Here is a 69,314-nt window from a genome sequence, read left to right as displayed (position 1 = left end):
CCCTCAGCCAAGGAGGACATCATTAATGTTTACATCGCACACTGCAATTTGATATGGTTTCACAAATTAAAACCTCCATGGATTCAAAAAATTAAAAATTTTAAAGAGTTAGAATTAACATTTTTTTTTGCGGTTTGAGCTGGCTTATGGGCCGCAGGAGGATTTTTCACTGCAATACTGCAAGTGGCCAATGGGCAAAATTGGAAGCAAGGCTGAGACACGACGCCCTATAGGTTTCTTAAGACATCTGAGGTTCCATTGTACGTACATCTCTACATCTGATACCCCCAAAACTCAGCAATTCAACAATCTAGATGGAAAAATACATTTTTTTGATTTTCGGGTGAACTGTCTCTTTAAGTTCCTCTCACCATCAGCACAAACTTGTTCATGTTCTTCATGGCAGAGTTGTTTAGTTTTTTTAAGTAAATGCTACTCAGCTAAAAAAAAAAAAAAAAAAAAAAAAAAAAATAGAACCAAACCAGACATGAAGAGGAAGAGGAAGACACGACAAACCAGTCATTCGTCATGGCTACAGGTGACTGACAGTGGTTCAAAAATAGACTGAAAGTGAAACTGCTACATCACTTTCAGTAACACCCCATTAAAATTAATTGTCATTTGTAAGTTGAAAAATAGTAGCAAAACAGCATTTTGTTTTTGTCTTTATAATACCGAACAACCAAAAAATATGAGCACATGCATGAGGAGAGGGATAAACACTAACCTGTTGCAAATGATCCGTCACCTACCACACGATGCCTTATTTCCTCCCTGGAGAAATGTTCACTTGCTGCTCCGACTGACAGCTGGTCCTGTCCCACACTGCACCGTACTGTACCGTACTGTAGGTGCTGAAGTCCTCGGGGTTGTCTCCTCTCTCTATCAGTGTGTGTGTGTGTGTGTGTGTGTGTGTGTGTGTGTGTGTGTGTGTGTGTGTGTGTATGAATGCACTGAGCGTCAGAGGACTTATGAGATGGAGATGCCAGGGAGAGCACAGCCCCCTCTCCTCTCTCTCTCTGCTCTCTCTGCTCTTTACAGTCAGTGTGAGCTGTTCATCCACTGCTCTGCCAGAGTCATTATTGTAACTGTGAGTCAACATGGGCTCCCACACACACACACAGAAACACACACACACACACACACACACAGAGACGCAGATAGACACAGATGGATCGTATTAATGTCTATATTTACAGTAAGTTATAAAGATGCAAGCAGGGAAGATAGGGGTGTTTTTCAAGCCTTAATAATTAACCATGCAGGAAATAAAATTTACAGTAGCAGCTCACTCTCACACTAATATTACACACCCAGCATGACAAAGCATCCTTGCTCTCGCCAACACAACCAAGCAATTACTCCATTTACACACTTCACCCACATGATCCTCCAGATTTATTTCCTCCATGTTTGTGCATGAACAGCACTAACATGCTGTGAAAACACCACAAATACAGCAGTATTTTTCCTTGGATTAAATGCTAAGCCGTATTACAGAAACTTTCTATCTGAAGTCTCGAGATAGGAAGAGTGTAAGATTGGATTTTTCCCAATTTGGTATTAAAGAAGCAAACCCTTACCAAGGAATCCTATCTTATCTTCCTCTCCCTTTCTTATGTTAGGTTTGGAAATCCTAAATACTCAATCCAACATCGCTTATCAACTTTGATGTCTGTTACCAGGCAACTAGCAGTTAATTTCTCTTCTCACAGAGAAACTTGTTTTTCTAAACATACGTACAAAAACTGGAGCAAAAACAACTTTGGGCATGTTACTTCAAGACAGATGAGTTAGAAGTGTTGGTAACATCTGTAGTGAGTCTTTTACAACCGTGATAACTAAAAGCGATAAAAGAGCTTTAACATGTTAGGAAACACTAACGCCACTGTTAGCTACTGTTTAGCAGTGTTAGATTTTGTTTTCTCCATCCTGATCCCCTCCTACCAGACAAGAAGTACAGGCTTCATGCACAGATGCAACAGTTAACCGAGGCAATCGTGAACAAGCATGGACCAGTACACATCAGCTGTGTGTAATAGAGCAGATACCTGAAAGTACAAACAGCGACACAGGAGACAGACTACATTTCTAAACATAAGAGATTCAGTTAGAAGCGAAAAGTACTGTGAGCTGAACATGAAGAGACTTTTAAAAAATGACAAATGAACTGAGAATCACAGCACTCACTTCTTTGAGGGAGAGAAAAGGAGGCTCATCATGGTTTGCCTGCGGTCAGTGAGATGTGACTGCATCCCGTTGGAGGCAAGTCGGGCTCGCTTATGCAAATCAGTATGGCACAGTTTGACTCAGCGTGGCCAAAAATGCCAGTATCAAAGCTCTATGTGCGTATTTGTGTCTCAGTGCTCACCAGAGAAGTCATTTCTGTCCTTTACATCCCTCCTCTCTTTACTCTCTCGAGGTGACTTTCAAATACATTTGTCCTCCAGTCTGCAGTCAACACAGACAGAGACTAATTATCTCACTGTAAACAGCGTGGATGGCTCTTCCATGGTGCTGCTGGACACCGGATTTAAAGCAAACATTGAGATAAATCTACTTTTAATCCAAAACTTTTAAAAAACAAACACTGAGCTCTTCTCTGGCTGGTCTGCACATCCGTGATTTCTTTGTCGGTCACTGCTGCAGAGAGGCTGAGATGCAGGAGTTAAAATAAATCAGCTTTTTAAACACAACAGTTTGAAACATACACTCTGAGCTCTCCTCCTGCCAATAAAAGAGGGTGTCTGCTCCTCCAGAAGCTCCAGTCTGCCACCGACCCTCTCCTGCAGAGCTCCCCGGCTCTGAGCAGCTGTCTATTGGCTCTGTGTCTCAGCTCCAAATGTTCTTCTCTGCCTTCTGCAAAAGACCCGCCATAGACATGAATGAGTGTCAAAAGTAACCTTGTGAGCTGAAAAACTCCTGGGCTAACCATGTTGCTGATTAGCTGGGCTCTTTTTGAGCTTTTCTATCTGATAATTCCGTTTTATAGCGACTTTTCAGCTGGAATTTCCATCATTGATTCAGGGTCTCACTGATGGAACACGCAAGCACAGCTGCACATGTAGAACAGCCAATAGGAACGCCCATTCTCTATATGACCTGTAATTAGTTTAAGTCTACTGTCACAGGCCAAATTCTTTAAAGGCTGAAAACAGAGCCAAGAGGAGGTGCAGAAGTCTAGTTCCGTCTCAGACCACTTTCAGCATATTTACAACATGATGAAAGACTATTATGAAATTATTTCTCAATGATACCAAAACTATATTGCATAACCTAGTTTAACACTACTGTTAGTCAACACTACTGTTACCATTAGGTACTTAGTAAGTTAGGTGCTACAGGTGGAAAAGTAGAGGCAATAAAACAAAAGTTGTATGGGTTAAACTAAATAGTTAATACTACTGTATTTTTAGCTAACACTACCATTAGCAACTATTACCAAACACTATCGTTAGCTACTGTTAATGAACACTGTGTTTGCTAGTGTTAGCAAACATTACCATTAACTACCATTAGCAAACACTATCATTAGCTAGTGGTAGTTAAGACTACAGTTAGCTACTGTTAGCTAGTTAGTAAGTAAGCTACTGTTATAGGTGAAAAATGAAAGTTAGGACAGCTTAAAGGTTATCCTAAAGTTAGGAAAGTTTATTAAAAATTTGGGGAAGTTAGGATGTTTGTTTAATACACATTTCCTATTGTCAGTTAGGAAAGGAATATTGAATTAGTATTAGCATTGAATTTCTCTAAATCAGGTCCTAACCCTAATTACCACTGTTACCAAACAATTAAAATAGGATCTGCAAGTGAGGAAGTTTCTGTAATATATATCCTTTAAATGAGCAAAGGAAATTGTGTGTAGAGAAAACAGAAACAGTTTTGTTAAACCAACCATAGCTCGAAGTATTCAATTATTACCAGAACAGCACATTAACAGAACAAACTCTGCAACTTCCTCCGTGAGTGAAACCACACAAACTGGAGGAATTCCCCGGCTGAGGGGGAAAGGGAAGGATGAAATAGTATCCGTATGGTGATGGCAGGTGAGAGGGCACGACTCACAGAGCAGGAATCTCACCCTGCATTCCTCTGCTGTGACAGGAAACGGAATAATTGTGCCTCTGTCAAACACCAAAGGCAGGGTGCACTCACACAGATGGATACATAATCCCAGCCCCCATCATCCAGCACGTGCTTCATTTTCCCAGTATCCGTTCCTATATGGTGAGTCAGCTGACCACACGATGAGTCGCTCCTTTCATCCGTCCGTCCTAAAGATGCCAAAGGATGTGGCTGTGAGGGCTGAGTCACATCAACTTCTCACCCCGGTCTCACCCCATCCTCATCATCACTACGACAACATCCACACTTTGATACAGCTGTCAGTCATCCAGCATCCTCCCTACAGCGCTGTGTGCACCTGCTACCACTCTCTGCTCCTCTGACCTCCCATATTTCACTGTATTTCACTTTAAAGGGACAGTTTGGATTATTTGGAGTCAGGGTTGTATGAGGCACTTATCAATAGTCAGTGTATTAGCTATAGTAGCTAAGCAATGAACTACTGTGTACAGAAACAGCAGTAAAGGGTGTTTTAGCCACTTTAAAGGTCAGTATCAGTTTAAGTGTACACTTTATTTAGAATGTTTTTTACCACTTTTAATTGCAGAAAACAGAAGTTGCTGCCTCAGTCTGTTAATTTGTGTTATTGTGTGACTTTGGTGTTTCAAAAGGATAGTTCAGATTCACCAAAGTCTCACAATAACACAAACAAACTAATAGATTGTGGTAGTGGTAGACCTGTGTGTGAATCCACGCCCGCAGCATTGCAAGGAATGCCTCTGGATGTCCACAGTCCTGCAACCAGCCTCCACCCACTACCCAACATCCTGACCATCGTCGCACAATCCCTAATCCTCACCACAGGATAACTCTGTTATAAAGACTCAGAGAGACTGAAAATATCTTTTCTGTTTTCACTCAGATAGGCTCAGTATTTCTCCTCCTTCTTTCTCTGTTTGAGTAACGCTGACAAGCAGCATAAAGACGTGAGCTATATCGAGACTGTTTTCGGTACAGATCTTTCTGTCATGACCCAGCCCGCTGAACTGTCAAATGCTCAGTTTAACTTCACAGTCGGCACTGAATTTAGAGCTACATCAAGACAACCCGACAGCCCTCGTGGTTGCTGACTTTTGTTTGTGTTACAGCGGAACATTAAGCAGAAGTTGAAGAAGAACAAGAGGAATTGAATGAACAGTTTGACGTTTGTTTTAAATTTGCTTTTGGCTTTCCAGCAGAGAGTTTGATAAGAAGATTGATACCACACTCATATCTGTTAGCTAAATATGATGCCACGTCCAGCAGCTGGTCAGCTTAGCTGAACACAAAGGCCAGAAAGGATAACAGCTTGCCTGGCTCTGTCCACAAATCCATCTCCCAGCACTACTAAAGCTCACTGACTGAACATTTGAGCAAGCTTGGTGTCTCTGTCAACTGTCTCCTTTCCTGTAAAAGCAACATACAGTCACATCTGAAGTTAGCAAAATGCTAGCTAACTAGCCAGCTAAAAATTGGATCAGCTAGCTGTGCTAGCTAGCTGGTATCTCTGCAAAATCTTTTTTTCCCTATACTTAGTCAAAGCCTACTTTGTGTTATCGGCTCATCTACGTCAAAAATAAAAACTGTTCTGTTCTGTTCTTAATGGTAAGGTAAGCTAAGCTAACTGGCTGTAGCTACTTATTTAAGTGTGGGCTACAAACATTCAAGTGGTATTTTCCTTAAATTGGCTATGATTTATATTTTTATGAAAAAACAATGTATTAAATGACAAAGTGAATGGAGTTAATCAGTGATAAACCTATAGAGAATTGAGTACTGTGTCACAGCTGATGCTATTAGGATGATCCTAAGGGCCCGTGACTGACAGGGGCCCTAAAAATATTAGAACGTTAGGCAGTTTTTTCAACATTAAATTATTAACTGTTTATCATAAATGGAGTATTTTATTTACAATGTACTAATAAAACTAATTGTTTCTTTTTATTTTCCTGTTTTCAGCAACAATAAAATAAAATCCAGAGAGCCTCTTCTGCTCAACACCCCCCTCTGTTTGCATTAAATGGTTCAGTCCTGCCTCCAAACCAGGCACACAAGGTGTTTGTGAATTGTGAGGAGAGTGAAAACTACAGAAGTATAGAAACTAAGTATCTGTACTTAGTTACTTCTTATCTCTGGTAATATGTGGAAAGTAAACTGAAGAACTGCAAAAGCCCCAGTGACGAATGGTGACTTTATGTCTCTGTGCCTTATAAGTGGATTTTGTTGCACCATATGACCCGTGCCCAGTGGGCTTGTGAAGATAACACCCATCGGACGTCACACTCTCCCTCAGGTTCAGTAGGGAACAAGGCGACACGAGAACACACACACACACACAAAAAAAACAAGCAGCGTTATGTAACAATCCTACTCGAGTAGTCTGCAGGTTTCAGATGCGTCCTTGGTAACAATCACTATAGCACCACCAAAGAAAAGGACAGGGTTGCATAACGACAAACTGAATGCCTTCCAAAAGCAGCTAAATGCAGCACATCGAAACCCAGATACTCGACATGCGGTACAGGTGATACTGTCAAGAGTTTGATGCTTAATTGTTCATCTTTCAGCAGCCAAAGTTGTGGTGCACATAATAAACATGCAGCCCCTGCAGCTTCAGAGCATTGTTTTGTTATTTTAGCAAAGTCATACGCACACCTCCCACACCAGCAGTAAAAGAGATGAATAGTTTCCCTTCAAAGGACTAATGTGTCCTTAATAAGTTGTGATGTGATGCTGGTGAAGACAACAGGCCAGTCAGATCTCTTTATGTAAGTGTAATGTGAGTTATTTTGTGGTGTTTCCACAAACACTGAGTGGGTGATATGGTTACAGTGACGGGTTTTTCTCGGTGGAATGAGTAACTGGACATACACACGTCTCCTTTTCTTGTTCTTTTCATTTTCTTCTGTCCTTTGAAAGATATTCTATTAACCTACGTTCATTCACAGCCCACATCTTTCGGAGAACATTCAGAGAAAATGCTGTAATTCTTCTCTTTGTTACCTGTGCAATAAAAGATGTGTCAGGCTGCTAACATTTCAAAGACAGAAATATCTAAAAAAAAAAAAAAGAAAAAAAAGTGAAGATTGTTTCCACCACAGATCTTCCCAGAATAAAACAGCGACTATTTGAGAAAATGTGCGCCTTATGTAAAACACCCAGTTCTATTACAAACCCAAGATTAAAGATGCAGTAAGTGAAGATGGTCGATTGTTCAGTCTCATTATCAAATACTTAAATTCTGGGAATGAGACTCAACAATCGACTGTCTTACTGACCTGTGATTGGCCAAAGTCTCCTGTCATAGGCACCATTTTTCAAATCCTGCAAACAGATTCAGGAGCAGACGTCTAGTTTTCTGTCAGTTTGAATTTCATTTGTCCAGTTATGCCAAAAATAAACTGCCTACCCCGGCTTGAATTACACAGTCACAATATCAAACATCTGTCAAATATCTATCAAATATAAAAGTGAAATATGAAGTGAACTCTCCCAAGATACTGCAGTAATACTGTTATATGGAAATGCAGATGTCATCAACAGTTACAGGTCACATTTTGGCCTTTGTTGCGGCTAAAAACTCACATCCATTAAACAGTTTTGTTGTATCTTAAATCAGAGCATCTGCAGATTAATTCCATACACAATATGATATGATACACTAAATGTTGGTGCGATACGAGATGAATAAAGACAAGACAAGACTTTTGAGGACATCATCTTGGACTTTGGGAAACACTGATCAATATTTTATGGACCAAATAACTAAGTGATTAATGGAGAAAATGGTGACAGGGTTAATCAGTAATGAAAATAATCATTATAGGGCGCCCCTATAGCTCAGTCGGTAGGGCGTGCGCACCATGTATTGAGGCTGTTAGTCCTCTGCAGCGGCCGCTGGTTCGAATCCCGCCTGCGGCTCATTTGCTGCATGTCATCCCCTGTCTCTTCACCCCCCTTTCCTGTCATACCTTCAGCTGTCACTGTCAATAAAGGCAAAAAAAAAAAAAAAAAAAAAAAAAAAAAAAAAGAAAATAATCATTATAGAAAAGATATTGTTGATGATTGGACCTATTTCTCAAGTGACAAAATTGTGACAGGATTTATTAATCAATAAATTGTTCTGAGTTATTGTTTCAGCTTCTTAAATGTGAATATTTTCTGGTTTCTTTACGCCTTTCTGACAGTAAACTGAATATGTTTGAGTTGTGGATGACGCAAGACATTTGAGGATGTCATCTTGGACTTTGAGCAACATTTTTTTTGACATTTCATGGACCAAATAACCAATCAACAGAGAAAACAATTGACCGATTAATCACCAATGTAAATAACCATTAGTTGCAGCCTTAAAATCATTATATTATGCTACACAATTTCCCCATAACGGGAGGGAATGAAGTTTCATTACTTTAATATTGTGATATTTAGATAATTTATGTATTTGAAGTAACCCTAGCAACCCTGGTTATAATGCTTAAAGTGCATTATTTGAACTATAACTGTGAGAATGTTAGGAAGTATTGATTCAAAAACTCAGATGTCAGATGCTCCAAGGTGAAGTTCGAATTTGTTTCAGCGGTGCAGAATGATTTCTCAACAATTTGTTATGGAAAGAGTAGAAAAATATCTTTTGAGACTTGTTTTCAGGTCCACAATCCCCGGGAATGAAACTGCAGGTATGTACATTCTGCACATTTTTCAGAGAAGCCACACTATCCAAACTTCAACAAAAGACAAACTAAATCAAGACAAATTGATGCTCTTTGTTTTGGTAAATGCACAGGCGGTCACCATGCTCAGCCGATGCGAAGGATCATCAAGATGGAGGTGTCAAACCTCAGGTCGTCTCCTCTGACTCCTGGCCAGATAAAAGCCTTGGCAGACTGCTTACCTTCACTCCAGTGTGGGCCCAGGACAGATGAGGAGGACTTTGACCAGATGTGGTGCAGGGAAAGATTCAGTGTGCACCAACTCACAGCCAGAGCTGAGAGGAGGAGGAGGAGGAGCAGGAGGAGAAGGCCAGACAGTCAGTTACTTCTTATGACTACAGTCCACCCGGAGCAGATCAACATACAGACTCTGGCTAACACCCAGAATCACTTCAGCCTCATGGAGTTTGACGGGTGGACGTTTGTCAGAGTCGCCTCCGCTGCTCTCCCACCTGATGGAGCGCAGAGTCAGAGGAAATGGAGAGTGTCTGACTACAACCTGGAGGGTGAGAAGATCCTGTCTGTGATCTGCACCATGATCACGGACATGAAGATAAACCAATATGTAGAAGATAATATATTATATTAAAAATAAAAGAAATACAGTGAAGATAGAGGGCATTCATTGATTGTTTTTAGCCACGTGGGGGCAGCAGAAACAAGCTATAAACACAACACTGACATATAAACCCAACAGTGAACATGTTAACAAACAGTCACCCAGTGCTGCAGGGATGAAACACTTGTAATCAAGAAGTTAGCATCACTCAGGTTCCCTCAACAAAAAGCCAAATGGATTTTTCCATTGGATTTTGAGTTAATGCAGAAACACTTTTAAGATTTTTTGCAGAAATGCAATCATTTTACGCTATAAATGAACAACACCATGGTCACATGACTTCAACGTCACCACCACTAAGTGATCAGTATTCAGTGTGATTACAATTAGTCTCATTTAACCAGTTGTTAGCATCTGCCTTTTTAAAAACATGCACACCACTTCCCTGCATTAACACTTGATGGGTGTACTGACCAACAACAGGCTCCACCCTCCCACAATCACACAAAACACTTCCTTGCTGCACCTACTGGATATTATTATTTCAAAACAGTCCAATATGGTGGCTTGTTTGGAAACACTATTAAGAAATTAGTTGTGTCTGAAAACATTTTAGTTAAGTAACAAGCCTTTAAACCATAACAACCAACAGATCACGTGTTTCTCTAGGAAATGGGAAAATAGTGCACACAAGGGACCATTTCTTCATGTTTGCATTTTCTGCAGTAGATGTTGGTACTTCATTAGATTGTAAAAACAGATCAAACACACACGAAAACACAGATACGTGTAAAGTGGTGCTATTTTCAAAAGGCCCGGGTGCACTCAGATGCAATTACATGCAATTACATAACGTTTAACGCACACCACTCTTGTGCATAAACACAAAAAGCCACAGATAAACACTAGGGAGTTTGGCCACTGCTTCCTCTGTGGCTAATGAAAGAACTTGACGTCAGGTCTGGTCTGCAGACCACAGCTTCGCTTCTGTTTTACTTTGCTGGCTTTTCTTCTGCAACGAGTGGATGAAGAGGCTGTAAGAGGCTGATGCTCTGAGCTGCAAGGGCAAAGCAAACACTTTAACGTCTCCTTCAATCCATCACTGTGTAGGAGTCCCTTTTTGAAGGCGTGGAAATGAGGGGAAGTGGTTACAACATCTGATAAAATAAATTTGATTTATAAAATTGAAGCTTTGACAAACTACCAAAATCAAGCAATGTCAGGGCAAAGCAAAAGAACACGCTGACTTAATGTAGGAAGACTGAAAGTAAAAGGGCTGAATGCTCACAACTTGCACGCACATTTACCTCCAAAATGTCAAAATTTCAGAAACAAGCTGTTTTTAGCTTGACAACCATAATACTCAATTTATTCAGGGAGTTTCCAAACTTTCCACATCTGTAGGACTTTCCCAATATACATCTAAAGAGCATGTAATCCTTGAATTTATTCTCTTGCATGTAAACTGACAAGATCTGAGTTTTTACTCAACATTTCTCTATATGTCTGCAACCACACACGCACACGACCACACATACATGCAAACACTCACTTCCTCTTCTCTTCATATCGACCAGAACATGGTGTACCTAAAATTAGATCAGACAAACACTCACATGTTAACCAGCACGCAAGTCCTCGATTTAGCTGCACTGTGGTTTATCCAAATCTAGGAGCAGAACGACATTGATCATATTCGTAGATTGACACAGACACTAGTGCTGCAATTTGACTAAAAAGTACTGTAGTGTGAAGCACTTGTTCTTTACTGGTAAGTATTTGCATATTTTATATTCTGCATGAGATTTTGTGGCCATTTCGTTAAAAAAAAAAAAAAAAAAAAGGTATAGATCAAACTTACCAAAAGTGAACAAAGCAGTTAAAGTGAGAGCTCAAATAAATACAACATTTAAGGACTGCTATCATGTTACTGCATCAAAAAAAAAAAAAACATTTTTAAAATGAATAAACTAACATCAGTTTGATTTATATTCCCCTGCATGCACAATAAAAACATTGATATTCCTCAGGATGCACCAAAATAAACAACAAGAAAATAAGATGATTTAGGAAAACAAATAAAAATGGAGATATCAGTGCTTTTAATGACATATTTTTTGTCTAAATGTTCCTATTTTTTGTCTTGCTGCTGTTGCGACTCTTAATTACAGGTGAAATGGAAGCAAATCTGTCACTGAACTCATCAGATGTTTGAGGAGTGATGAATAAGTGACACCATCCTTCCTCTGCTGAATGACACATGAGGAAGGAAACGTCATGAACAGCAGCCTGTAGTTGCAGGTGGAGCGCCCTCTACTGGGGACATTGTTGTTATCAAACCGATTGTCCTGTTTGGTGTTGAGCTGTGATGGTCTGAGCAGTTATTTATAATTTATTATTTATCGAAAAGAGCCAACTTAGGAGTGAAAAAGCAAGAAGTCAGATAAATTTATGAAGCGACTTATTTACGGCAAAGTGTAGAACTAACTCTCAACTCTCAGGTCAATAATCACATGTACAGTCAGACCTGAAGAACCAGTCAGACACCAGCAGTGTCACCAGGTTCAATACTCCTGTATATACCAGTGTTTCACAAACTGTTTTTTCAGGGGACCCATTTTTTAAAAAAGACAAACCATCATGACCCAACTCACAAAAGGCATCATCAATAAATTGTTCCTTCGTCCATAAATTACAGCCATTTCTGCATCACCTTATATTATCTTGACAACATATAAATTTGTTAAAATTTATAAATGAGAAATAAATTAATTTAGGATGAGTCAACAGCCCATCTTAATGTATTTATTTCCTCTTATCAGGAAAACAATATAGGACATCTTTGCCTATTAAATAAATGAGATAGAATAAATGCATTTAGACAAAATTAACAGGCTCTCGTTCTTTCCTCCAATCAGTAAAAAAAAAAAAAAGCATTTTAAATGCTTTATAAAAGGTGTACTGCAGACATAATTTTAAAAGTGCAGAATTTTTTCCATAGTCTTCTCTATCTGTGACCTACCTCTGGATCCTGACCCAGTATTTGAGAATGCCTGGTATATATTAATTGTACACAGTATTGTGTTTGCACATATATTTTGCAGAAACCAACATATTTACCTGTTTTATAATCATCTATTACATGTTTTGATGCATGCCAATCAAACAGCAACTTTTGAATGTCCCTGAAGGCATCAAAAACAAACTATACTAGTTAGTAATTGTTATTTTTTGGGGTTGTTTTTTTGTCTTTTTGAGTTGTAGGTTTGAGCAGGAGAGAAATTCTGCTGCTGAGAAACAAAATCATATTATGCAGAAATTTTAGAGCCAAATTGAGGAGTGTGGACATTAAAGATGCAAGCTTTATTCTGCTGTTTGCTCTTGTAGCCTCAAACTAAAGTTACTCATTATGACTAATGATGTTTTGTACAATCACCCCTGTGCTGCTGTTTTTAGCTTGACAACCATAATACTCAATTTATTCAGGGAGTTTCCAAACTTTCCACATCTGTAGGACTTTCCCAGTATACATCTAAAGAGCATGTAATCCTTGAATTTATTGTCTTGCATGTAAACTGTGCTGCAGCCGTCACTCAAGCAACTTTAATTTGTAAGAAAGATGCTGAAAAGTTTCTGTTCTTACTTTTGCAAGAAACATTTTTTTTTTTTTCTCACTTTGTATAAACTACTTTACATTTGAGCTTTCTTACCGTAGTCAGACCTACAGCGGCTGTAAACAGTTGAAGACTGTTAAAGATTGATGATTCAAAATCACTGTTTGTGTTGGAGACATTAAACTGAAGTCATGACTTTTCTTCAGCTGCCAGGAGGCTGAGTGAGCTCTAATCTTATCAAGGGTTTGTGGATGATGAGGGGCCTGCATGGAGGATTTCCTCAGAACTTCACTGACATGAGGACGCGTTCAAAATCCGCTCATAAAAAACTCCCCCTCAGTCTATGAGTCCTGCACGACTCTGCTGCATGACATCTCATTTGTGTTTCATGCTCTTTGTGGTTTATTGTTTCATTTTATTTTGGTTATTATCATATATATTGCTTTGTTTCCTACAGTACCTCTCCCATTTGTGTGAATGTTATGGATATATTATTTTATGGCTGAATAAAACCAAACCAATAACGGTGAGTTGTGTTGTCCAGCAGCAACGTACAGTTATGATGTCTTTGGACAGTTGATACAAAATGCAGGTATAATACTCTGCAGTGTTATTAGACGACCCAGATGTTTCTATTAAAGTTTTCTCTGTGTTGTTTTCTGCTTCACTCTGCCTCCGGGCTTCTTCTCCATTTGTCATGTGAACTTTCACAAACAATAACAGCAGAAATAACATCTAATTTCTTATTTTCTACATAATATAGTAACTTTTGATCACACAGACTATGTATTTATTGATGATATCTCTGCATCCACAAATACTAAAGTGAGTTCAGGGCTATTTTTATTGTACAGTACTAATGAAAACAGCATCATAATGTCCAAAGAATACTTTTATTTTTATGACTTATTATTTATGCACCCATTTACTATAATTTTTGTGTAGAATTTTTGTTAGCAGCATAAAGGGGACAACAGTTAACATTTTATTATACAACCCTGAACAAATAAAACTGACTGAGGAACCGGTAACCCTGTAAAGGCTGACACATCAAATAATTGCCAGAAAAGTGTTTACTGGACCCTTTGACAAAATAAAAAAGATATCTGATACACCAGGCATTTATGAAACAAACGAAAAGTTCCATTGATTACAACAGTTTTGATTTTAGAAACAAAAGTAAGCATTATTTCTTGCTTTGGGAAAATTTGGCACATTTCACTTGGTTTGGTTTGATTCTTTTTTGTGAAACAGGAACTGTTTTATTTCACCTTGTGGTCAGCAAAGACAATATAATCAATATAAATCTGAACCGGTCAGTATAAATATTATATATTGTTATGCTGAACTCTCACTACATGCCATTTTTTTTTGCAATGAAATATTTGTATTTTATAACCACAAATTAAAAACCCAAGGTGACTTCTTATTAAACTGTGCAGTCTTTCTTTTAATTTGCATCCACCAGAGGGCAGCAACAATCTCCCAAACTTTCCTCAAACTGCAAAATATAAAATTCATGATGTAGTCAGTTACTGAATACAAACGACATGACCAACTTTTCTCATTTTTAACATTGTCCTTCCATTGAATTATACAAAAACATGCAATCTAAAATGATTTTTCTTTTTTTTGGCTTCCTTCAAAATCAATATTTAAAATATTATTATTTTCTATCTTTAAAACTCAAAACATTTTCAATGCAATTAAAATACACCTTTGCACAAAGACAAAGTCAAGCAGTTGTCTAAAACAGTCATTTCCAGAGGCTGGGTCGTGACCCACAGGTGGGTCACAGGTGCTATTATTTGGGTCTATAAAAAAATCAAAGGCTGCACAAGAAATTCTGCAAATTTAAGATTTATATCTGCAGCATAAAAGCATTTAAATTTGTGTAAATTTAAACAGGTTTGTTAAATCCACCTGAATGCACTTATTTTGTCTATTTTATGAGGTAGGCTGAAATGTCCTGAAGTGTTTTCCTGTTGAGAGACAATAAAATAAGATGCATTTGTGTCTCATTCATTCATGTTATCATATCAGGAGTCAATATAATATAAGATGATGCCGAAAAGGCTGTGAAAATGTCAGGAACTTTCATTTATGTGCAAATGAACTCTTCCCAAGATTTATTCATGAGGCCTGTTGTGAACTGGGTATTGTGATGGTTTGTTGTTTTTAAAAGGTTTGGGAAACACTGGTCCAAAAAACCTTGAATGTCAGACATACTGTTCATGAGTTAACAGGGAATTACTGGTTATCATGAAATAAAAAAACAAATGTAATCTGATTATGTAACTCTGAATACATCTAACAGATTTCTACCCAACCATGTATGTAGTTCAACAACAAACTTTATTGATTTAATTATTTGCATGCACCAGAAATAACCCCTGAAATAATTTATGTACAGTACAATTATCCTAAACATGTACATGTCTTTGTCTCTTCACACTCTTCTCATTAAACAATCCCTGCATGCATCTGCAATCTGATTTCATAGCTTCAAGGCACACGTACATATTGATTAACCAGGATCTCATTCAGTACATAAAGCTCAGACCTTAACCTGAATTCACACTCGTGACAAATTCAATTCTTCTGCTCCTTTGTTTGTCGTCTTTCCCTCATTTACAAAGACAAGCACTTAAAACGATCCATCTGTGATTGTTGTGGCACAATTGGTTTAAAGATGTTCCCAGGAACCAGAAAGGTTGTAAATATGGCACCAAAACTAAACACCAAGCTGTGAATGTTTGTGGCACCCAAACCAAACCAGACTACTGTGCTAACTGGCCTGTTTGGCACTATTTTTTCTGAATGTAAAGGCTGGAGATGATTCTCCTGTTAACTTGTGTGTTTGTTGAATTCTGTCCATCAACTTTTCTTTGTTGCGATGGTAAAGCTGTCGGACGTCATCATGTGGTCCAGATTAACCTCCAGTGCTCAGTTTATCCTGTATGTGGAAGAAAGAAATGTTTTAAAATGCTGCCAACAACAGATCAAAGTTGAGAAAGTAGTGAACAGTGACAGCGAAGAAACGACTTTATAAAATGAGTCGTACCTTCTTGGCGTTGTCCACACACTGCATGTAGGCCGCGGCGATGCTTGAGCAGGACAGAGTCTTTCCGGCGTTCTCCTTGTAGCATTTTAAAATCTGACTCTGCAGGTCACCACAGACCGGCTGGATGTTGAAACGCCTGAGAGAGCAAACAGACAAACACAGACATGCAAATATCAAATAATCACGTTGCAAACTACACTATTATCTCTTTATACTGTATGTCAAGTCCTTTTGTTTTTGTCTTTGTGTGGCAGTGCACTCTGTAACCTCACTAACCTGATAAATTGTGACCATGCTTGTATATCATCAGAAGTATAAAAATTAATTTGCAGTGATGAACTTACGCAAAACGGTTGTGAGTCTCCTCTTTTCCCTTCTGGAAGCTCTCAGCGGTCGCTTTGTAAAACTCAGTGCACTGTAAAGAAAAAAAAAAAAAAAGGTAAAAACACCACGTTATCATCATGATCAAATATCACAGCTGCATCAATCAAGCCACCATTTGTACAGGAACTTCATTGATTGAGAAAATTCAGCAGGATCAGTCAGGATCTAATATTAATAATGTTCTGTTTTGTTCTACACATACAAACGGTCTCATGCAAACAGTAAAGCAGCCCTATAAATCCTGACTTCCATCACAGCTGTCTGAAAAATAATTCCTGTTTTCTCTGGAGAGCTTCCTCTGACCAGTTACGTTTTAAATCACAGTTATTAGTTCTGCAGTGGAAATACTGACAATATTTGCTGCATTGACATTACTGCATACATGGAAACGTTTAAAATTAGCAGCCTCTCTAATCATTAAACGTCTTAAATTATGTCGAGCAGTGTGAACTTTACAGGTGGTTCTTTATCGTGTGTTGTATTGATGTATGAGTGTTTTCCTTAGTGGTTTACTTTAACGATTTGTCAGGCAGCTTTGTCTCATTAAAGTAGTAACATGTGCATGTGCTCAGTAATGTCACAACAGTCGTGCGACTGTACCTTGTGTCTAAATGTGCATAGTGTCTCTAGAGACACAACCAACAGTGCCTGCATCACTACAAGTGGGTCATTTCAGCGTCTCTGTTTGCTTATCCAACTTGGCGAATCCACAGTTTAAATAGCACTGCACCAGACGCGCCCAGATTATGCGCCATTTAAATAGGAAAATGGAGTTGGAAACGACCTGAATGCAATTGCTCCATGCGCATCTAAATGGGGCTCATAATCTTAAATGAGACGTGAGGATGAGGAATAGACAAAATGTTTCTCACCTTTGCTTCAAGTTTTGTGATGTGCTCCTTGTAGAGAGCGTCTCGTTTCTTTAACTCCTTCTCCCTCTCCTCCAGCTGATGAGCCTGTGTGGGTTTAAAGACATGAAAGACTTTGTCACTGAAGGCATACAATGATGTATGTTACCTCATACTCATGCAAATACAATTTATTATTAATTTGTTGACTGATACACAATTTCCACACTTATAAATGACTTGTTTTCACATTTTTTCGTCTCATCATGTAAGAAATAAGGAACAGGAAAACACAGCTGTGCAGATTAGAGAAGAATGAAAGTGAAGAAGTGAGTCATGCAGGTATAAATTCTCTCCCGTCTTACCTTCAGCTCCATCCACTGAAAGAACACAAGAGGGCAAGAAAGAGAAAGGCATTACGAGGAGGAAAGATTTTCACATTTACGAGAGAGATCCTGTCACGTACACAGTTCAAACATGTTCTGTTGTGCTTACATAAAGCTGCACCATGAGCCTCTGATCTTCTGTCTTCATTCGCTCCTTCATGATGGAGTCCGTCAGGTTCTCCTGGTACGCCGACTTCTCCACCTCCAGTGTCTTCTTCACCTGCTCCTCCACCTGAGCCTGAGCTGCTGCTTTGGCCTCTGCTTGAGCCTGAGCCCTCAGCTGCTCCAGACTTCACATGTGGACACACAGAAACATTTTACACATCTTATATCTGCAGTGTGATGCAAGCTTGATGACTATTTTTCATTATCATTTAATCCGCTAATTATTTTCTTGAATAAGTCTATAAAATGTAGGAAAATTGAAAAAAAAATTACCATCAACCAATTAATTGGGCACCAATTAACTGACTAATTGTGTCAGCTTTAATATGTATACTGAGCATCTTCTGCAATAAATCTGCATTTCCACTACATGATGTGGCTCGACTCAACTTAACTAGCTTTAGATACTTCTACTTCATTTTCTACTGCAGATATTTCTCCCTAAATGTAGGTGGAGCTGATCGTCATTGCGAGACAAGAAGAAGTGTACAGAAGTTGGGAAACGACAGACACACAGGAGCTTTGCTTTGGTTTTGAGAAGCCACGGCCTTTATTCACCGACAAACTGTAACCTAAACTGTACATTTACTGCCAGAGTGACAACACCGACCTATCAGTGGTCTGCAGTGTTTTCACCTTTTAGTGTTGGCTCAGCTTGCTTGAGTCTCGACCGAGGCGATACCAAAAAAGTAACATATAGTGTCTGTAATGAAAGTATGGCTAAGCTGTACCATGCACAGGAAATGCAGCTAAACTTTCGCTCCAAGTTTATTTATTTTATTTCATCAGACAAAGTCAGGAAACACAAATCTTCCCACACACACATAATGAGATATGACAGAAACTTTTACAGTGATTTGTTCTTACTGTTGCTGTAGCTCCTGCCTCCTCTGGCTGATCTCCTCCTCCAGACTTTTCTGCATCTTTTCTTTGATCTTCTGCCTCAGCTCCTCCTCCACGACTTCAGGAGAAACGGGCACAGCTGCAACTAAACACAAAGACAGAGAAGAAGAAATTTGGTTTATTCATTTCAAACAGTAGCTGGAACCATTAACATCCAGGTGACCAGCTCACCTGCTGCAGGTGGAGGCAGTGATTCAACAGCAGGTGGAGGCACAGAGATGACAGCAGGTACTTCATCCTCAACTACAGGGGGCAGAGACAGGGTGATGGTGGGCTCCTCAGCAGGTGGAGCTGGCTCAGGTTGAGGTGGAGGTGGTGCTAGAGGCTCAACGAGGGGTTCGCTTGCAGGTGTGTCAGCAGGTACAAGGGCCAGCTCCACAGTGTGACAGGGTGGAGAGGGCTCCTCAATAGTGAGCTCTGGAGCAGGAGAGGGTGCTGCAACAGGCTCTGGAGGAGGTGGAGGTGCTGCAACAGGCTCTGGAAGAGGTGTAGGTACAGCTACAGCCTCTAGAACAGGCTCTGGAGGAGGTGGGGGTGCAGCCACAGGCTCTGGAACAGGCTCTGGAGGAGGTGGAGGTGCTGCAGCAGGCTCTGGAAGAGGTGGAGGTGCGGCTACAGTCTCTGGAGGAGGTGGAGGTGCAGCTACAGTCTCTGGGGAAGGTGGAGGTGAAGCTACAGGCTCTGGAACAGGAGATGGTGCTGCCACAGGCTCTGGAACAGGAGATGGTGCTGCCACAGGCTCTGAAGGAGGTGGAGCCAGTTCACATGGAGCAAGAGATGGTGCAGCCACAGGCTCTGAAGGAGGTGGAGGTGAAGCCATTTCACATGGAGCAAGAGATGGTGCAGCCACAGGCTCTGGAGGAGGTGGAGGTGCAGCTACAGTCTCTGGAGCAGGTGGAGGTGCAGCTACAGTCTCTGGAGGAGGTGGAGGTGAAGCTACAGGCTCTGAAACAGGAGATGGTGCTGCAACAGGCTCTGGAGGAGGTGGAGGTGCAGCTACAGTCTCTGGAGCAGGTGGAGGTGCAGCTACAGTCTCTGGAGGAGGTGGAGGTGCAGCTACAGCCTCTGGAACAGGAGAGGGTGCTGCCACAGGCTCTGAAGGAGGTGGAGGTGCAGCTACAGTCTCTGGAGGAGGTGGAGGTGGAGCCAGTTCACATGGAGCAGGAGATGTTGCTGCCACAGAATCTGAAGGAGGAGGAGGAGGTGCTGCTACAGGCTCTGAAGGAGGTGGAGCCAGTTCACATGGAGGCGGCGGAGCCACGACTGGAAGCACTTCTTCAACTACTGCAGGCTCAATAAAAGTCGTCTCCACCTTCAGAGGTAAAACTACAGCTTCAACTGGAGCTGAATCAACAGGACAGGGTGGGATTACTGGTTCAACTGGTGTAGATTCGATGGTTTCCACTGGTGGTGTCGACAGGACAACAGGTTCGACAGAGGGAGCTACAGCAGGAGGTTCAACTGTAGTTGCAGGTGTTGGTATCACAAGTTCAGAAGGCAGAGATGAAGCTGGAGGTTCAGGTGGAGCTACAGCTGCTACAGATGACTCCACAGGTGGAGGCAGGACAACAGGCTCCACAATAGGTTCTGCTATTGGTACTGTAGGTGGGGTTTCTGTCTCCACACGAGCTGGGATGAAGGATTCAACAGGAGGTAGGACTACTGGCTCCACTACAGCAGGTGGAGGAGGAGCAGGAGACTCCACAGATGCTTCTACAGATGGAGAAGGTGTAGGTGGAGGAGGTGCTGCGATAAAAGGGTCAGGTAAGGGTGGAGTTTCTGGCAGAACTGCAGGTTCCACAGATGTAGGAGGAATGGATTGGATTGTTACAGGAGGAGGAGGAGTTTCCACTGATGGAGGTGTGGATGGGGCTTCCTGAGGAGGTGGAGGCGGAGTTGGGGCTGCGATAAATGGGTCAGGTAAGGGTGGAGTTTCTGCCAGGGCAGCTGGGTCCACAGAGGGAGGAGGAATGGAGTGAAGCTTTACAGGAGGAGTTTCCACTGACGGAGGTGTGGATAGAGGAGGTGGAGTAGGCTCCGAGGAAGCAGTTACAGGTGGGGTTGTTGGCTCTACGGGTGGAGGCGGGGCTGCAGGCTCCACAGAGGAAGGAGGAAGCGAGTGAAACTTTACAGGAGGAGGAGGAACAAACTTTACAGGCTCCACTGATTGCGGTGTGGATGAGGCTTCCTGAGGAGGTGGAGGGGAGACGAATGTAGCAGGTGGAGGTGTCAGAAGAGGTAGCAAGTGTTCGACAGAGGGGGCGGGGACTGGGGTGGCTTCTGGTGTTTCAGGTGGGAGTGGAGGCGGGGCTTCATTCTGTGAGGGGTGAGGACAGACGACCTTCGACTGCTGTCTCATCCGTTTGATGACTTTGTCCGACAGCTGACGAGAGAAAAGAAAGAAGAGAAATATTTGTTGTTATGAGCTCCACCCGCTGGACGTAATCAGCATTTCTTCTACAAACCCCAACTGACCCTTCCCTAAGCCCCGCCTTCCTTAGTTACTGTTGCTAAGCCTGACAAACTTTTAAAAAATAAGCCATTTTCCTCTGAAATGTGGTGGAGAAATAGTACAAAGTAGCATGAAAAGAAAAGTACATGTACCTCCAAATCAGGTACAGTCAAGTACATGTACTTAAATTCTCTACTTAATCACAATTCTGTGGTACTTGTACTTTACTTGAGCCTTCCCACCATATGCTACTTCCTCTGACATGTATTTGATAACTTAAGTTTCAAGACAAGGTTTCTAGTTACTTTGCAGATTCATATTAGTAATTCAAAATATTATACATCAACCGATAAAACATAATGTATTATTAGAGATTTACCTTTACAACATGAAAGAGGTGAACACATTAGTAGGGCTGCAACTAACAATTATTTTCATTGTCGATTATTTTCTCAATTAATCAAATTTCAGAAAATAATGAAAAATGTTAGTCTGTGTTTTTGCATGTCTTGTTTTGTCCACAACTCAAAGATATTTCAGTTTATGGTCATGAAGGTGCAAAGAAACTACAAAATATTCACATTTAAGAAGCTGATTGAACAGATTAATTAATTATCAAAATAGTTGGTGATTATTTCAAAAGTTGGTTGTTGCAGCTCTACACATTGTCATTATAATCCAGTAATATAATATAAAATTCTTAAATGGGCCACTGCATAATAATGAATACTTTTACTTTTAGTACTTTACCCCGGCTCCAAAATGTACTTTAACATATTTAAAGCTCCTTTAATTATATTTTTTGCCTTGTTAGGGATTCAATGCAGCTATATTTAAAATATACTGGATTATTTAATCAGAATATTTATTTCCTCTCAGAAGTATTTTTTTTTTCCTGTTTTCCATGTGACAACCGACCATTTTCTTTCTATATTTAACACCAACACTCACTCACAGCTGCGCAGAGTGACAACAAACATGGGGGCCAGATCAATACTTTTACTTATCAGGTATCAGGGAATTTATTTAAACATCCTCCGGGACCGCAAATGAAGTAACACCACGCATGCACTCTGCAGACACTTGACCTTTTAAAGTTTGCAGACTTTTCTCCCAGTTTAAAATCCATGCAAAGTCTCCCTGGTCTTCCACTCACCCGAATGCCCTTCACAAAAGTGACTCCTCCACCTTCTCCATCCTCGTGGGAGAAGTGACTCGGGCTGTTTCCACCCATCCGCACCCTCAGCCGCAGCTACACGCTCCTGTTTATCTGCACCGTGCGGTCAGCGGGTCAATATTTTAATCCACAACGAGGTGGATTTGCGCTCAGTGAAATCAACCCGCAGCTGCTGCAACAACCTGCCCTTCCCACCTCTGACTGGCAACAACAGCAGCTGCTATTGGCTGCAGCTGAACAACGCCCCTCCGGATTGGTCGACTTGTTTTAAAGGCAATGAAACGTGAGGGAACATTGTGTCCCAGCCTATAATATTTATAAAACTAATTAAAGGGGCTGTACTCTACTTTTTTAAAAACATTTACTTCTTGTTATGATAAATTATTTGAGGCTCTATGATCTGTGTTTGTAACCAGGTTGTGTTTAATTTCAGTGATCAGGGGAAGTGTAAAGTTTTATTGTACTGTACAATAAAATGTTGACAAATACTGGTCCGACATACCTGAGACAAATTTGACACAAGATGAAAATTAAAAAAACATAACAGATAGCACATGATCTCCACAAATCAAAACAGTCTGTGTCTAAATAATGCATTCATGTATTTTGAGCGTCACATCATTATGATCAGCGTGATCCTACTGATGCACATCTGCATCACTGTTAAATGAGCTGTCAAGTTTAGAAAATAAATATTCAAATAACATTAAGAGAAAATAAAGTTGCACCATGACTTTGCATCAGTGAATCCTAACGAGGAACTAACGGTAACGGACAGTGCTGGTGATATTCTATATTTTTATTATTAACAAATCCCATTAAAAAAACAAAAAACAAAACCAACAATGAATTGATCAACTGACAAGTGGACGAATCCTGATAAATCTTATTCCTGTTATTGAGTTCCACTGTTGTCCAATAACATTTAAAAACAGTCCTTCACTATGACTATGTTTACATGCACACAAATTTTCCACCATTACTCAGAAAATGACTTCGAATCTGAATTTGATGCAGGTCATGTATCTGTTCAGATATTCTGAATTGGGCCTTAATCTGAACGGAGCATTTTCTGCTTCAGACATGTGGGATTTGCTGATATTATTTAGGTTTTGGGAGCAATCTTTGGACATGTATGCAGCACATTCAGAGTTTGCATCTCAGCTGGGTTTTTTGCTGCAGTTTGCAACAAACGGCCAGTTTGCAAGGCTGGGGTAGAGATGAATGCACAAAAAAAAAGCCCACATTTCTGGTCGGAAGGAGAAGCACACATACTTTTAAACATTATGAAAGTCTGCCATGAGTGGAAAACAATGGTATTTTGACACAAAGAAGCAAAACGGCTCAAGCAGCTCCAGCTGTTACACATTTCCATAATTGGAGTACGTACAGCTGCATGTAAACTGATTATTAGTGGAATATTCTGCTTAGTAGGAATCATGAATAATGTTTTTTAGAATAAGGGCAAAAAGATGAATATTTTGTGTGTGAACTTAATTTACGCCCTGCAAATTATTCTGACCTCCTGATGAGTTTAGGTCCAACATTTACTCTCCTTTACCTCTGATTTTGGTCTCCACCAAATCCAGAGAAAAATATCAGGCTGTTTAGCTGCTAAATGTTCCACTAGGTTTACCTGCTAGGTACTAACTGTTCCTGTCTGATGTTTGGTGCTGGTTAGACAGGTGTACAGTGGAGTTTTAGATCGTTTTGGCTGAAAACAGCTGCTGAAATCAAAGCAATGAGAGCAGTGAGAGTGAACCAAACAGCTGGACAGCTGAAAAGTGAGTTAAAACATGTTATAAAGGTCTGCAGAGCTGAGAGGAGCTGCAGAGTCAGGTGACAATTCTCTGTTGGTTGATAATGAAAATGTAGAATATCAGCAGCTTCGTCCTTTAAACTGTTGTGTGTTTGTGAGAGAACGATTTACTACTGTATGAAAACAAAATGACCTAACTGTATAAAACTACTGCAGAGGAGTCGACAAAAAACAATCTCTAAGTCCAACACAGTGGCTGCTTTTCTATTCGACAACGAGTCTCCCCTTTTTTCTTCTTCCTCTTCACTCCGCCTTCTTCTCCTTGACCTCGGGTCCGCGCAGCGCCGCCCGCACGCTGCTCCACACCTCCGTGTACAGCAGAGTGCCCAGAAACACCACGGCCGTGCCGACCCAGTGCCAGGTGGTGAAGGGGTTTTGGAAGTAAAGGATAGAGAAGATGAGGCTGAGGAACTTCCTCAGGGTCACCACCAGAGTGACGGTCAGCGAGGCGCACTCCGTGGTCAGAATGAACACGCCACGAATACACACATATCTGAAAAGACTGGTTAAAGTCTGAAACAAGAGTGAGAAAATGGGGAAAAAAACACTGCAACTTAAAGTGAAGTTAAATTCCATCCAGTGATGCCAGTAGTGATGTTGTTTTGTCTGGTTGTCAGTAGCGTATTTGCAGGTAGGATTATTTCTTCACAAGTTCTTATAATAGTTTGTGTGCGTTTATAGTGTACAAACAGATTTACTGAATAACCAAAATGTTGCATAGTCCTCGTGATACACTAACAAACATTTTGTGGTTTTATATATAAATTAAAAATAAGATCTTCCCTTCCTTTTTGGCTTCTGAGCAGCGCAAACTATCACGTGAGTTTCAGTCGTAACATAAAAAAGCATCATCTCTTCAGTATCTTATTGCAGCATGTTGAGATGATTTCTTAGTGACTGGCCTTTTTTTTTTTTTTAGCAAAACATGCTATGTACTATTTAACTCTAGATAACTTTCCCGTGTATTAGAGTTTAATGTGACGCAGCAGTGCAAGGAAGTCGTCCAAACACAAATCCTGATTAGTATAAAACTGGCAGAGTATCTGAGCAGAGTTGGTAAACGGGACTGACTGTGACTGATACAATGCTTTGTGACACCACCCATGTTTACTGAACTTAAGGGACAGTCTGGACAGTTTGAAGTGGGGTTATTTGAGGTATTAATCTACAGTCAGTGTATTACCTACAGTAGATGGACATCAAAGTCAAAGGGTGAAAAAGCAGAGAGGAGTCCCTGAGAGTTTTTAGCTACTGAAACAAATCAATATCAGTTTAAGTGTACGCTATATTTAGAATATTTTCACCATTTTACCTTGCAGTCACACAGCATTTTCCAACAGGAAACTGCCGTTACTTTAGCCAAATATTGCTCACTCCAAACCAACCAGACTCGATCTTTTAGTTTTGCATTTCTGTGTCTCCTGTATTTTAAAGGATTAGACTGGATTCAACAAAGTCACACAAGCTAACTGATCGCAGCAGCGGCAGACCAACATCTCCTGTGTTCTGTGAGATAAAAAATTCTGTTTTTTCAATACCAGTAACTGATACGTGACCCTTTTGACAAAAACTATTGAAGTTTGATTGCTGGCCATAATTTAGACTTCTTCATTTGAAGCAGCATCTGCTGTGCGTGTTGAGAGCAGTTCAACTAAATTTTAGACGCCGACATGAGCAGAATTATACTGTATTGAACAAGAAAAAAAGGCACAGCTTAGAAAAACATGACAAAAAATAACTTCTGTGGCAGAAATGAGTTTTATCTTCCTTTTTTCTCGGTTGGGCATCACTGCAAAAAAGGAAATAATCGCTGCAGAACATAAATAAATTAAAATAAAACAAAAAAAGGCTGGTGAGTTGAACTTTTTTTGACAGGATACTGTGTGATGACGTTGATCAACAGGTAGATCCACATTATAGGCACAGTCAGTCCAAAAACAGGAATAGCTACAGGAGCTGAAAGAGAGAAGGTGTTTATTTACACCTGTGAGAAAAAGATGCAAAACAAACTTTTCACCAGCGTGAATGAATCGATGGAAACTCACTGCTTTGATTGAAGTGGACACAGTGGTTGTAGATGTTTGTGGAGAGAAGCAGGAAGCCCGGCAGAGGTAGGCAGTGCTACAAAGACAAAAGAGGCAAAAACTCAAATTAGGGTTGAATTTCACTGGAGCTGTTTGGACGTTCTGGGCGTGTCGGAGCAGAAACGAAACTCACATTGTAGAAGAGAGCCTCCTTGGAGTGTTTTCCATACTGCTTGTACAGCGTCTCCTGGAAAATGCCCATCCTCGCAGACATCAGCAGAGCAAAGGTCAACATGGCGATACCTGACAATCGACAGAAATCAACAACAAAAATCACTTTTATAATATCATCTAAATAATGTTGGTTTTTAGAGTTAAATCTCTCTAGTTTGCTAACTGTTGTAGACAGAGGTGTTTCCAAATTAGAGCTGAAACCATTTCTAAGTTAACTGTTTAGTCCAGTGGTTTCCAGACTTTTTGTAGGAGGTCCCTCCAGAAACCTAAACCACATTTTTTTAACCAATCATTAAAAATAATTGGGGAAGCAACCAATAAAAAAGAATTAAAGTTGAATTAAAGTGAAATAAAGGTTATATGATAGTATCAGTAAACCACTGTTTGTTCATTTATTTTTTTTTCACTCTGTATTTCACCCCTGGTCCTCCACACACCTCCTACAAAATTATTAACTTAATTATTATTATTAACCCAAAACTCACCTATGAGCCAATGCATGAAGGCATAAAAACCTTGCTCTTCTGATCCCTCATTGTCCACATTCTGCACAAACAAAATGACAAACTGCATTTAAAAAATTACATATTACACATAAATAATATTACATATAACATAAGAGAAACTGTCTTGGATTTAAGGAATTACTGTATAGAAAAACAGGCATGTCAGGAATGACACTTACAGGGATAGGTCAGATTTTTTGCAAGTAATTTCTACAGAAAACCACCATTATATGAGCCAATATCTCTTGAAAACCACCAGACTCCTTTTGAAAAACAGTCAAGGGAGCAATCTTTGCCTCACATGACTGGGGTTTCCCATCAGAAACGGCTGCCTGACTGCAAGATAAAGCGTACTCTTTGACTGATACAGATTTTTTAGGTGACTAAAATACATTTTGCTGTCCACAGCAGTACGCTGGTTAGTTTCCTAACACCAGTACTCCTGCCATTTCTCCAAACTCAGAAAAAATGCGAACTATCCCTTTAATAATCAAATAAAAACTAGCTCTGTTATAAAGCATTCTGATGTAGCGTGCTGTGCAGAGGACTCACCACTTGTTTGGCAGACATGATGGTGCAGATGAAGATACCAGCTGACACTAAAGCTATAGACAAATATTTACTGGCTGAGTACCTGCAGGATGAGAATACACAAATAACTTTAATTAAACTGCATATTGATCGATTAATTATTGTGCTGAGGCCTTACTGTTGAGGTGTACCTTTTCTTGAGGATTATTATTCCCAGGATCATGTTAGCGATTAGTGATCCCTGCAAAAAAAAAGAAAAACACGACAGCAGCTCAAACATGGAGATCAGACTGAAGTGGAGGTGATGGATGCAGGTTACATGACAAAGGATAATTCTTACTGATCTGAAGATCATGTGTAGCGGCATGGCGATGTTGAAGTTGAGAGCGTAGTTGTTGATCACACTGACCGTGAAGAACATGGTCACCATGATCACATAGTTTCTGGACAAAATGAGACACATGAGAGTTTAGTTTAAGCATCTTTTCTGCATCTTTCCATCACACCGAGCTGATCTTTTTGTTTTTACCTTATCGGGATCGCTGGTTTCTTCCTCCCAAAGTTTGTTTCAAAGATGAAACCTTCTAAAGCGATGAATAAAAATTGAGCGAAGGTGACGATGTTGCCACATCCTGGAAAATCTCTGAAGAACAAAACAACAGATCAGATGATACTTTTCAATTTTGTTTTCTCAATTAAAGCAATTTCTGTCTCAGATTTCTCTTGGAATGATTTCTGGTTTCATTTTTAATTTTCTTGAAAAAATATAGCTGACTCTGACCTGCTCACTTACATTCTTGCGAGGTGTAATTCAGTAAGCTACTAAAATGCTGTGATCTAGATTAAAAAAAAGGTCTTAAGGTTGTTGTGATATTTCTACTTCATACTGCCCAGCCGTTCTTTAAAATATGCAGAGGTGAAAAAGGAATATGGTACAGTAATGATAAAAATAATCACCAGATTTCTGAATGTTAATCACCCTGTTTGGTTTGAAGTTTGTCCACATACTGAGGTGTATATGTATAAACAGGGGTGTGGTTTTATTGTTCAGATATTCAGACTTGATGAAGATCCAAGTGGAGTAAATGTGCAGGTGGTTGATGTTGTTTCTGATAAGCCTTGCATCTATGTGATGTTTGTATAATTTAAAACACACAGTTATGTGCAGGGCTTCAGTGGACTAAAGGCTGTTGTTATAACTGGATTTCATTTGTTTGTGCTTATGTGTTCACCTTGATTTTATTTACATTGTATGGGCTGATTTGATGCATTGATTGGCTGCACAATTGATATGAATATTATTAAAATCACAGTGTGGCCAGGTGAAATATCAAATCACACAAGCTGCAATTTTCAGATTAAGGAACAAAGGCTGACAAAACAGCATTATACTGAAGTGCTGTCACGCTGCAGAGATGCCCTGGTTTCCAAATCTTGTTCTCCAAACGTAAGAAAACACATTATTGCACAGGTGAGCTTTGGCATGGTCACAACAAAAAGCCCCTCTACATAGGTTTGGTATTGATTAATCATTAATCACTGATAAGACATTAACTGATAAAAAAAAAAAATTGTTAACAGATAATGCATGTTTTGTTTACCATACCTCTGGAGCTCACAGGTTTTCTCACATTTTGGTTTGTTCTGCCTTGTTAGTTTAGAAATAGCAGTAACTGTCCCCCATTTGGTGGAGTTTAGAGTGAGAACCTTATTGTTGTTTTATTATTCTGTTTGATTAAATTGTTTGCACTTCATAAATGAATGTTTAACATAACTAATGTGCAGCTTGAATTGTTCAAATAACTGATAAAACTGCAAAAGATTCACAGCCCTAACTCTAAAACACGCCAATTAATCTTGAAAACAGACATTTATCAGGCACTGATTCTAAAGGATGCTTATTTCACAATGAGCGACAGATACCAAATTTTTTCCCAGTTGGGCAAAGTCATGACCTGCCCTACTCTGCCTCTGATTGGCTTACCCTGACATTCTTACCCCAACCCTGACCAATCACTTCTCCCACCTAAACCTAACCAATGAAAGCAATGAGCACTAGCCAATCTGAGGCAGAGAAGAGCAGGACATGACTTTGCCCCCCTGAGGAAAAAGAAAAGTGGTATCTGTAGCCCTGTGTCATAGTTTAATGCCTAATAAGTATTTTTTCAATAAAAAAAAAGCCCTTTTATTGTGACCAGTCCAAATCACACCTGTGCAATAATCCTGCTGTTTAATCAGCATCTCTTCATGCCACACCTATCAGATGGATGGATTATCTTGACAAAGGAGAGGTGCTCACCAACAGGGATTTTAACAAATTTGTGAACAGGAATTGAGAGAAATACACACTTTGTGTGCACAAACTAAGTCTTAGATCTTTTACTTCAGCTCATGAAAAGTGGAAGCAAAAACAAAACTTTTACGTTTATGTTTTTGATGAATATATATTAAAAATCTGAGCCACAAAAATTCCCTTTATGTTTAAAGTGGGTTCTCTCCTATCTTATTAAGTAGCAAAGTGCAAGCCTGAGCATTCATGAGCACTTCATGACTCGTGTATAATGTGTAAGTTTCAGACAACTATTAGAAAATGAAAAAAGCTACTTTATGTGTCCCTGAATACTTATTTTCACATCTCTGACAACAAGCTAATGTATCAGTCCACACTAACTAGCTACACTTTGTACTGGGATACAATAACAACTACTCGTGCGATGGTAAGTCAAAACAAAAACGAGTTCCAACTGTGAAAACTTTTATGTGGTAAACTCAACTTGAGCTCATTAACACTGCAAGTTTGTCACTGACCTTACAAGCAGCTCCAGAGACACCACATTGCTACAGCATCCAACAAAAACAAGAACGATGGCAAAACCTGCGGCCATGTTTGTTCACTGCTGAAGAAAACTCGGTACAGAAACTGTCACTTAATTAAACGCGTTTCTGATCGCAGCATATTGGCGAATAACCGGCGGCTGGTGTTTTCTGGGAGGTCTCCTGCTTCCACACAAACTCCTGTTTCAGTTGAACACGTCTAAAATCTGAGATTGCGCTCTTCCTTGTTAGCGGGCTCATGGGAGTTGTAGTTCACCTCTGCCAACATGGAAATAAGGTACGCAGTGTCCTTAAAGTTCTCTGTATTTCAGACTAAATCACAAATTAAATGCACACATTGATTGTTCAACAATAGTAGAAGTAAATATTAGTGAAATATGCGAGAAATAACTGACATAAAGCTTAAATTGATGAGTTTACGGCGCAACCACTGCGCAGCCGTGATGCACATAAGTGTTTGAACGTGCATACGCAGATACGAAGTTGCTTTAAAGAATGCGAAGAGATCTCACTCCAACTGACTTTATGGGTACCAGAAAACACACAAGGGCAGAAAGGGCAGGCAATCATTTGACTGATGATTTTGACCCTTCCAGTGAATTTTTAAGATATTTTAACTACACATGCTAAATTATAGATGGTAGTGACATATCCTAAACACTGCTGTGGCCCTAAATATACTGTATTATGCCATCCTGATTATTACTATGTTTTTAAGGGCATATCATGTTTTATATATTCTATATTCTGCTCAGTGTTTTTATGATCCCTAGCTATTTATGTTACCTTGCTTGTTTTTAAACTGTGATTGTATAGTGTCCTTGAGTGCCCTGAAAGGTGCTTTTAAATTATTATTAGTTTGTGGTATTGATCTGATGTATTTGGTAAACACATCAGAAACTGTCAGTTTTACTTGTGCATATTATAGAATATGCCAACAACATAATTCCACGTGGAAGATTCCCAGATGTTCTCCTCCTGTCTCCAACAAATCTGCCCATAAAATTTTTAAAATGGAATATGAGTAAATTTAAAGTGAGACTTTGCTGTTTACAATGCTGCTCTGACTAGATTCTTTTAGTAGTGAGCATCTGAAGAAAAGTCTGTCACTACTAGTAACAGAATAATTGAAGTAAAAGTAGCAACGATACAAAAAAAGTACTGTTACAGTTAGTTAAAGCAAATGTTGAGCTGTGGGAAACACGAAGCATCTTCACACATAGAAGATCTTCGGTAGAATACGTGCGTGGCTGCGGAAGACGTGGCGTAGCGTCAGACCGCTAACTTCGCCTTCATCGCTGCTTCTTCTGTAGCATCAGTTAGCGCCGCTAGCAGCCAAAGAAGAAGCAGGTTTTTCAGTCGTTACGAGCTCCGTGTGATTTATTAAATTCTCCAGCTGCCGCCAAAATGATTTCACTCACGGATTCTCAAAGTAAGAAGCGTTAATTTACCTCGGTTGTTCTTTGTCTTTGTAGTGTTTGTGTATGAAGCCCGGTTTAGGCGAATGTATGAGGTTAGCAGCTGAAACGCCATTGGCTGAGAGCGTCGTTACGTCACGTAGCTGCACATCTCTGTAGTGTTTAAAACGAAGAAATAACTTTGGATGTGTCGGAAATCACTCATTTATTTTCTTCAAATAGTCTTTCTTTAGCATGCATTCATAGTACCAGCTAGTGGTTATTTTTATTTGTTGAATTTTTATTTTTTCTATTAATAATTTATTAACAAAGTTACTTAAATTGTCAGATCATAATTTGTTTAGGGGTTTCTGGTATCTTTAAAAAAAAACATTGACAGCAGTGTACAGCAAATGTTGAAAAAAAACAACACCTTCAGAATATATTTATTTACTTTTCTTTTATTAATGCGGTAATAACCAGTACTAGTTTGTCCATTCACCAAATTAAGAGTTGGCAACATGGATAAAATCCTCCATCACTGTTTATATGAACTCATTTTGTGGTATATTACATTTTCTGGAATATTATTTGAGAAACGTATTATGACATGACCTAACTTCCTCTGTACCAGCACTGTGCAGGTTGTTTGTTTCAAAACAAAACAAAACAAACAAAAAAACTATTTTTTGTGCCAATGACTTTTTAATACTAGTATTGTATTGTAGTAATTAAGCAGTTTTACCTCAGTGATTTGCAGCATTTCCTTCAATGACCTCGCCTGTTTCTTTTGTGCTCATATAACCAGAGTGACAATAAACACCTTGACTCTTGAATCTGTTAGCGTCTGCAGCTGATGACATTTGACATGGCTGTAATAATAACTGTCTTGTTTCTTAAACTCTTCAGAAATCGGGATGGGTCTGACGGGGTTTGGTGTGTTTTTCCTCTTCTTCGGGATGATGCTGTTCTTTGACAAAGCTCTCCTCGCCATTGGAAACGTGAGTCGATCAGAAACACTGTCAACCAGCGTCTCCCTCGTTTGATCTGACAGATGTCACCCATTGTAATTGTATTGTTCGTCTTTTCTCTCTGTGCAGATCCTGTTTGTCTCAGGCTTGTCCTTCGTCATCGGCCTGGAGCGAACGTTCAGGTTCTTCTTCCAGCGACACAAAGCTAAAGCCACCAGCTTCTTCCTGGGAGGAGTGTTTGTGGTTCTGATCGGCTGGCCGATCATCGGAGTCGTCCTGGAGATCTACGGGTTCTTTCTCTTATTCAGGTCAGCTCGGACGCAAGGAAAACTTCATCTCTTCATCATTGTTATCCCGAGTTAATGTGAATGTTTTGGTCTCACCTGGCTCTCTGTCTCGTTAACAGAGGGTTCTTCCCGGTGGCGGTCGGCTTCATCAGACGGGTTCCTGTGCTCGGGTCTCTGCTCAGCTTACCAGGGATCAGTACAGTAAGTATATTGTGATGATCGTTGAATTTTTTCTTTTTTTTTTGCACGTTTCATGGTTACATATTGCCCCTTTAATGTACAACGACAAAACTTGTAAGTATGTAAAGGTACAAGGTGAAAGGTTAAACTGGCAGTAAACTCAGTATAATCAATCAGTTTTCAGTAGATCCAGATGTAGTTTCCAGTTAAGTCCATTTGCTGATGAAGACTGTGAGACGCAGGTGAAAGCTCTAGAAGAAGCTAGAAATGTGAGAGGTGACAGTCTGTCTCTGAACGGGGTCTCTGTCCTGAACGGCCTCGTGGGATTCCTCACTCACTGTCTGCTGTCTGTGTGAGACCCGAAGTTTATGAAGGCCGTCAGTGTCCAGGATCGGTTATCAGGTCTCTGGTGTGTTTGGTGCGTCTTCTGGGAAAACTTTCTTTTCAGTGGTTTCGTCCAGCCTGTGAGATCATCTGCTGGCATCGGCGTCTCTTAAACGATCGCTTTCTTCGTCGTGACATCATCATGCTCTCAAATTCTGCCTCAAATCTGCCTTGCAAAATATCAGACTTGTATCTGATTTAGGACCACATATGAGAGCGGCACAAATCAGAATTAAAAAGATCAGATTGCATGTTGTTGAAAAAATCTGAGTCATATTTGAGCAAAAACCCAAACAGATTTTGGGCACTTTCGCCTGCAGTGTGAATGTAGCCTCAGACACAAAAACCATAGGAAAATGTGGTCTTGGTCGAAAAAAGCTAACCTTTAAAACTTTGTTTGCATTATAAGTTGTAAAAACTAACTGTGGATTCTTCTTGTTCTCTTGCAGCTGGTGGATAAAATCGGTGAGAGCAACACGATGGTATAACATCGGTCGGTCTGTGTGTCGGAGGAGAGTTTCAGTATTTATCATAGTTTCTAATAGTGACTGTATATTTTGGTCGTTGCCACTCCAGAACTGTGAATCCAAACATTTTCCTGCACAAAAGACACAACAAGTGTATCTGTGGACTTTTGACTGACATGATGTTTTGTATCTGACTGCCACTTGGACGACGTTACCAAGAGATGTTTTTTTAAAAAAAATAATTATTATTATTTTAAAAGCTGGAAGCAGGTCTCCGATTTTGTATCATTCCAGTATGACGTTTATGGACTGATAACTGATAACTGGGACCACTGGATTAACTCAGAGGAGGAGAGTCGGGAGCTCTTCACTGCCTCCTCTCCTCCTGATCGTGTGCCTCAACAGTCACTGAGAGATTTCTGTCCGAGTTCCTCTATGAAGTGTTACTGGAATTTTGTACATTGAAAAAAAAAAAAAAAAAAAGATAATGTTGAGCTAAATGTTACAAAGAAACCTGAACTGTTGTGGAGGTTAATGGAGATGTTTTACTGTAACTTTTGTAAGTGCATACTTGAAATAAAGTGTGTCTTTTATAAATGTGTTTGCTTCAGAGATCACAGTTTTATATGCTACCCTGAAATATTTATTACAGTATAATTACCCTTCAAACAATCTGTCCTGACGCCCACTGGTTTAGCATATAAGTGACAAAAAGACTAAAAGTTGTAGTTAAATACAGTGTGGTAGTAACCAGAATTAAATACATTTTTAAGTGTTAATAATTTTTTGTTGCTACTGTATTTGTCAACAGTTCTAGCTGCAGTTAAACAGCATAACAAAGCAGTAATAATAATAATACATGATCACAAACATGAAGAAATACTCTGTTTCAAATGTATTAACTGTTTATTATTTATCATTGCCTGACGGATGCAGGGTTTTTGAGACATACAAATTTTAGAGTGCAAAAATTCACTGATGAATATTCACTGATATGATGAATTTTTGAGCAATGCACATGACTGTGCATAACACAGGGAGACTTAGCATCAGGCAATTGCATTAGGCCCCAAGCTACCCATAAAACGCTGTAGAAATTTATGTTGCATCGCGCTGTTATATTTTTAATCATGAGCTCCGCAATAATGTGGATGATTTCATGATCTTACTGCACATCTGTGGAAATGGGTCAGAAAGACTGGAGTCAGTTTGGTAAAGAAACAGACTGTTGAAAAAAACGAAGCAGTGCTAAAGAAATGAAGAAGCGGGAGGACACTAAAGCACAAAACTGATCCCAGCGACATCCTGTTCACCCTGCTGCCGTCTGGCAAGAGATACAGGAGTATCTGCTGCTGCACCAGCAGCCTACAGAGCAGCTTCTTCCTCAGGCTGTGAGGCTGCTTAATCATCATCCTCACTCCGCCATATAGAAAACTTTATTTTTATGATTTATTATTTACGCAAAGTTTGATAAAAGGGGAGAACAAGGGATGTGGAGGGGCCCTGTGTTTAAGTTAAATATTCTTTAAACTGAATAAATATAAAGAGCTAAATACTGTTTGTTCAGTATCAGTCAGTTGTTGAACATTTGAATAAAGAACAGCTAAACATCAGGACTGTTCAGTTACATCATTTCCAAATCACCTCAAACAGCATTTTCTGCAATATATGTTGTGTTAAAGAAAGCTTTTGGTGACAGTGCCCACGTGATCAGGCTTGTATCAGGATCATATCTGCGATAAAATCTTCAACCAATAAATCAGGCTGTATTATTTAGGCCTTAAACAGTTTACGCACATGTAAATTATTCACATTTAGACTCATTCTTCACCTCCTGCATGTTAACTTTTCCTTTAAAGGGCCAAAATCAAAATTACATATTTTATCTCTTGAAGAAAAACAAGTGCAACTCACACCTAGAAAAACAAAACAAAACAAAACAAAACAAAACAAAACAAAACAAAACAAAACAAAACAAAACACATAGATGGATAAAGAGCACTACAGGTAAGAAGAAATATATATATATATATATATATATATATATATATATATATATATATATATATATATATATATATATATATATATATGTATATATATATATATATATATATATTGATTTGAGTGGTGAACTATCCCTTTAAATTCAAAGTTAAAATGGGAAAAAATAGATTCACTTTGTTACTGTGAAGACAAACTTTTACAGAAACTCCTTAGAGTGACTCGTTCGTCTTTTTATAGAAAGCATCAACACGTTCAGCATCTCCATCCATTTTTACTCCTCGTGCAGCCTCAGGCCTCCTGCAGGTGTCTACACTCACCCACACCCACTGACACGCCGCTGTCATCACGTCCGCTTCATTCATAAAATCTCCTCGCTGATGATGTCATTGCACGGTGACCCTGTGAACAAACTCTGCTGCTGAGGATGATGATGATGATGATCAGAAAAGTTTAAATCTCTCTCATGTGTCTGTGATTAATGAGCGCTGGCAGCTTCAGCAGCACCTGACACTCTCATCACCCGAAGTATAACGTGAGATGTAATTAATTACTGACGCTGTATAATAATGAGCTGGTTTGTATTGTTTGTTTTATAATGTAGTGAGAGCAGAGACAGGAGGACGAAGCACAAATATCAAAATCAGTCAAACACAAGCTGCAGCCTGCAAGACAACAACAACAAATAACATTAAAACGGTAAGTTCTTCTTCTTATTATCATTATTATTATTATTATCATTATTATTATTATTATTACTATTTTAATTAGAAGTAATAGTAGTTGTTGCTGTATTTTTGTCAGTGTTTCCTTACTTTCCTTAAAATATCTTAGAAGACAGAGATAAACAACAGTAGCACTTTACTTTAAGTTAACATTTAATAAACTGTTTATAACACACTACAGATTTTTTAATGTATTTGTAAACAATTATAACTCATCCTAGGAAAATACTCCTGAAGACTTAATAAGAATACTTCTTGATGAATATATTTGTCAATAATTACAATCACAACACTTTAAAATCTATTTAAACTGTTGTCATTTCTGCTTACAACTACATTATATTGTGTTATTAACCGTTTATTAGTTGGTAGAGGTGGTTGTATTATTATCAGTAGTGTTATTAATGTTATTTATAATTAAACTAAATGTCATTACAGGTTTGAACAATGTCTCTAATAGTCACGTTGCTCGTGTTGACGTTGGTCAGCCAGTGTTGCAGTGCACCACAGGTGGGTGAAAGTTGTTTAAGCTGAATTTAACATTTAAATCAGGAGATGTCATTTATCTTTATCTTCATCTTCTCTTCCCAGCGGAGGAACTGGACTCCTCAGGCCATCTTATACCTAAAGGGAGCACGTAAGAATTTGCAGAGGAGATTTTTAAACTGTAAAAGTTTCGAGCTCCTTTATTGAATGAAGAGGAAACAGTGTTTACTGTTGATCTGTTACAGAGGGACATCGCTCAGTGCTGGAGCGCACCAGCAGAGAGGAAGGAGACACGTCACATTTCACTGAGTGTAGGTCATACATGATCATATATTTGATTTCGGAAAGTTTATATCACTTCTATTATAAAATTTGTACAGTTGTTTATATTTATATTGGGTTGTTTATAGAGTTGTGATGGCTGAATAGATAACTGATAAACAAGTGTGTACGTCTTACTCCTTTTTGAACATGTAGGATTTAATTTGTTTTGCTTGAGCATTTGTTTATTGAACTTTATTGATATTCTTGTTTCTTTTTATCTATTTTTTTTTTATATCTATTTACATACTTTTTACATGTTTGAAATAAAGAATTTTCATTCATTCATTAAAAAGTGATGCTTTATAAAGGCTTTAAAAGTTGTAACTGATGACTTTATCACTGGTTAATAAATGATTTACTGATGGTTTGAGATAAAATCCATAACTGAGAACAACGTCTGTGTTTTCAGGTTGTTAAAAATCTCTCTGACTGGTGTTGACTCTTTGTTTTATAGCTGCAGACCATCTGGACCATAATTAACTATAACTGACAAACAGTTAATCAATGACTTATTGACATTTTTAATAGCAGATTACTTACTAAGTTTTGGCTTAATTTTGTGTTACTTAGAATGGATTTATGATATGTATTAATTACTTTATTATCATGTTTCATCTGTAGTCTTTTTTTTTTCTTTTGGCTTTAATCTTAACTCTGCCCTGCTTTAGTTTGGCTCTCTTGTGTATTCTGCTCTCACTTTTTCCATCAAAGCAAAATTGTTATTAACATGTTTAACTGCAGCGTTGATGGTCTAATACTGTTTTTTTAAATTTGCATTTATAGCTGCAGACTTGTTTTTATGTCTTGACGCTTCAGAGAGATGCATGTTTGACAAGTTGCTCTCATTAATAGGTTATACTGTCAAAAAGCACAATTCTGTGAATGTGATAAAAAAAAATCCTCTAAGTCATAATGAGGAATTTTTCTCATTCTGTTTTTGTTCATTGGCATGACTTGCAAAATGTTTTTTTTTCATCAGTTGGTAGAAATAGGTTTACTTCTTTAAACAGCTACTATATGTTTGTATTTTTTTTCTCTCTAGGACATGTCTCGGTTGTGCAGTTTCTTGTCCGCCATTCAAATATCTTTGTGTCTCTGCAGTGAGTCACCAGAGCAGCGATGTATCGTCTTTAAAGTCCGTCCTTCTGGAGCTTCTGCAGCGAGCTGTGGAAGAAGGTAAAACCCTGAAAGTTATCAGAAGTTATTCTGCCTCAACATCACCTGAGCAGCTTTTTCAAAATCTATCTTCTTCCTCAGGTGGAGGAAATCCAGACAATTACTCAGACGAAGAAGAGCTGAATTTGAACTATTTCTGAAGTGTTCACTGCAAGTTTTTTCCTTTCTTTTTTCATGCATTTTGTTGTATTTATGTTTTTCAATACGGGTCACTTGAGTTTACTTGTAATTAAACCTCGCCTCGTCTGTGAACTGTGATTGTTAAATCCTGAGCCATGTGTTTTTTTATTGCTGGACTTTTTCTCCTCATGAATGAATGTTATCGATTAAGGAAAAAAAAACCTGTCAGCTTGAGGCAACAATTAAGTCATTCACACCACAGCAGTGATTAACACCTCACTAAACACCATTCATCATCACACTGTCTACAGTGAGGTCACTGAGAGAGGGGCACCAGTGAGGTTTATTGGACCTGTCAGCCTGAACCAGCCGTGACTCGGTCATACAAGACAAGAGATGGACAAGAGACGAAGGTTTAATCCTGTTACACTGACATAAAAACAGATAAAAGTCCATGTGTGTAGGCGCAGGGGTAAATAAACCACCTTCTGTCTTTTTAATGATATTTAAATTATGAGATATGAGCTGAGATTCTCTGTGCTTCCTGCTTCACATCCTGTGGTGATATTCTGACACCAGCCCGTTCTTTTAAGTGTTTACTGTCATTTATTTACAATAAACGTCAGCAGAAATCTCAGATCCAATAAGTTTAGGGGAGGAAATATCAAACGGTCTATGGGCTGATATTTTGCATCATGTGCATCACTTCATGTATATCTGGTATTAAAAAGTGATCTGTGTCCGAATAAGTTGTCAAGATAAGGACAAAAAGTGTGTTTGGATCTTAAGTAGGTGTAAAGGCAATCTAGATTAGTCATTCCTAACGACTGGGTCGGGACCCACAGGCGAGTCCCAGGAGATTTTATTTGGGTCCCCAAATAAATAAAATACAATGGAGGAAATTCTGCAAATTTAAGATTTACATCTGCAGTGCACATTTTTATAAAACATTTACTTTTATTTTTTTAGGAAATAAAATCAATGTGAAGGCCTGCTAACCCAGGTTAAATTGATTTATTTCTCATTTATAAAGTATTTAACGTTCATTAGTTATCAATGAAGCGTCAAGATTATGTAGGTTGATGTGAAAATGGCAGTAAAAATGGAAGGTTGGAACATTCATTTATGCTCAAATGAACTCTTAAGGCTTATTGAGACTTGGGTTGCGATGGTTTGTCATTTCAAACAGTTGGGTCTCCAGGAAAAAAGTCTGGGAAACACTGATCTAGATAACTCATATGGATACAGACTGCATTTTAATACCAGGTGTAAATGGGGGTACGACTCCTCTACCTGTGCCAGAAAGGCCCTAATGATGTGTCCCCTGCACCAAATTGACTCTGATTGGCTAGTACTCATTACCTTAACCTGTTGTTTGGTTTGGTTAGGTTCATCATATCACTGTCCTGTTCACACTATATAATCTTGTAATCAGGAATCTTGACTTTGACTGATCTATGACGGGGCGTCAGATATTACAATCTTAGACGAGTCTGTCTGCTTTCCAATATATGTTTTGTCATGAAAACACACACTAGAATTAGCGTTATACAATGCATGATTAATACAGCGTGTAGCATGTTACTGCTGTTGTCTGCACAGCACTGCATCAGTGCTGCTGGAGGTGGAGCTAGTTTAAACTACTTTATAACTTTATATCCGCTACTTCTATTTTACAATGTCTGTCATTCAAAAAGACTTTTGACCGTAGGGCTGTGAATCATAAAATGCACCCATGTCCCTGTAAAATATTCTCCATCACTGAGCTTCCTCAGTGTTCGTTAGGATTTGTCAGTTAGGATTTCTTTCATTTTTCACTGTAACCTTTTTGCTAAAACTTTCAGCTCACCCGTATCTCCTCAGCTCAAATCTGGCTCAGACTGTCAGCTTTAAATCGAGGCTCTACAGCATTATAGAAATAGTAGCAGATTTTCCGTTTTTCCACTGAATAACTGAACACATCCAGTTTGTTCAAGCAACAACAAACTTGCTTTATTACACATCAAAGCGACATGAGGGGTCCCACACTGCAACACGGTCGAGGACAAATGAGTCAGAGCAGCGTTTCACTCAGTTGATGTCACATTTGGTCTCCAGTGAGCAGAAGTGAACAAACTGACACCTACAGCTACGATCTGAGGAGGTTTAACTCCGATGTGCCTGTGAGTCTACAGAGGGCAGTGGGCTGAGGGTGCAGAAGGTGGAGCTGTCTGGTGTTTTAGTGACTGCAGAGTGAGAATACTGTAGTTTAGGCGATGAGCACTCAGAAAGGTGCAGCGACAGCGCCCCCTGCTGCTCGGTTAGACGTCCTGCAGGTCCTTCTGGATGTCCCACAGCGTGCTGGCGCTGGCCTGCAGTTGAGCCACCTCGTCGTCTGTCAGGGTCATGTTGATCACGCTGGCCACGCCCCCGCTGTTCAGCACGCAGGGCAGACTCAGATACACCTCATCACCGATGCCATACATGCCCTGAACACCAGGAACAACAACCTTACTGTCAGAACATATAACTCAAAAACAGACAGAATGGCAACTAGAAAAAATAAATTCTTATGCTTATATTTGATAAGACTGACCAAAAAAAAAAAAGAATAATTTGCGAGCCACAATTTGAATCAGTCAGTCAGTGCCCCACTTAGGCCAACTCCAAAAAGTCAGGAGACGCCCCTGCATTGAAATACTTTTGTGCATGGTACTAAACTATATATAACGCTACATAGCAACATGGCTTTTGCGTGTGTTTTAGCAGCCTTTACCTTCACCATGGTGGAAACAGGATGAATCCTGTTCATGTTCCTGATGAGACTCTCTGTCAGGTCAGCTACACTCAGACCGATGGCCCAGTTGGTGTAACCCTTCAGTCTGATGACCTCATAGGCACTGAGAGACACAAGACAATAAAAACACAAACTGTGTTTAATGTTTGGATTTGTTACGGTTAGTTGATTTTAAAGCAGCGAAGCAGATGACACCTGCTAAAAATAAACTAATAAAACACAAAAACACTCTGAGAAGCAAATCTTCCCTCACGACTGCTGCTTTTGTCCTCTGCACTGATGAAAGAGACAGCGAGACGGAGACAGACAGATGGAGACTAGTGTTGAATGCATAATGACATTCATGTCTAGTCCTTGAATATCAGGTGATTTCACTTATACAATCAAAACATCCAGATGTGAGTACTTTGTCACAATATGATCACATGGAGAGGAGTGACACAACAATACTGAATTATCAGCTAAAACCACACCTAAAACCTTTGTGAAAGAAATGTGAGCAGCTGAGATTGTGTTACTTGACTAAAATCTCATGTAGTTATTTCATATCTAGATAACAATACATATCAGAATATGGCACATTTTTTGTAAATTCAATTCCAATAACTTGTATAAAATGACCACATGGATATTTTTCTCCTTTTGTTTAGAAATTTTGTGTAAATTTTCAATTAGTCACATAAGAAAATATTAACATATATAATAAAAAAGGTAAACAGAAAACCTTTTTGACCGTCTCCGTACTGTTTTACATGATTCTTTTATAGGTGATAAAAGAGGTTAGTGGGAGAATGTGAAGCGTCGCCTAAATGATGCAAGGCGTGTGATGTGTGACAGCGAAATAAATGATAGATCATCGTATGAAATGATAGATGTTTTTCAATCATCTGACAATATTTAGCGTCATATTGCACAGACTTATGAGTGACCCCTTTGGCCTACCTGTTCACCACCATCTTGTGGGTTTCCTGCCAGTTCTCTTCGTCAGCGTCAGTGCCGATGTCCGGGTTCAACGTCTGCAGGTTGACCCCAGCCACGTTTGTTCCGCTCCACACAGGTACTGAAACACCAGTGAAACCATCAGCCTTCATCACACAGTCGCAGGTCTGCAACAACATATACTGAGACTTTCTTTCGCCAGGATTTGACAAGTCCTCACCACTGGTGTCTCCATGTTCTCCCAGGATCCAGCCGTTGAAGCTGCTGGTGTGGATCCCGAGTTTCTCGGCCATCAGGAAGCGGAAGCGTGCGGAGTCCAAGTTGGTGCCGCTGCCGATGACGCGGTGCTGGGGAAGGCCGCTCAGTTTCCAGGTGACATAAGTCAGCACGTCAACTGTTGAAGAGGGTAGCCATTAGAAGATGAATGCTGTCGCTCTGTGTGAGAGACAAAAGGTGTGAGACAGTCACCTGGGTTGGAGACCACGATGATGATGCAGTCAGGACTGTATCTGACGATCTGAGGGACGATGTGCTTAAAGATGTTGACGTTCCTCTGGACGAGGTTCAGCCTGCTCTCTCCCTCCTGCTGGCGGACTCCAGCTGTCACCACCACGATGCGGGAGTTTGCTGTCACGGAGTAGTCTGAGAGACAAGGAGGAAGACGAGGAGGAGATTTATCAGCATGGATAAGAGGGAAAAGCTCTGTCCTCACTTTCAGATTCCTATCGACACCCAGGCATCTTTAGATTATCAGAGATTCAAATTTCAAACTTGAAGAAACTGGTTGGCTCAAGCCTACCTATGGAAACATATTTTGTTTTACAGGCAGAAGACATGATTTGATTCAATAAAAGGATACAAACAAAGAGATTTTTTGTAAATGTTTTGGCATATATTGTTAAATAAGTGGATGTAACCTAAAAGGCTCAAAAAGGCATTCATCTCTCCTGTAATGCTAAAAGGGACCAAAATCATTTGGTCACAATGCTTCCCTCTTAGCTGCATCTTTTAAGTGGTTTACACTTGCCTTTGTCTGCCACTATTGTTGGGGTTTTGAGGAAGAGGCTGCCGTGCTGCAGGTCCATCATCTCTCCTTTCAGCTTGTCCTCCATCACATCCACCAGGGCCAGTTCATCAACCAGCTCCTGCACACATCAGTGAAGTTCAGAACAACCAAGACAACGCTGCCTCCTCTCCACTCATTCAGCAACAGGCCTGTCAGCAGACTCACTGCTGTAGCATGGCCTCTACCTGGCACATCCACTGATCATTTTAAACTGCATGTTCTTCCATTATGTGCTGCTTTGTCTGTGTTTTATACCACTTTTACACAGATGAGACTCAAATATATATAGAGCATGAATTAATCCGAATGACTGAAATTAGAAGAATGCTGTGGGAAATGGGATTCCCGCGGGAATCCAGCAGAATGGGAGGCAATTTCACTGTTCATCATGGGACGAGACAGGAAAAAAAAGTCAGTGGGAGCGGGCGGGATGGGAATCATAAAAAACAACAGCCCAGTTTTTTGTATATAAATATGCAGTTCCAAAATAAATAAACTCTATTTTCTTTATTTTACATAACACTAGTTGTTTGGCCAGTCCATGATGTGTGTGTGGATGAACGAATTCACTCCTGTGTCCAATTATTACCTCAAAGATTGGATGGCTCACAACTTGTTAATCAAAACCTGATCATAAATCTATATTTGTTTTCTTGTCCCTGCACTTAGCTACTGTGCATACAGTCAAGTGTGTGTTAAACTTTAGATAAAGGGATTTCTTGCTCAATCAATAAGGTAAACTTTGTGCTGTTACTGCTGTATAGCCAGGCAGAATTGCTTTAGTAGAAGTGATGATCCATTTTGGTACCAAAAACATTTTTCTGTCATTGTGACCACACCTTCACAAGGACAGTGAAGGGCTAACAGCCAGATCAGACACCATGAGATCAGTAATCCGGTGTCAGTCTCGGAGGATCCTGGGTATTACCCCATCCTGTGACACCAGGAGGCAGGTAGGTAATCTGAGCAGAGGCAAAAACCAGAGTGGGCTCTCTTACCCTGAGCAGGATGCTGACAGCACAGGCCATGCCGACCTGACCCACACCCACCACCGTCACTTTATTCCTGGGGGGCTCGGGGGGACCACTGAACAGAGGGGTGATCAGCTTCTGCAGGATTGAGGCCATTTTAAATGCTGGGGGGGGCAGAGAGGAAGAGAAGAGTGTTCCTGGTCAGGAAAAATGTTGACAAGTAAGAAACACTCCACACAGACACGACAGAAACAGTCCTGCATCCAGAAAAAGCGGGCTGCGTGCTCAAACTTCATAAATACTGCATTCAGGACATAGTTATATTTTGAGTATAGAGGGATTACAAATTAAGTCTGACATTTGTCACTAGGGAAACACGACTTCTCTGACATGTAGATCCATCACAAGAGAAAAAGACTGATCTCCATCCCACACATTGTTCTTCTCCACAGAGTTCACCTTGAAAACACATGCAGCCAGACACACAAAACAGCAGCAATACTTGCATTTCTCTGCGATGCTCCGAGCTGCGAGGTATAAATACCACCATGTAATCAGCATGGCAGACTGAATGGATACCTAAGGTGTGCTGTCACGGAGCTGCCTACCCGCTGCATCCACACAACACCCCCCACAGTCAGTGTCTGTCGAGGCAGGTATCCGGTCAGCTGCAGCGGCAGCACAGAGCACATGTGACTCAGGGCCAGACTGAGCTGCAGAGAGCTCCTCTCCCCTCCACCCTCCTCCCCAAACGGAGGATGGAACAGTATAATCGGATGCCAAACTTGACTGAGTGACTGCAGACAGTTAAAGGAGTTACTGTAATCCCTTAACGCCGCCTCCATCTGCTGCACTTGAACTACAGATGAACATTAACCTTGTAGGATATCTCCCAAGAACAATAACAAAAATATAAAATAAGTATTTTACTAATTATTTCACCTAAATTATCTCTTAGATAAGGGCAGTATAATGCATTATGCTATATTAAAGCTATAATATTGCCACTGTTAAATAATAGGCATAAATCTGAATTATGCATGGTCTAGCTGTCACTGACTTTTCAGCATATTTCACATCTGGGAGCTGTTTTGATTCATGCTGCAGACTGCACATACTGTAAGACTGGTGTCTGTGCAAGAGATTACTGTTGGTGTTCAGAGTATAAAACAGATTATGATACAGGATGTCAGTTAGGGCTGAGTATTGATACTCAATACCTGTAAAGTGTTGACCAAAACGACCCAGTAAAGAGTAGCATTAGCTTTAGGTATATAGCATACAGCATATATACAGCTACAAACCCATACAGACAAGCACAGTGTTGTTGGCACTTTAGTGTGTTGAGATGTAGGGTTGTGATCTGAGGATTATTTTCATGATTATTGATTTATAAAAAGAATGTGAATAACTGCCTGTTTTGCTTGAAAATGACAGAAATTATTAGTTGATTATCAAAATAAACGCCACCAAAGTAACACACTTGTGGCGTCAAATTCATAAAATGCGGAAGGATTTTTTGAGAAAAGCTTCTATTCACATGATGGACATTAAAGTAGAAAAAAAGGTATCAAATGATGGGCAAAATTGCTTTAAGGGTACTGGTGTTGGTACAGGTATTGTAATTTTAACCCATCCTGTCCTGATGTCAATAAACCATTCTTGATAAAATAGTCCTCCAGTTATTGTGAACACAGATGTCTGCAAAAATTTTCCATCTCTGTCTGGATAAAGTCCCATTGAAAGTGCACTGGTGAACAGTCCATTGTCCATTCACTAGCACGGAGTGAAACTGGATTATCGGAAGAAAGGATGTAAACATGAGTGGCTCACAGCCTGCAAGGTCACATGAGGGACAGAAAATTTAATGACTTTTAATAAGGTAAAAACACACACAAATAACACATGGTTGGTACCTGAATAACCAAGAAACCAAAATATCATTAAAAAACTGTCGTTTTATGACAAAATTGTAGTCCTGTAACGTCCCGATGAATGTTTGTATGTGACTGAAAAAGGTTAGGTCACCCTTGAACTTGAGCACAGACAGCGCGGGTACAGGTGGTAACATGTTAAGCATTAGAAAACAACCATCTAAAACATTTAATAAGTCTGTAAAGTCCATATGGCTACTATACTATAGACATTATACATTAGACATTTAAAATATTCAGCTTTGATAATATCAACATGTAATAAAAACTGTTCATGAGATGAGCCACAAGGTCCTGGATAAATCTACATTTAAAGGAAACAACCTACCCACTCTGCATGAAACGAAACCCAAATGACAATAAATTTATTAATTGTTAATTTATCTTTAGTGCATATTTTTTTTATCATAGATATCTCAATGTACCTGGAGAGAAACAGTTAAACTGGAAGCAGCTAGTGATGAAAACACTGTAGAGCCTGTTGACCCACTTATACTGTATGTGGTGGATAAACAGACTAAAATACTTTTGAGTTGCAAACCTGCAAAGGATGAAAAGCAGCAAAATCTAAAATCTGAAACAAGGACATCACAGATATCGTGGAGAGCAGGACATGTGCAAAACAAATTCAGCTGTTGCAGCATACAGTAACTTTCCCCGCAGTTAGACAAGTGCACCACAAACCAAATACAACCAAACCTCCTGCAGATGTTTCAAATTTCCACAGAAGAATGAAAACCACGGTTGTTCAGTCACCTGTTGTCTGCAGGGTCCAGTTACTTTCAGTGTCCTTGTCCTTTCTCCAACACTACAGTCAGACTCACCCTCGGCGTGTTGTGCTGTGTGCCTGCTCCTCTTCCTGCTGTTCTGTCAGGCTGCAGCCTACTGGATTTAATTGATTAAGCCTCTCCATCCCCTACAAAGTCTCAGTTTGGCACTCTAAGGGTCACCTCAGTTAGCTCATGCAGCGTTCACTGACAACAACAGCACATCCTGTTAAATAATAAAGAAAGACGGTTAAAATGTTTTCCACACGGCACTTTGAGAAAGATTATTAATTACATACAATACAATTATGATTATCCCTTTTGTGCAAACTCATATAGGACATATCAAATTTAGTTTTCATGTTATTTTTACTAGAGTTGTAAATAAATGCCTGCTTCATAGCTTCTCTGCACTGGTTAAGTTCCAGTGAAGGGCCATTGCAGTGTTTTGGCTGAGCTGATGATGGTTTCAAATTAAAATGACTCCAGCACTTCCAAGTGCAGAGGCGGGATACTTGGATCTTGAATGTCTCGGGGACACCGACTGTTGCTGAGCTGCGTTTCTTTAGTCAGGCACAGACACCACTGAGCCAGCAGGTGGAGACTCACCTCAGAGCACAGCCACTGCAGGGAGAAACAATAGGATGAGCAGACAGGACAGAAATCTGATTAGCTGTGTTGGGCAGCAACACTCAAGATCTCTGATAGCTTTATTTGAGCCTAGTCTTTATTTATGACTACCAGGGTTAAAGTAAAGTTGGCTGCACTCAGGAACTGCCAACACACAATAAAGAACATAATTAATTTGGGTCTTAAGCACATTTTGTAAGGTTTCAGAGGCTATTTTGAATGTTTAAAAAAAGACTTGATTTGCTTCTTTCAAAAACATTGATGCTGTGGGATCAGTGACCACCTTTGAGGCACCGTACAGAAGTTTACCAAGAAGAACAGCACAGCACTGCAAGACAATGATGTGCGAGATGAACAGATTAACAACTGGTGTTCTTGTGCAGATTAAGAAAAAGGTTATGCTGACAGGTGGTCAGCTAAAATAAAAACTGACATCTACAGAAAGTTTCTGTGTCTTACTCGGCACAGGAGCAGCTGCTAATCTGGGCTGGCTGGTCCTCTGTAGAAGTTACAACCTACATCGCCTCTTCAACCTCTGACAGGGAGAGCAGAGGGGCCCTAAAGGAACTTACTGGTCAAGCTACTGCATTATGTAGGTTTCACATGGAAGGAAAATTAGCAAGGTGAGAAAATTGTGTACATTACCGCATTATCATTATGATGATATTCTCTGTGGTAACAGATGCAGTGCTTAGCAAAATGGTTAGTAGTACGGCTGAGTAGATGATTGAAACATTGAAACTGCAATAAGATCAAGAGCAGTTTTGAAACTGCAGGACCTGCAGTAATTTGATTAAGTTAAAATGCATCACAAAGTTTCAGACGCCATGGGCCAAAGACACATCATATTCTCCAGATGTAAGAGAACATGTTTGCTTGGCACAGAACCCTGCAATAATCTCATCATCATCATCATCAATTTTCTAATTTTTCAGCACAAAATGACTCCCACAGTTTTCTGTACTTGCAATCGATCTGGTCTTCTCCTGTGCACCTGTTGATCTACAGGCATGCAAAAATTGCATGCTATTCCAACTAAAATCATCAAGTCATATTTCAAATATGTCAAAATACTTGCAATACTTATATTGTCTAATCATTCAGTCCTAGTTAGTATTGATCTATATTTGTTGTATAAATTGGTTAAAACATGTTAAAATACTGGTTTTTCCCTCAAAAGATGACCAGATGGTGCTACAGAAGACAAAACAAAAAATATCTGGTAACAACAAAGTTTATTTTATGATACACTGCCTACATTATCATAAATAAACAGATTAAAAATCCTTACCCACATAACCCCTGTCATTTCTGTCCATTGTGGGGGAGCTGCCTGATGATGAATCACATGTTAAATCAGCAAGATTCAGATTAAGATACAGTATCACTTGCATGAATTACATATTGCTTTCAAATGTTACCTTAAAATGTGCTATAAAAAGTTGAACACGCCACTTTAGAAAAATATCAAAATAGAAACAAAATGCCCCAGAAATCTTCCCACCCCCAAAACATCACCTCCAGTGAATGCAACATTACCCCCCAGGGTAAGCAACCCCCTTCCAGAGTAACCTACAGTGTCTTAATTGTGTTAATTTTCACAGGCAGAAGTTCTGAAGAGAATAAATTGGTTAAATGTCCCAAAAGGATTAACTTCCTCCATGTGCCTTCTTTGCAGGTCTGCCATGTCTGGACACATGCAGTCAGTGAGGTGGGCTATGTGGGTGCACTGCAACAGCCAATCCTGCACAGAGGACTGAAGGATCAGAAATCTAATAAAAAAAAAAAATAGAGCAAATAAAAGCACAACAGACCACTAAAACCCAAAGCATGTAAACTCAAAATGGGCACACTGGCAGGGGCTGGTAAATCAATAATCTATGATCAAACAAATGCTGCAATTTTAGTTAAATTGTCCAGTAAATGGCAGATAACCAACACTTAGCAGCTGTGTCATTTAGATTTTTGCATGTAAATTCATGAGGATTTTGATAAAAGATCCCAAAAATACAGTTTTTCTTCCTCAATGCATTAACAGTAAAAATCATAATTACAGAGCGACCACAATTACCATTTAAGTCATAATCATAGAGCCCAATATACAGTGATTCAAGCAGTGATCAGCCACTGGAAAGAAAAACTTTTTATATCTCGACCTGAACATGGGCGGATTTTCCTCATGCAGTGATGTGACCTGACCACACCTTGTGTCTCCTCCCAGCACAGACCACATTAAAAAGTTTGAGCTGAATCGACCTGAGCACCATAGAAATAATGAATCACTCTACCTAAACTCTATAGCTACGGAGCAAATTTTGAAATCCATACAGAAACACGTAGACATTCTGGTGTTAGTATTAGTAGCACTGCTCTGTGCTTTAAAACGGGAGGGCACTAAGTGCTAACAGTGTCCAGGCACTTCACCATCAGAAAAACACCTGGCACAGAGAGTTAGAAACTACAATATGACCTTCAAAAAACTACAACCATGCATGGATAACCTGGCCTCTCCATTCTGCACTCGTTTCTACATACGAGGGTTAAATACACACAAAGACACAAAACATTTCACAGATTAAAATCAACATTAAAATGAGTCTCTTTGACTGCCACGAAACAGTGTTATCCCGAAGCTACTGTTTCCTCCTGTGGTGGGAGGAAAGCTGGAGAAAGTTCATTGTTCCAATTAAATTTGTGTCTTTTGTCCAACCATGTAGGTAAAAAGAAGAGGTGCGCCAAGTTTACTGCTTGAGTTGTGTGGTGTGCTGTGGCAGGCGGCAGGGAGGTGGCGTGGGCATGGCGAGAGACTGCTGAGGGTCTTTAGTTGCCAGCACTCTCTGCAGCCTTGCTGCTGCTGCTGCCACTGCCGATGCCCAGGTAGGTGGCTGCGTTGTTCACAACGCCCTGAAGGGGGACGATGACGCTGTCCAGAAGACCTTTGAGGGTGTTGATTTGATCGTCATCCAGGTTCTGGTAGGCGTAGTAGAGAGCACCACCCACCACAACGAGGAGCAGGAGCTTGAGTAAGACAGACAGGAAGCCTCGTCGGGCCGGTGCTTTGCTTAAGGGGACGGTGCTGCCCGGTCTGGAGAAAGACTCGGAGTAAGAGCGGCTCTCAGTGTGGACAGTGTGCTGCACACGGGACTCATCCAGCCAGTATTCACTTGGTTTCAGCGGCCGACCAGCTGCGCCTCGGATCGGACGCCTGCAGGTCGCACTGATCAGGGAAACAACACAATCAAACTTTTAGGCTACACACACACAAAAAAATCTTCAGGGGTTTTGCACAATTTCAAAATCAAAAGTTTTGTGTGTGCCGTGTGCAAACAATGCAGGCATAAGCACAGCCGCACAAGCTGCCACCTCCCCATCGTGGTTCATCCCTAGTTTGATAGCTACCTAGCAACCACAAATGACAATCACAAAAAGTTGACTTGATGTTAAACTTGTATTAACGACACACTCTCTCCTTATTACTAAGTCAATCACTCAAAAACCTTTTACAGTACTGCTACTGTGCATAATAATTTTCCTATCAGCAGATTTATGGTAAATTAAAGACAATTTATGACCTTAATTTCCTTCATTCTCTTCAAAAGTCCTTGTAAGACTTTTTAAGTAGGCAAAGGATCTCTGAATCTTAATTCAAGGTCCACTTGATAGACTTTCTGGGACTTTTAATTGCATCTTTACAGTCTTTCTCAGCAGATGAAGTTTGCTCAGTTGTCATGATGATAGCTTTTGCATCTGATGCCAAAGACCAACCCTGAGAGCTATGGTCACAACACCTGCCTCTGTTCTGTTTTTTGGCATTGGATGTGATAGCTACCTCCAGCTACCACTGCTGAGTAAGTATGTAAAAAAAATGTTTAAAAGCTCAGAGAAATAGCTAGTAAGTGCATCTTGATTCCAAGGTCAAGGATGTTCTTTTTGTGTTCAACTTTTAGGGGAACATTTTGGTTTATTTGTATAGCAGTTTTACAGTACACGATTAATGTGCTTGGCCGTGTGTGAGCTTGAAAAGTCATCATCAACTGTTACCTGATGCCTGTTGGTGTGCTTATTTCATTGGCAAGGATATCTTCAACAACACTCTCGCTGGCCTTCTTCGGTGTTTCTTCAGTGATAATTTCCTCGACCACCACCTGTCAATGTTAATATAAAAACATGTTCATACAAACTTTAAATATAATCGGATCTCTCTGAGGTTTGGGATGGTAAAATGTGCTTCACCTTGGTTTGTCGTCTGCTGCTGGTTCTGCTGCTAACTGGGGCTTTCCCTCTGCTCCTCACAGGCTTCTCTACCACAGGAACTGGCTCTGGTTCAGGTGCAGCAATCTCCTCTGAAAAATACATGTAATATAAACAAATCAGTGCTTTTCCAACATTTAATAAGATCAGGGACCTGTTGCAAGAGGTTTACCAAACAGTCTGGATAATCTTACTGAAAAAGAGTCTTAACAACATGTTAAGACACACTGACATATGGGCCATTGTATTGGTTTTGGTCAGTAACGTGAAATGGGAAAAGATCATGAGTAGTGCGTAGTCAGAGCTCACCATCTTCCTTGTCGCTGTACTGGTCAGAGTTTGTGTTGCCGTTCTGGTTGCTGTCTGCCTTGGGGAGAGCTGTGACGTCTGTAGGAGCTTCAGGTTCGGCTGGAGGCTGGTCCAACATCTTCTGCAACTTCTTCTCATACAGCTTACGGGTGGAAGCTGAATGGAGACGAGGGAGGGGGTGGGGGGAAGACATACAGCATGTGGTATTTAAATCCAATAAGGATTTATACATTTTTGCTCTATTAAGGACAAAGATGCTTGTGCTATGTCAGACATATTATTAGAAATAATATTTGCAAACACCAATTATATTTTTGACTAACACTTTTTTGAAGGTTCAAACTAGATTTTTTAAAAATTAGTTAACATATTGGCTGATTGTATCATTTTGCCTAGAGCTGCAATGATTAGTTAACTAATTGATTAACTGATCGACAGAAAAATAATTGCCAACTATTTTTATAGCTGATTGATTGAGCAATTATTCAAGCAAAAGGGGCAGAAAATGCTGCACTCAGCTTCTGAAATAAGGAGATTTCCTGCTATATATTTTTTTTTTTCCATGAAGCGAATAGAGGGGTATCGGTGTATATGTTAGGTAACAAGAACCTGCAGAACAGAAAAACCTAAGATGTGCTTGAGGTGCCTCATAAACAGAGGACTCTTAGCAAAAATGTTTGTGGAAAAATATGATGCTAACATATGCCTTCCTTTTCTAATGTATTTATATTTTTGAATTAGTTTTGCCTAATTTATCACTCAAAATGATTAATTGATTATCAAAATAATCAACAGAATTTCAGAATTGACAAATTAATTACTTATTGCAGCCACATCACAACCCACCTTACACTGCCCTTAAATTCATCAATGGATATAAATGTGTCCAATTTTAAATATTTTTGTAAATTATTTTATACCTGATGTGTACAATAGAAACTGTAGTTTCCTTTGGATCTTAAACTTAAATCTAATTTTATTTTTAATATGTGAAAAATACGACAAGTTTCTTCACAAAAGTCTGAGACATCCCTCCAGGAAACTCACCAACAATGGGTCCTGTTTCCACACCATGTTTTGCCAGCTGTTGTCTTAAATCTTCATCAGTGAGCTCTGTCACCTCCACTTCCTCTGTGCGAGGCTTGTCTGTCTTTTTAGTAGCTTTCTGCAGAAAGATTTAAGTCATATATCATACAACAAATCACCGCTCACACTTGCTCCACCAATCCGTGCAGACGACCACAGCATCTCATTACAGTTTTCCACAAATAAAAACAATTAAAACGCAAACTTACTCTTCCAGATCGACTTTTGTTGGACACCACGGGAGCAGGTAACTCTTCGTCGCTGGAGAAGGTGTCTGCAGGTGGACTCTTCTTGTTGTTCAGTATGGTCAAGTTCTTCAGATACAGCTGCACATACACTTCTTTTTTATGCTCTCCGCTGGGAAGTGGCACATTGTTGGCTGTGAGCTCATTCTTCAGCTTATCTTTCGTGAGGACCGACGGATCTTCGAGAAATTCTGCCATCTTCTAACTTTAATTTCGTGAGCTTTCTTTCTGTTTGTTTTCCCGCTTGCACCTAGTGGAAATTACCGCCGTTCACTCTGCAGCTGCAAACAACAACACCGGGAACGTGACCGAATAGCGCTGTTGTCAAACACGACTGGCGCCTACCCGCTGCCAATTCAGCTAGCAGCACAGAAGCGCTTTACCAAAATAAATGCTCAGTTTAGCCTCTTAGCCGCACAGCTAAAGGACTCACGGGTAGCTTTGATTTTTCGAAAACAAATACGCGCGTCTGCAGCAACTGAAATCAATGCAAAAAGCTAAATAAACTAGCTATAATATCACTGAATTAGCTTAGCTTCAAACCGGTCCACTTGCTTCTGTCTGTCCGCGGTCGCAACAGGGCCAAACAACGTCCGGCCCCGCTATTGGATGGAACGCCGCAGTAAGCTCCGCTCTGATTGGCTGTCTATGAATGGAACACTCGGAGGCCGCCGTCACAAAGAAACCGCAGGCTGTGTGTTTTAGATAACGGCTTTACATAAACACTGCCGACGATATTTACAACATTGTTTGAATTTAATGACGTTAACGACCGTATTGTTTTTAATAACTAGACAAACGCGAGTATTGGCAATTAATCGGAGTCGTATCGTGCGGGGAGAGAACAATGTTAATGGCGATCCAACGGCACTGGCCGCTACTCGCGTTTACACAGCTGCAGCCTGGCCAGCAGCTGTCTGTTGCATGAATTAATAGTTAATAACGATTAGCACTTACTAATAACACAAATACTGTCTCACTAATAGTGTTCATATTACATAATGTGGCGGTGAGTGTGTGTTAAGCCATTTAGATGAAGTCTGCCTTTGTAACAGAAGAGGGCAGCATGAGCCACAGTATTCAAAAGAAACATGGAGTAGTGTGTTCAATATGAAACCAGTAAGTTATATAGCACAGAAGTTACAGTCATTTAGGGGAAGTAAAGGGAAATGTGAATATGAAAGACACTTTTTAAGATGCCAGCTATTTTGGTTATCAGTGAACTGCCTCAGTCATTTTCAAGCAAGAATGTCAAGGATTAGCTGATTTTCTTTGTCATTTATTAAAGTAAATTAGTAGTATTTGGGTTTTTAATTGTTGGTTGGACAAAAATGCAATTACTTTGGGTTCTGGGAAATTGTGACGATTATATTTCACATTTTATGCCATTTTATAGATGATTACTCATAAATATAATTAGCAGATTTATCAATAATGAGAATAATTGTTAGTTGCAACCCTAGTTTACAACCTTCACCTCTGCACAAGAGACATGAAGGATCTCTCACTCTTTTATGACAAGAGTAAAATCAAGATCAAGGACACAAAGAGACAACAAGACAGCATTAAAAACGACAAAAGTTGACACAGTATTTACTTTCTTCCAGCCCTCATACACATACACACATACACGAACTGGTACTAGCTTCCTCAGTGTAAGGATTTGCTGCTTTTGTCTGTTTTGTATGATTGCAAATTCAATATTTTGGGGTTTTAGACTGGACAAAACAACATATTTGAAGATGCTAGCTTGGGCTTTGAGAAACTGTTGGGGATTTTTGTGGTAGCCTTATAAACTGTATTACAGATTTAATATAACTGGCTGTTAGTCATGTTTATACAGCTGCACTTTCAGTCTAGCATGTCTGTCGCATGAATAACGGTTAACAGTTTATAACAATAACTACCGTGCCACTAAGCTTTCATATTACGTAATGTGTGAGTGTGAATGTTAAGATATATGAAGTCTGCCTCTGTAACAGAAGAGGGCAGCATGAGCCACAATATTCAAAAGAAACATGTTCAGTATTAGGACAGTAAGTCACACAGCAGAGAGGTTATAAAGTTATAAAGAAGTGAGACAGAAGGAGAAGTAAGTGTACAACCTAAATTAACATACCATACATTCTCAAATTGTGCAAATATATGATGGTCTTATATGCATTGCTGTAGATTAAACTACCCAACAGTATATAAAGTTATTAGGGCTGGGAATTATGGACACTGGTGCTGTCTTAAAATATTAAAATGTGGAGATTTTAAATAAATAATCATCAGTAATGTGGATACTAGGATTGTGCCAATCATGATGCCTGACATTCATTGACCACTGAGCCATCTACCATTGAAATATTGTGATTTAAAAGACCTCCCCCACACACACACACACACACACACACACACACACACACACAGAGTCCTAAATTAAGCCAAAAATGAGCACATTTTGTGTTTGCAGAGTGAGATTTTGTTAATGAAAATGAAATAAAAGCTTCTTATTATTTGATAAAAAAAAAAAAAAAAAAAGTAATGTAAAACAAATGGATAAAGAGTGTCAACCATACTATTTACTCTCCATGTTTTAATTTAGGCATATACATAAAAATGATTTTTAAATCTACTATCTGTTTAAGGCTTTATTGCTGAAGCATGTAACAGAAATACAATAACGATATCATCGTCCATTGCAATGTTTCACTGCGGGCGTCATCTTATACCAATTTGTTAGACATCTCCCAACCCTAGTGGATATGATGATTATGTGGATAAAATCAGAAAACAGCTACAATATTCTGGTAAATTCTGACAAGTACATCAGTTGACTGAAATGCAGGCTTTCAAACCAGGATAAAGGTTATGCTATATCAGGATATTTATATAATATCAATATATTGGCCCAATCTAGTCTGGAGCCAGGTAAATTTTGCATTATTTTTTGACATTTCATAGACGAAATGATTGATTGAAACAAGATTAATCCAAATGAAAATAATCGCGAGTTGCAGCCCTACACACTCACACACAGACATGTCAGTGTTTGACCACCTCCTGCCTGTCTTGGGTCTCTAACTCTGTGGTGAGCCCCCCCCCCCTCCTGCCGTGGGGACAGTGGTTTGAGGTGGCACTGTGTGGCTCCCCACCTGTCCTTCAGACCTGCCTCTCTGGGGCTTTCTGGGATGCTGCTGCAGAAACCAAGCAATTGATCCCCACCTCAGCTCCAAACCACACTAAAATACAGCACTTCAAGTATAGTTCAGCTTTTCCATAGTGCATTTGCCAATGGAGTGTAGGCATAAAAAATGTTGAGCCCTTGAGAAACACCTCTTAAGCTTTCTTTGTATGTAATTTATACAGAAAATAAGGCATGGGCCAAGAATCATAGAGAGTGCCTCTTTAAGCATAACAGTCATGGCCTCTGAAAAATGATCAAAGCCCGCTCTTTAATCGTCAACATTCACATTTTCAGAATGAGTTCATTTAAAATGGAATTGCTCTACCTGATGTCGACCAGTCAGTGTAATCGACAGCATTTCTTGACAGATGATTGTAAAATAAATTGAGAGAACAAATGACACACCTGGCAGGAGGAAGACAAAAATGGGAAAATAAAGGCCCGAGTGCAGTTACTTTAAGGAAAGTTGCACTGACACTTGAATTATTGAATGTTATACAGTGTTTGGAAAAAGGCGACACATCTCAAATGAACACAAACTCAAACATCCAGCTTCTAAAAGTGGATTTCTGATCACTTACAAAAATGTTGAACTCCTCCTCGGTCGAGTTTGTCTTGGATTTTAAGCGTTTCTAAATCCCAATTGAGCCAACCACAGAAGTAGCTTAGGAAAAGTCAACCTTTACCACCCAGAGCATGTCCGATCCAATTCCACTGACACAACGAAACACATACTTGTAAAATTAATCAAAGTTATTAAATTTCAGCACAATGTATGATCACAGTCCTGCCATCTCATGGGCATACATCTGTTGCTTGGTCCAGATTTACATAATAACCAAACAGTCAACTGTGTATAAAATATCTTTTGTACAAGTTCACATTTAAGATTTTTACATTATCAAAGCAGCTTGTTGTACCATCAAATACTGAAAAAGGTCAGTTTTCCTTCACTAATCTATGACAACAATCTCTAATCCTCAGAGGATGTTATTACTCAGTGCCAAACTAATTAAGATCAAGACCTGGGCAGTTTCCTGTGCAAAGAGGAGGGTAGGATGCGGGCAGCGGGAGCAGTGTATTTCACAGGAGCTGAGATTTGTGTGTCCTGGCCTAGGAACAGCCATCTAGTAGTGCTCACACAGTATATTTTCATCTGTTGACAATCTAAACTCTATTTAAAGGACACATGCTTAGTTGTAGACATTTCTGTCAGAAGGAAAAATGAGACTCCCTCCCTGACCCCTGTTGATGCCCATTTGGCCCCCTGCCTGTTTGTATCTTAAGTACTCCTCCATATATTTGCATTATTATTATGATTTGGGCTTTTCCCGTTTTATTTGGCCATTGAGTACAGAGACAAACTTGCTCATGTCCTCACTGAACTTAAGGCAAACATTACTGCGTGTGAACTTTCATGTAGGGAATGAAGAATTTCTATTAAGTCTCCAGTGAGCCACCCGTGGGATGCCATGTTGGATCACTGGGGGGAAAACTTAATACAGGCCATCCATCTCCTCAAAATGTAATGCACTGACATAAAAGAATCAAGACTAATTTGATCTGTTAGAGCCACTGAAAGTACCTCTTCTGCAGTAGTTTGTGACCACTGCAAATGCTCTACACTGCAATGGAGCTTCACCGATGAAGATTTTTTAGTCACTTCACAGTTCAGGAGATCATGGTTAGCTACTAGACTCTTAACTTACCTTAGTATTTTCATGGCGAGTAATCTCTCAAATAAAGTGAAATTTTAATTTAAATTAATGGACTAGTCTAAAAGTAAGATTCAGAAAACAGTAAAAACTGAGCAGTTTATTAACTGATTAGGTTAAACATTGTCTGAAAAAAATATTGCATGTGTTAAGAGCCATTTAAAGCCATAAAACATATTTTTCAATTGCCAAATAGCATTTTAAATGCCAATTAAATGTGTGGCACTTTGACCCCATGCATCATGCCATTTAGTGGTGAGTGACAGCATAACATCTAGAGGCAAGATTAGACCAGTGTTGTACATTAATAAAATATTAATATATGGTTTAAGTGACCAGTATTTCAACCAGTCATGCACATCACTAGTAAATACTGCACTAACATTCAGCAGGTAGCCAAACAACAGCTCCAAATAAATGCTAATGTTGTTCCATATCTGCTGGATTTGTAAATAAGCAACTGTTTGCTAACAAGTTCCCAAAGTAAACTCTAAAATGTGATGTTCATGTTGTATTTTCAGCGTGCTTCAGCTGCTCCCAGGTGGCTATAACGTCTGGACAACATGAAATATGTTGGATACATCAGACAGCGAGGAAGGTGACTTTACGCAACGTGAATAAAACTTTAATACATTTCCTTGTCCATAAACATTATTTCAGCCTGATTCAAATAGATTTACATCAGCACTGTTGGTTATTTAACAGTGAAGACAATGAAGTCCCAAGCTACTTCAAGTCATCAAACTTAATCTTATGTTAGTTTTGTTATTGCAGGTTAAAGAAGAGCACTGGCTAGTGAGCTACTGTGTGCCAAACACAATCACCAGCCTCCGCCAAATAGAAATGTATCTACTGGCTCCCAATGCAAGGCCTTCAGGAAGTAATTGCAACTGTGAACTTCAACAACTACGGGAATTTCCTTTAGCCAACAGAACCAGCAAAGTGAAAATTTTCTCAGGTAAAAGACAATGACACATTGCGTAACATAAAGTCAAAACAGTCATCTCATTTGTCAGATTTCAGAAACCACATATTTGTCTTTACTCATGGTTCATCACCAGGTGGGCCTTTTTTTAAACATGCCTGACACGGCTGAACCGAATGGCCGGTGGGTCGCGTCTAAAAGAGAGGGCAACCTCACACAGGTGACTGCCAGACTCTTGAGTTAACAGGAAAGAAATATTTCCGTGCTTAACTTGGCTGAAGCCCTCAACAGACCTGCCTCTGCTTAGTTTTTCTGTCCACATGGCTGAACACTGGTGCCGGACCAGTATGGGAAGAGCCAAAGACCTCTCAAAAGCCTCCTGTGATGTGTCGGTTGTGACACCGCCATGCCCCTCAACTGTTTCCTCTCTTTCGCCGGACGCCTGGGCTCTGAGCTCACAGGCCCCTCACTCAAGCGAAGGAGTCACCAGAGTCGAGAGCGTCAGCATTAACCGTACCTAATGAATGAGAAGTGGACAATCAACAGAGACCCAGCAGCACTCCTAGGTTGCAAGAGCCAGATCAGGGAGCATGCCAGCAGCTCAGTGCATTCAGCATTTTATTGCAATTGTTGGCAGGACTCGGGCTCAATTTTCAATTAAGTCCCAAAAAAAGAAGAGGGAGTGGATTTTATAAAAGCTGACAACAAGAGACCTCTTTGGGGACCTTTGTGTGAGGTGCTTCCACAGACTGACATGACTGTGTTTGTAATTTCCTTGCTGGTCCTTCTGGTGTCAAGTTATTTTAAGTAATAGCTCTCAGCTCCGTGTCTACTGCAGCCAGGACGCATTCCTCCAAAACCTGGTACTTCAGCTGATACGATCTTATTTATTCAATCTTGAAAACTGAAACTTTTAGGCCTCATACTGCCTGAATGGACTCCTCTTGAGCTGGACCTACATCAGAACTGTTTGGTCAGTGGACGAGGAGGTGCACCATGTGGAAAAAGCACTTGTCGTCATGTTTACTGTCATTCCAGGAGGTAGTCTTGATGGTTCGGCTCTGGTAGCAGCTCATAGTTTTGGGTAGTAAAACACCGGGGGCCTATCGATGCTCTGAAGCCTCACAGCGTGGCTCATCCGTGCCAGCGGTAAAGGACAAATGTGCCAAAGTCTGCTGGGTTTGGCTCCTTTCTCACCCCCTGGCTTCCAACACCGATGTATCCAGCTGAGGTACAATAATTTGACACCTCTTAAGCAGCTGGACCCTTTAGCGTGACAACCACTGCTTTGTTTTATATTCCTGCGTATTTTGAACGCAATCAAAAATTACAGTCAGCAACATCTAAACTGTGTTTTTATCCACTTTGGACTTTTGCCCCTCCCCACCCCCTTCAATCTCCTTTATCCCTCCCTTTCCTATGTGGGATTTAACGTACACTTTGTGGTAACCTTGCTAAGTTATCAATTTTTTCTATGTTCTCTCACACTGAATAAAGGCTTGTTTCTCTGCGCCTGCTTGTTACGACTTCAAGGACAGCTCCCTCCATCTGGCATTAAGTATTCCTGGTGCCAGTGTCGGGTTAACTGACACTCCTGCACTTAAACTAATGGCAGCGAGCAGTCATCTCCCATGAGGTGCTCACCTTGGAAAAAATCACCCAGCTCCCTCATCCTCAATCATAGTGGTGCTCTCGCCACCCACTGAATGAAACCGTGGGCATGAAAAGAGGGATTGTTTCACTATTCAGGCATATATGAGGGCAAATGAAAACATGTAATACGCATGTCCTGTCTTGGATTCGCCCTCCTCCCGAGTTCAATGAGACGTTGAGAAGTGGGAAGAGTAGAGCAGCATGCAAACAGAAAAAGACGGAGTCAGCAAATCGTCATTTTCATTAGGGAGGTAACATGCAACCCGATTTCTTAGGCAAATGAAGCAAAAACGCTCAAGTATTAAACATTCAGGTGCTTAAAAGAATACTTCAGAGCAGGAGTTCCCTAACTTTTCCATGTCAAGGACCCCCAAATAGCACTAGCTGACGCCAGGGGGCGAGAATCCAGGCCTGCTATTTTGTAAGTTGTCTTTAAAAACCCACAAATGTAAAAAAAAAAAGGAAGAAAAAAAAAAACTACCAAACAAAAACCTTATGAATTTATTTTCTTACTTTTATGAATTCTACAAAAATTACATTTTAAATATGTAGATTCTAAATTATATTTTTATAATAATATGCATTATAATAATTATATATTGTTTATTTATTTTTAGCATTTTCAATCTTCTTCCTTCCAATTTTCTCTGCCTAGAGTGTGAGCTAGGGGTCATAATCATAATATTCATGATATAAAAACATTTAATTTTTTTTCCCAAGAGGTTTCACAGATCAGTAATACTTTCATTTTTAAATAGTTAATAGATTATGTTTTAATCTAACAACCTGTTACCCTTAAAATATAAATATTTCTCCCATAAGTCATGCATCACCCACATGCTATCTTTTAATAGTGTTGACAAAGTGCAAATATTTTTCATACTTGTACTTGTACTCATACTTGTAATATCTTACCTCTTTTGTTATTCTTTCACATAATTAACTATAAGTGTGAAACAATAGGCTACACCTATTAGAAGACGAAGAAGGAGAAAAAGACATACTTCATTAATTACACATTTTCTCTCTGTTGTTATTTGCACACACACCCAAGATACATACATATGTAGAACCCAGACTTATAGAACTGGATCGGGGAGATGCCAGACTGAGAAGCTGCCATGTTCATGTAGTCAGGCGCTCCAAACAGTTATGAGTTTGGTGCCTTGCTGGAGGGCAGCTCACCAGTGCTCAGGTGGTGAACTGGCACCTCTCCACCTTAAACCAGCCACCCTCTGGTTGCCAGGCCGAGTAATTAGGGACTGAGCTACTGCCACCCCAAGGAGAAAAATTTAAGAACCTCTGAATTAGAGAGTATGTCAAAAGATCAGAGTAACGTGTTAAATTTAACTTTATATCTCTCCACAAATTAAGTCTGTTGGCAAGAGTGCTTAAGTCTGAGAGGAATTTTTCAGACACTGATCTTATCACCCTCTCTCTACGCTGCTGGGAGGCTGTGCAGCATAATGATGTCTCTTTTTGGACTTCCCAAGAGCCATCTTCTTATTTGACCACATTTTACTTGGCTGTCCGTCGGAGACAGTAAGCTGTTAACATAAATATCTTCTACAGGTGAGTCCGGGGCAAAGAGAAGCACCAAAGGAGTGCCGCATCACCACCCGTCCTCCTCTGAACCCCCTTCTCAATGGAAACCTAAACAGCTTTTTAAGAATGAAGAGGTTTTTCAGTTTGTTTCTAAATATAGGCCAGCCCGGTGGGAGGTGGCAGCTTCCAGAGCCATTTTCAACAAAGATGAGCCCCCAGGTCCTGCCCAGGGCCCGGCGGGTGGTGACTGCCGGTGGTCCGCCTTTCTCTTATGCACCGGCTCTTAAGTAAACACTGCAATCCTGCGGTCAGCTACAGCATGGCAACGAGCGAAAGGACTCACTGTGCAGTTGCACACAGCTATGGTGTGTTGTCTCCTCCGGCCCACTCAATCTTGGCTCCTCCCCGTCACAGAGGCCTCAGCAGGGGTCGAGGGCCAGCGACAGACCTTGATGTGTGATCCCAGATCCCTGCTGGGAACTCCTGGTGGGGGCAGTGTTGGACTTCACCCTCTGGACCCCTCTGATGGAGCATTTTCCATCTGGAAAAAGAAGTCTAAATTAAGAACATTATCGTGTTTACTTATATTATGCTAATTCATTTTTACACTTAAATGATTTGCAAGAAGTTAAATATATCAGGACGGAACAGCATCGATGAACCATGATCCACTTGAGGCTCTAATGAATATAATTTGACCATTATCAGTGAATTGTTTAAGTTGTGACAAGTTAAAGTTTCATTCATCAAGGGGAAAACATAATTACACTTAAATTACCAAAGGGAATTAATATCAAGTATAATTTGAATAAGGTCAGAATAAATCAACTGGGACATAAGAACAGTCATAAATTAAAGAAGCAATATGTAACAAGTGTGTGTGCGAAAATGAGTCCTGCAGTCCAAATAGTGAGATGGAGCCATAAATTGTATATTAGATAGGTTGAATACTATTTAATATGGGATTTATGGTTAAAGTGAGTTGTTTCCTCCTGCCCCCTCCCCCCCTAGACTCGGGAAGATTGGGCTGACTGCAGGCGAACTGCAGGAGTGCATGACGCGTGCAACATTGTAAATTCATAATAACAAGTGATGAGTCCTTCGTTTTGACTGTCAGCTGTCTGTCAATGTAAAGCTAAGACTGTTATCCTGAAAACAAAAGCCCACTGCTCTGAAAATACACACTCTGGAGTTAAGCAACTGCCCACCATCCAAGTCTTCAATAAGAGGATTTCTTGCGACTCATAAACAGACACTTTATCATTTGGCAAATGTCCGCCATTAATTTGAACTCTAACTGATGTGAAATGGACAAACAAAAACAGTTATCCTGGCCAGGAACAGAAATTTCAAAGGGGGTCACTGCGGCTCAAATAGTCTTTGGCAATGAATGTTTGAATTATGTACAGATGTACAACTGCAAAACAAAAACAGCAATGCAACAGTCGGTGACAGTCCTATAAAATAAAAATTATGAAATAAAATAATTAACCATGTAGGCTAATATTGTGGTACATATCAACATTTTTTATTGCGATATTTGATATATTGTTACATCCCCAGTATACATCACATTCAAAAGTTTAGCGTGTTAAGGAATAACAGCCAGGAATATCAAGTTCAACCAGGAAATATATCTGGAATCTGAATGTTTTTATCAGAGGGGCGACCTTTCCAGGATAATATGCCATTAATCATCAGGATCATATCCAATAAAGTGCCAGATTAATCAACACAGAGGAAATCTGACAGCCCCGGTCCTTATCCGCTGAGGAAAATAAGGGGCAACAGGTAAGCCTTTATCCATTGAGTTCTGTTCTTCCATTGCTCCCCTATACACGCAGATCATAATTTGGGGAGTCTCAGTGGCTACCTGTAAGGACCACAGGGGTGGCAAAAAGCAGGGCTGTGGCTTTCTGAGCTTCTTAGCGGTGTGAGCAGAAGGATTTACGGTAACTCTCAGACAAGCGTTCACAGCTTGGACTCTTGGCATGGATTCGATATTGTCCCTGGCTGAGCATCAAACCCACTGAACCTGAGGTCCAAAAGTACCTACACAAAACCCTGGGATGTTTGAATGATAAATCGCCGACATTTAGTGGCAGAACAAAAAATATTGGCCTTGCTGGGGATATCAATTTTAATTTTAATTCACAGTGAGAGCGCATACTGGGTGGCTTGATTGACCAGAGTTCAGCTCCTAGTTTAATTGACTAGCGCTTCTCTTTCGGGTTAGGATATGAGTTTTCCTGCAAATTCAGCACAGGTGCAACAGTAGAAGGCAACCCCACAGTGTAAGAGGTGCAACAATTGCCAGCGGGGGTGATATTGAATATCAACCATGATTTGAAGTGCATCGACCAAGTTACCTTTAAGTTCATGTCCAGTCCTGTTGGGACACATAATCTATTTCTCTGGGTAACTGGACTCTTTCTGCTTTAGCCCGCCATCGCCAGCACTTCTGGTTTTGATAAAAGAGAAAGCAGCTCCATGAGATTTCCTGAGCGGAGTTCAACGATAAAACCATGTGGCGAAAATAGCTCAAGAAGTTAATACATCTGACATGCCGAGAAGCATAATGGATCAATTCAGTAATCCGTTTTGTTTTGAAGAGGGATTAGTGTTGAAATTGAGGATGTTTTTGATTATCTTATTCAGGTAAAAGCATCTTATACAAGGTCAGTGCTGAATCTTATTAATGTGCTGACTGCTGATTATGCCAAGAGGTGCTTTATAAAGCCACAGGACTGAATTTAAGGTCAAAGAGGATGCATGGAGCCAAACACACCAACCGCCACCCTGGAGAAAAAAGCCATGGTGCTAATATTAGGGGGAAGACTGATTACAGTGCTACTATTAGGTTTTGGCATCGATTTTGGTCCAAAGTAGGAACGCCCTCGGCACTTCTCTTTGGTGTTCATGCCCTCAATCCTCAATGGCACACTACATGATATTATGAAGAGCCAGACCAAACATGCCGAAGCAGACCACAGGGTTACTCACAGCCCCTGCACATTCTTTTGAGGCTGAAATGTGACCCGGTCCTATTTTTCAGCAGCTTGTCAGACTCAGTGTGGTGCAGGGAGGTAAACTAGGAGGGAAAACTGTTGTCACCTTTCTATAGCTCTTACTTTTTCTGACTTACAAGATGGCAACCCTCGGGTGTCAAAATGAGACCAGATGGGTGGGTTGCTCGGGTGCTGGCAGTCACTACGGATATGGAAAGCAAAGTCGTACTTACAACATCAGCAGTGGACAGTAAATGGAAATTAGTTTATTGGTGAAGCTTTGCAAGTTGATGGACACACTCTGGTAAAGTAATAAGTGCGGTAACCACATGCATTAAGACATATAATGCCATATGTGAGACTGAAATTGAAGTGACAACATAATGATTTGGGGTGAGTTCGGTGAAAATCTTTGCAGCAGCTTGAGGAAGCCGTGCATGTCCAGCTGTGTGTAAGATGCTTAAAACATTGCTGTCCTGCTGCATTTCCAAAAACATATTTTTTTTCTATTTCCTCCCACTATATAGTTGGAGAGCAAAGTCTTTGTTGGACAGCATCTTCAGAGACTTGGACTGGAAAACACTGTCGAGCATTCAATATGTCCGAGCTTGTCATCAGATGAAGCTCATTTTGAAAAATGCTTGTTATGACTGCTGCTAACCATATCCACCCACTCTGTGCCCAGTGAGACGGACAGCGAAGAGGAAGTCTTTCAGTCAGTCAGGTCATACTTCATCTCAGCAGGCTATTGAGCTGCTGGACGATGGATAGAGCTTTAAGTGAAACTTTGCACACCTAAAACTTGCTGGTGACACAGCACACAGGACAAAAACAACAAAACTGTTTCTGAAGGACTGTACAGTAAGAATACCTGAAGAGGCTGGTGTTAGTGTGGTTATTGGTTCTATGCTGGTTTTGTTTTTAATTGTTTTTTGGCAGACTGTGTGCAGTACTTCTAAAGTCATTTTGGTTTCCCAAAAGGAGCTGCAGAGTGAGTGCTTCTCATTTCAGCGCTGCTCTCCGGGTAAAACCATTTCAGTACGTAAAGTTGTCCGTCTACTTGGTGAGGATGTCTGTGACGAGTACAGGCTGCTTTGAAGCCTGGATTATACTCCCAAATCGATGCATACATGGACAGCTGCAGACACCACGGATGTGTAGTAATTCTGATATGAAAGGAAGTTGTAGCTGAAAGAGAGGCCTTGTCTGGTGAGGCTCCGAGACAGCGTTCTCTTCTTTACTTCATTTAGTCATTTCCTACATTTCCCAGAATACCTTAAATTATCATGCATTCTGGTTTTGGTTTAATTTGGAGGGCCAGTTATAGTGAGAGTGACAGGACAGAAAAAGCGAGACAAGAAGAGTTGGGTCATCTACTCACAACAAAATGGGTCATGTTGCTGCAGTGCATCATGAACTACTGGGATGAAAGAAATGGTGTTCTTTCTTCGTCCATAATTCTCCCTCTATAATGGATTTCACCCTCTAACACTGTTGAATGCTGGTGCTAAATCTAATCTATGCATGCTTTTGATTGACACATTTTGTGCTGTCAGTCCTCCATTATCCAGTCAAATAGGCAGTCAATGAGATGCTCTGTTGGCCACTTTTTGGCCAATTATCTGCAGGAATAAGAATCACAGTGTTTTCATTTTAAACATGAAAGACTGCTGATCCGTCTATACCTCGCCATTATGACCAGTTCCTCTAACTGTAGGTTTCCACCAGCCACAAACCTACACATTCCTCCCTCCGAGCACAGCCGCAAAAGCAGTTCACCTCCTCATTGACCAAAACTCACTGTGCAAGGCTTGACTCTCCAAGAAACACAGCCAGCTTTACCACTGAAATAGATTTCAATAAATTTTAATTTCCGCAGCCACTTTTCCCGGTCTTGAGAACGTAATGAATTAGCAAACAAAAGCCTCAAAAGAATTCCCTCCCATTTCTCTTTACTCAATGAATTACCATCGACCACACAACGAAAACAAAAGATGGCAAGTTTATTTTTCTGTGGTGGGGCCGTTTCAGCAGAGCGATTATTCACTGACACCACCTTCAAAGGTTCCTCAATCAAAGATTTCAAGCATCACTGATAGTATTAAGCTACAGCAGGAACATTCCAGTACTGTGTATTACACTGTCACATTATAATTAGTTCAGAACTGCGGGGGGTATGCTTGGCATATTTTTCATAGAAAAAAAGTAAAGTATTGGTCCAAGAAATGTTCCAGTGCTGTAAAGCTGATTGGCGTGCAGTTTAAATGAACAACCCCAGTGCTGAGGAAGTTGGGACGATTTGTAAAGCGTAAATAAAAATCGAATGCAATGATTTGCAACAACTTTTTGAGTTTTCTCGTTCTGATTTTTGATGCCTGTGACACATTTCAAAAAAGTTGGGACAGCAGCAACAAAAGACTGGGAAAGTGACTCAAAAAACAACCGTTTGCAACAAACGACAGGTAAACAGGTTAACTGGTAGCAGGTGACAGTATCTTTAAAGGGGCATCCTCAAAAGGCTCGGTTGTTCACACGCATGGAAGGGGTGAGGTTCACTACTTTGTGAAAAACTGCATGGGGAAATAGTCCAACAGTTTAAGAAACAATGTTTTGCAATACAAAACTGCTCGAGGAATTTAGGGATTTCACCATCTACAATCCATGACACTATTAAAAAATTCAGAGAATCCAGAGAAATCTCTGCATGAAAGGGGGCAAAGACGAAAACCAGCACTGAATGTACATGACTATATGACAAGACACTCACAAAAGCTGATTCTTAATCATTTACACTTGATGTGTACCTTATTCATAGGCCTGCATGTCCCAGAAAAAGTTGTGGCTATTCATAAAGTTAATGTTTTGGCATAGATCTGATTAGATTGTCCTCACTAACTGAATTTAATTCCAACAAGTAACCTCTATCATTGTCTACTGTTATGTTTATAACAACCCAAATGTCATGAAAACTGCTTCAGATCTAAGCAAGTTGACTTTGTATTGAACTCTACATCTTTCATTTGTGTATAGTGGACCTTGAACACTACAATGTTTATTCGTCTCGTATTGCGTCAAACTTTAGTGGATCATTACACAACGGGTATGGAATTAATCTGCAGGTGTTGCAGTTTGACATGAAATGAAACTTTTTGATAAATGCTAGTTTTGAGTCACAATAAAGGCCGAAATGTGGCCTACTACAGACTAGATAAGCCCTGTCTTTAGCAGATTAAGAGGAGCAAGGAGTTATTTGGCAGTCTAACAAAACAGCAGTCAATAAATACCTTTTTCAAAACTTATGAATCAAAGGCACCATGAGAGGTCCTAGAGAATACAGTCTTAAATGTCCACAAAAAATATTAGCCTAATGGGTCCAGTAGTATGCAAGATTAGCTGTGGTCAAGCCCCATCAGCCCCATTGCTCATGCACATCCACAACCCAGACAGGTATTCAGATGAGATCTAGAAACACAGTTTGCTGACC

At 40.0% G+C, this 69,314-nt stretch overlaps 6 protein-coding genes and 1 long non-coding RNA gene across 10 annotated transcripts; 3 read left to right on the top strand and 4 right to left on the bottom strand.

Annotated features, from left to right (window-relative positions):
* Positions 1 to 15,325: 15,325 nt before the first annotated feature.
* On the bottom strand, positions 15,326 to 23,655 carry chchd3b (coiled-coil-helix-coiled-coil-helix domain containing 3b). Its single transcript, XM_084733783.1, has 10 exons — positions 22,348 to 23,655; positions 19,953 to 21,122; positions 18,911 to 19,184; positions 18,704 to 18,824; positions 17,781 to 17,961; positions 17,651 to 17,665; positions 17,310 to 17,393; positions 16,398 to 16,468; positions 16,054 to 16,189; positions 15,326 to 15,945 (listed from the first exon to the last, which is right to left on the bottom strand). The coding sequence occupies exons 1-10, from the start codon at positions 22,423 to 22,425 to the stop codon at positions 15,922 to 15,924; spliced, it is 2,154 nt and encodes a 717-aa protein (XP_084589909.1). The 5' UTR covers positions 22,426 to 23,655; the 3' UTR covers positions 15,326 to 15,921.
* Positions 19,064 to 19,811, top strand: LOC146316872 (uncharacterized). The gene is made up of 3 exons (XR_014771738.1): positions 19,064 to 19,201; positions 19,232 to 19,267; positions 19,604 to 19,811. It is a non-coding gene; the product is annotated as an uncharacterized LOC146316872 (long non-coding RNA).
* A 3-nt stretch (positions 23,656 to 23,658) lies between the features above and the next one.
* slc35b4 (solute carrier family 35 member B4) lies at positions 23,659 to 30,700 on the bottom strand. The gene is made up of 10 exons (XM_084733782.1): positions 30,291 to 30,700; positions 28,012 to 28,125; positions 27,823 to 27,925; positions 27,674 to 27,723; positions 27,504 to 27,585; positions 26,931 to 26,991; positions 26,405 to 26,514; positions 26,233 to 26,308; positions 26,068 to 26,143; positions 23,659 to 24,680 (listed from the first exon to the last, which is right to left on the bottom strand). Exons 1-10 carry the CDS (start codon positions 30,365 to 30,367, stop codon positions 24,431 to 24,433), a joined length of 999 nt encoding a protein of 332 aa, XP_084589908.1. The 5' UTR covers positions 30,368 to 30,700; the 3' UTR covers positions 23,659 to 24,430.
* An 888-nt stretch (positions 30,701 to 31,588) lies between these two features.
* On the top strand, positions 31,589 to 34,600 carry golt1bb (golgi transport 1Bb). The gene is made up of 5 exons (XM_084734010.1): positions 31,589 to 31,749; positions 32,624 to 32,715; positions 32,815 to 32,993; positions 33,092 to 33,173; positions 33,986 to 34,600. The coding sequence occupies exons 1-5, from the start codon at positions 31,725 to 31,727 to the stop codon at positions 34,022 to 34,024; spliced, it is 417 nt and encodes a 138-aa protein (XP_084590136.1). The 5' UTR covers positions 31,589 to 31,724; the 3' UTR covers positions 34,025 to 34,600.
* Positions 34,601 to 36,114: 1,514 nt separating this feature from the next.
* On the top strand, positions 36,115 to 38,969 carry LOC146316868 (spexin prohormone 1-like). Its single transcript, XM_084734723.1, has 6 exons — positions 36,115 to 36,706; positions 37,171 to 37,242; positions 37,324 to 37,369; positions 37,464 to 37,529; positions 38,644 to 38,718; positions 38,800 to 38,969. Exons 2-6 carry the CDS (start codon positions 37,180 to 37,182, stop codon positions 38,856 to 38,858), a joined length of 309 nt encoding a protein of 102 aa, XP_084590849.1. The 5' UTR covers positions 36,115 to 36,706; positions 37,171 to 37,179; the 3' UTR covers positions 38,859 to 38,969.
* A 1,852-nt stretch (positions 38,970 to 40,821) lies between these two features.
* On the bottom strand, positions 40,822 to 47,538 carry ldhbb (lactate dehydrogenase Bb). Of its 4 annotated transcripts, none has more exons than XM_084733317.1 (8): positions 45,097 to 45,338; positions 44,618 to 44,754; positions 43,581 to 43,698; positions 43,022 to 43,195; positions 42,774 to 42,947; positions 42,557 to 42,674; positions 41,594 to 41,717; positions 40,822 to 41,306 (listed from the first exon to the last, which is right to left on the bottom strand). In XM_084733317.1, the coding sequence occupies exons 1-8, from the start codon at positions 45,149 to 45,151 to the stop codon at positions 41,139 to 41,141; spliced, it is 1,068 nt and encodes a 355-aa protein (XP_084589443.1). In that variant the 5' UTR covers positions 45,152 to 45,338; the 3' UTR covers positions 40,822 to 41,138. The 4 variants fall into 4 exon arrangements, with proteins under 4 accessions (XP_084589443.1, XP_084589445.1, XP_084589444.1 ...); XM_084733319.1 differs by lacking the exon at positions 45,097 to 45,338 and adding an exon at positions 47,349 to 47,538 and having other exon boundaries at positions 40,823 to 41,306; XM_084733318.1 differs by lacking the exon at positions 45,097 to 45,338 and adding an exon at positions 47,281 to 47,537 and having other exon boundaries at positions 40,823 to 41,306.
* Positions 47,539 to 49,139: 1,601 nt separating this feature from the next.
* Positions 49,140 to 54,402, bottom strand: tmpob (thymopoietin b). Its single transcript, XM_084734573.1, has 6 exons — positions 53,777 to 54,402; positions 53,529 to 53,646; positions 52,482 to 52,637; positions 52,155 to 52,264; positions 51,963 to 52,066; positions 49,140 to 51,138 (listed from the first exon to the last, which is right to left on the bottom strand). The coding sequence occupies exons 1-6, from the start codon at positions 54,008 to 54,010 to the stop codon at positions 50,742 to 50,744; spliced, it is 1,119 nt and encodes a 372-aa protein (XP_084590699.1). The 5' UTR covers positions 54,011 to 54,402; the 3' UTR covers positions 49,140 to 50,741.
* Positions 54,403 to 69,314: the final 14,912 nt, after the last annotated feature.

This window comes from Lutjanus erythropterus, chromosome 13 (assembly GCF_056507025.1).
Source record: "Lutjanus erythropterus isolate fLutEry1 chromosome 13, fLutEry1.hap2, whole genome shotgun sequence".
Classification (NCBI taxonomy): Eukaryota; Metazoa; Chordata; class Actinopteri; order Lutjaniformes; family Lutjanidae; genus Lutjanus; species Lutjanus erythropterus.
Note: the sequence above shows the minus strand (reverse complement) of the source record. Positions and strands in the feature narration are given on the sequence as shown.

Excerpts from the sequence above, each read along its gene's own strand:
- LOC146316868 (XM_084734723.1), top strand. The coding sequence starts at position 37,180 with ATGTCTCTAATAGTCACGTTGCTCGTGTTGACGTTGGTCAGCCAGTGT. Across the intron at positions 37,370-37,463 it reads CTTATACCTAAAGGGAGCAC|AGGGACATCGCTCAGTGCTG; the intron begins GTAAGAATTTGC and ends GATCTGTTACAG. Across the intron at positions 38,719-38,799 it reads GCAGCGAGCTGTGGAAGAAG|GTGGAGGAAATCCAGACAAT; the intron begins GTAAAACCCTGA and ends CTTCTTCCTCAG.
- golt1bb (XM_084734010.1), top strand. The coding sequence starts at position 31,725 with ATGATTTCACTCACGGATTCTCAAA. Across the intron at positions 32,716-32,814 it reads CTCTCCTCGCCATTGGAAAC|ATCCTGTTTGTCTCAGGCTT; the intron begins GTGAGTCGATCA and ends CTCTCTGTGCAG. Across the intron at positions 33,174-33,985 it reads GCTTACCAGGGATCAGTACA|CTGGTGGATAAAATCGGTGA; the intron begins GTAAGTATATTG and ends GTTCTCTTGCAG.
- chchd3b (XM_084733783.1), bottom strand. The coding sequence starts at position 22,425 with ATGGGTGGAAACAGCCCGAGTCACTTCTCCCACGAGGATGGAGAAGGT. Across the intron at positions 21,123-22,347 it reads CTTTTGTGAAGGGCATTCGG|CTGTCGGACAAAGTCATCAA; the intron begins GTGAGTGGAAGA and ends TTCTCTCGTCAG. Across the intron at positions 19,185-19,952 it reads CTCCACCTCCTTCAGAGCCT|CCTGTTGCAGCACCCTCTCC; the intron begins GTAGCAGCACCT and ends CCTCCTCCAGAG.
- ldhbb (XM_084733317.1), bottom strand. The coding sequence starts at position 45,151 with ATGCTGATTACATGGTGGTATTTATACCTCGCAGCTCGGAGCATCGCA. Across the intron at positions 42,948-43,021 it reads CATCGTGGTCTCCAACCCAG|TTGACGTGCTGACTTATGTC; the intron begins GTGACTGTCTCA and ends CCTCTTCAACAG. Across the intron at positions 41,307-41,593 it reads CTGTTTCCACCATGGTGAAG|GGCATGTATGGCATCGGTGA; the intron begins GTAAAGGCTGCT and ends CCTGGTGTTCAG.
- slc35b4 (XM_084733782.1), bottom strand. The coding sequence starts at position 30,367 with ATGGCCGCAGGTTTTGCCATCGTTCTTGTTTTTGTTGGATGCTGTAGC. Across the intron at positions 28,126-30,290 it reads TCTCTGGAGCTGCTTGTAAG|AGATTTTCCAGGATGTGGCA; the intron begins GTCAGTGACAAA and ends TTTGTTCTTCAG. Across the intron at positions 24,681-26,067 it reads TTGATCAACGTCATCACACA|ATATGTGTGTATTCGTGGCG; the intron begins GTATCCTGTCAA and ends CAGTCTTTTCAG.
- tmpob (XM_084734573.1), bottom strand. The coding sequence starts at position 54,010 with ATGGCAGAATTTCTCGAAGATCCGTCGGTCCTCACGAAAGATAAGCTG. Across the intron at positions 53,647-53,776 it reads ACAAAAGTCGATCTGGAAGA|AAAGCTACTAAAAAGACAGA; the intron begins GTAAGTTTGCGT and ends ATCTTTCTGCAG. Across the intron at positions 52,265-52,481 it reads GTACAGCGACAAGGAAGATG|AGGAGATTGCTGCACCTGAA; the intron begins GTGAGCTCTGAC and ends TGTATTTTTCAG.